This window comes from Rhopalosiphum maidis, chromosome 2 (assembly GCF_003676215.2).
Source record: "Rhopalosiphum maidis isolate BTI-1 chromosome 2, ASM367621v3, whole genome shotgun sequence".
Lineage (NCBI taxonomy): Eukaryota > Metazoa > Arthropoda > Insecta > Hemiptera > Aphididae > Rhopalosiphum > Rhopalosiphum maidis.
The window spans coordinates 42,893,009-42,965,097 of record NC_040878.1 but is presented as its reverse complement, the minus strand read 5'-3'; the positions used below and the strand labels follow the sequence as shown (position 1 = coordinate 42,965,097).

General features: G+C 27.4%; 5 protein-coding genes and 1 long non-coding RNA gene across 9 annotated transcripts; 3 read left to right on the top strand and 3 right to left on the bottom strand.

Moving 5' to 3' along the window:
- Positions 1-14,597: 14,597 nt before the first annotated feature.
- On the bottom strand, positions 14,598-19,331 carry LOC113553137. 2 transcript variants are annotated; one of them, XM_026956310.1, is made up of 8 exons: positions 19,023-19,329; positions 18,816-18,939; positions 18,439-18,671; positions 18,118-18,373; positions 17,930-18,052; positions 17,691-17,852; positions 15,786-16,024; positions 14,598-15,261 (listed from the first exon to the last, which is right to left on the bottom strand). In XM_026956310.1, exons 3-8 carry the CDS (start codon positions 18,642-18,644, stop codon positions 15,066-15,068), a joined length of 1,182 nt encoding a protein of 393 aa, XP_026812111.1. In that variant the 5' UTR covers positions 18,645-18,671; positions 18,816-18,939; positions 19,023-19,329; the 3' UTR covers positions 14,598-15,065. The 2 variants fall into 2 exon arrangements, with proteins under 2 accessions (XP_026812111.1, XP_026812110.1); XM_026956309.1 differs by having other exon boundaries at positions 15,066-15,261; positions 19,019-19,331.
- A 1,823-nt stretch (positions 19,332-21,154) lies between these two features.
- LOC113552703 (U6 snRNA-associated Sm-like protein LSm2) lies at positions 21,155-23,025 on the top strand. The gene is made up of 4 exons (XM_026955550.1): positions 21,155-21,360; positions 21,817-21,884; positions 22,326-22,416; positions 22,469-23,025. The coding sequence occupies exons 1-4, from the start codon at positions 21,358-21,360 to the stop codon at positions 22,589-22,591; spliced, it is 285 nt and encodes a 94-aa protein (XP_026811351.1). The 5' UTR covers positions 21,155-21,357; the 3' UTR covers positions 22,592-23,025.
- A 4,679-nt stretch (positions 23,026-27,704) lies between these two features.
- On the top strand, positions 27,705-30,735 carry LOC113555206 (cathepsin B-like). The gene is made up of 6 exons (XM_026959590.1): positions 27,705-27,905; positions 29,368-29,598; positions 29,703-29,903; positions 29,985-30,132; positions 30,226-30,336; positions 30,450-30,735. The coding sequence occupies exons 1-6, from the start codon at positions 27,786-27,788 to the stop codon at positions 30,659-30,661; spliced, it is 1,023 nt and encodes a 340-aa protein (XP_026815391.1). The 5' UTR covers positions 27,705-27,785; the 3' UTR covers positions 30,662-30,735.
- A 3,312-nt stretch (positions 30,736-34,047) lies between these two features.
- On the bottom strand, positions 34,048-48,299 carry LOC113551699 (LIM homeobox transcription factor 1-beta-like). Of its 3 annotated transcripts, none has more exons than XM_026954097.1 (7): positions 47,917-48,299; positions 39,683-39,875; positions 38,906-39,144; positions 37,780-37,919; positions 37,282-37,483; positions 36,317-36,418; positions 34,049-35,887 (listed from the first exon to the last, which is right to left on the bottom strand). In XM_026954097.1, the coding sequence occupies exons 1-7, from the start codon at positions 47,981-47,983 to the stop codon at positions 35,598-35,600; spliced, it is 1,233 nt and encodes a 410-aa protein (XP_026809898.1). In that variant the 5' UTR covers positions 47,984-48,299; the 3' UTR covers positions 34,049-35,597. The 3 variants fall into 3 exon arrangements, with proteins under 3 accessions (XP_026809900.1, XP_026809898.1, XP_026809899.1); XM_026954098.1 differs by having other exon boundaries at positions 34,051-35,887; positions 39,683-39,872; XM_026954099.1 differs by lacking the exon at positions 36,317-36,418 and having other exon boundaries at positions 34,048-35,887.
- An 8,559-nt stretch (positions 48,300-56,858) lies between these two features.
- On the bottom strand, positions 56,859-60,950 carry LOC113551700. Its single transcript, XM_026954100.1, has 2 exons — positions 60,618-60,950; positions 56,859-57,193 (listed from the first exon to the last, which is right to left on the bottom strand). The coding sequence occupies exons 1-2, from the start codon at positions 60,725-60,727 to the stop codon at positions 56,956-56,958; spliced, it is 348 nt and encodes a 115-aa protein (XP_026809901.1). The 5' UTR covers positions 60,728-60,950; the 3' UTR covers positions 56,859-56,955.
- Positions 60,951-67,955: 7,005 nt separating this feature from the next.
- Positions 67,956-69,442, top strand: LOC113551701. Its single transcript, XR_003405142.1, has 3 exons — positions 67,956-68,114; positions 68,738-68,916; positions 69,287-69,442. It is a non-coding gene; the product is annotated as an uncharacterized LOC113551701 (long non-coding RNA).
- The last annotated feature ends 2,647 nt before the right edge of the window (positions 69,443-72,089 follow it).

Genomic DNA, 72,089 nt, shown 5'->3' with positions numbered 1-72,089 from the left:
TATCGAAAATATTGACCTCACTAATAAGTACAAACTAAATCCAATTCACTATTTAAAATAACCTTCAAAATTGAAGCATTATTCAACTATTTATCGTGTATTCAAAATATAAAAATATACATCATTGTAAAATCAAAATCAAATAGTTCCGCACAAAATATTAAACAGGATGCAGTAGCGTTTTTATAGAGTTAGCAGACAGCTGGTCTGCACGGTCACGGCTCAATCGTCACTCTGCTGCAATGATGCAATGTCAAGTTAAATAAAATAATTTCCAACATTTAAATAAATTCTTTTAAAATGTATTTTTAATATATTTATCATTTTTTTAAGTTTACCTGTACGGTGTATTATTGTCTTATTGAAAACAAATATCCGCTAAGCGTCACAATACTGTAACAGTTAATTTTTTATCTGTTACAGCAATCTGTGACGAGAAAACACAACTACAACAATAAATATATATTATACACGTAAATAAAAGTTATATTAAAACACAATATTACATATTTTGTTTCTTTTATATCTCGTTAGTTGTTCATTTTTGAAAACTGTTTACGATATTCTTTTATGCCGATGATAGTTCGTTTTGATGTAAGTACACGGTAGGCACACATAGATTAAAATAATAATCTACAATTTCTGTAAAATTCTACGTGACATATTAATACATTACCTAGATAAGTATGTAACGAACAGTAATCGATTATTATCACTAGAGTGGTTGCTTCGTAGTTCATCGCAGTTAATAATCCATCGCAATGTAGGCATACGATTCCACATCCTCTCGACTAACACTCTGGAGACTACAGTTCATCAGAACCCATAGAATATAATACAACAACGCCAGTTCGCCTTTCAGAAAACGCGTTTGCATAAAAATCTTAATTGGACCACTGATAGGTATCTGCGGCATATATATATATTCATGGCCATGCCCAATACAAAACGCGATAAACTTTTAAATTGGTATCATGAAAGCCGACCACACAATAATGATTATGAGTGCGTCGTAGAAGCAAGAAGCGTACATATATAATACACATAATAAAGATGTTGAACGTTTTCCCTTTTTTTTTATCTCACGATGATTATTATCATAATATGATGATGATTGTCGGTATCCGAGTCATCCTCGGTCGAAAACAAATGTGTACAAGTTATCAGTAGTCAGTACAATGAGATTTACACCCGTTTCTGAGTTTCTCCACTTGTTCCTCGAGAATAATAATTGTCTTCGTTTGGATGGCCCAAATTTATTTTCATTTTTCACACGACTTTTATAACAGTGCAGTCTCTCACGGTCTAACGTGTCTTGATATAACGCAGATACACAATCGTATCGACATATTATGTATCGATGTCTGTTCATTATCACTGTATACCTACAAAACAGCTCTATAAATCGACATCAATAACAAAATATCAACATCTAAGAATGTTTGCAACACCAACAGATACGTCCGTTTAAACTTAGGGCAAAACACACGTAACGTATAGGAACAAATTCAATGTAATATTTTTGAAAAATCTAAAACCAAACAACTGAAGTACGCGTTGTATACAGTGAAATAAAATTATTAATTGACATTTTGAATATATAAGAATACCATGAGAACACTGTTAAAAATTGTTTTCTTTTATAATTTTGTATAATTTATATTATTTTGATTTTAATTCTTCGAACAACCAAAAATCCGCAAATGTATCGTAACGAATGTTTTTCATTTAGGTACCCAATTGGCGCTTATAATATATAATTTAAATTGTACTAATATAGTCATTTTATTTTTATCAATTAAATATTTAATAAGCGCTTTTATTTACTTAACTATTTTAATTTATATTTACAACAGAACTTTATATATTAACTAATTTTTTACTTTTTTCAACTGTATCTTAGTTAATAGTTATAAAGAATTGTCCTGTGTAATGTTAAATATATTATTAGTTCTGAAAATTAACTGTGAAAACATTTATGAATTACTCATGCATATCCATCGTTTATTTCCAATTTTTTTTCTGTATCCTGCAATATTTTTAAATATAAATATATATATATATTTATAAACTATCAAAAAAGTTTCCCAGAAAGTTGGTATAGTGTGACTAATTTAATTATATTATAATTTATAATGCACCTATTCGTTGTCTTCTTGTTTAAACTTGAAATTAAACTCGATTATAATAATAATATAGCTAATAGCTACCACATATGAGAACAAATTTTAAATAGCCATTGAAAAAATATTTTTCTTCCCTGTAGAATTAAAATATTTTTTTCTTTCCTCCGCCTCATTAACGAACATTTCTTTTTTTTTTTTTTTTTGATAATTTTCTCTACAAATAAAACTATCTAGAAACCGCAATTCTGTCACCCATGTTCAAAATTTTCTTTTTAGTCGTAAATATAGAAACAAGTAGGTCAATGCGATTTGAACCTTGTTCTGTGATTTCGAGTAAATAAATACCTACTATAGTTGTTATTATCATTTGTTATTAGAATATTAATCAATTTGAAAGTGATTGCGACCAAACATTACCTACCACAAAATGTCAGCGTAACATCGATTTTCTACTAAAAAAATCATTTTCGTTTTTCAGCCGTGGCAAGTGCACGGATTTCCCTAGAGTTACAATCATAATAAATTACGAATAATTTGTTTCTTATACATAAACTTTATTCTGATAAAAAAAAAATGTATATAAGCTCAATATAATTTTAACGATTTATTACGATTGGTCTCTGTTATAACGATTACAATTCAGTTTCTTCTGATAATTATTTTAATTAATCACAACGTTCTTTCAAATATTTTTTTGAAATAATCAACGAACCATATCACAAATCTTACATATTGTTACAAATACTTATAAACAATTTTAGTATTTTTTTTCCAGTTTAAACAATAAAATATAAACACTAAAATAATATGTTATAAGTAAATATCTACATATTAATATATATTCATTATAATTTAATAATAACATGTTTATTTGGTGTAAACAACCAATAAGATTATAATACATTTTGGAATTGTGAATATAATTTAAATAATTATCCACTTCCCAGCTTTTTAATATATTAAATCTTAATGAATAAAATAATCTGTTTTAATAACTAGCATTATTTTCTATACACAAAAAAAGTATAATATAGATTAATTTAAAATTATTTATACTATGAACATACAGGTACGTGCGTTATTGCCATATTTTAAGTAGTATACACAGTATACACATATATCTATAATATTACAATATTTTGATTTTTGGCAATATTTTCGGTAACATATCATGTTGTAAATAATAGAAAATTAAATCACGGTTAATAAAACTAATAAGATTATAATATAAAATATATCCTTAAAAATAGAGAACGATGCGTGGTCTTCGCTCAGAATTGTTTTTCATTTACAATAATTTATCGTTGGATTCAAATCAAACATATCTTCTATTAGAATTATTTACAGTGATGTCCATAATTATTATACTAAAGATAGATATTATAATCCAAAAATATTATACAATAAAGTGATTTTGCCGATTTTGAACGATAAATTTAATATTCTATAGTCGAGTTTTGTAGTATATAGTAATATAAATGTACAATAAATTAGTACTGTGCGTCTCTGCTTATTAACAAAGTTCAGTAGTTGGTACATTAACCTCGTAAAAATAATTACACACAAAACTGAATTAAATAATACAATAATAATGAATAAGTACGCATTATAATAATTGTTGAGTATATTAGTAACGACCGATTATATTATGAACATTTATAGTTTACGTGCCCGAAAAATGACGAAGGTGTATAATTTTGTTGCAATTCTATATAGTCTGATTATTTTAAGCATACTACTTATTGCCTAAGTAGGTACCTAATGTCTTGCGTAAACAGTAAACACGATAATTAAACACACGTCCACCTGTATTAATAATGAACGCCAGAACATCCAACAATAGGCATTTCATATCCATGTATGTTATTAGCTAACTATAGAGATGAATTATTGCATGAAGGGCCAGGGGTACTAAAGTTATGTAATTTTAATTGTTGGTGAGTATGAATAATAAAATTATACAAGTGCCTAATTTTCAAGTTGTAATATTCAATATTTTTGCATTTATACTTACTTTTTGTTTTAATCATTAATTTTGTAATTATTATAAAATTAATTATTTTTAAACAGTTTGCAATGTTTATATTCTGTAGGTATTTGTTAATTTATACTTTGATATAATTCTTTATCTTTTCTTTCTAAACCTTTTGCAAATTAAATCAGAGCATGATAATAAAAGTAATTCTTACAAACATATTTAATCATTAAATAAATAATTATGATTAAAAATTTATTTAATTTAATTTTAAATAAATTTAATAAAATTTTAACATTGTATTTTAAATAGATAGTTTTCAAAAAATATAATTTCAACATATAAATTAATCATCATTTCACGCAAAATCTAAAACAAAATAGTGACACTTCAAATTCAGTATACCTTAAGAGGACGCTACGCCCGCATGTGTTGTCTCTGTTTTATAAATGGTAAAACATAGCAAAAACTGTTTTGTGTGGTTGAGAACCAAGAAGGTCACAATCCTTATGAAATGAAATTTTCACAACATAAAAAGGATAACTTAAGCTGTGAAATATCATTTTAATTTTTCCAACATCGGAACTACAAAAAAAGTTATTCAAGTTTGAAAAACACAAAAACAATGGTTTTTGAACCAATAAGAACTTTTTTTGATATCACTTATACAGACTATATAAAAACGATATTTCACGAATAATATATTCTCAAATATATTGAATATATAGTCTTAACTATCACTACAGCTTTTCTGCCCTACACAAAACGGTTTTTGTTATGTTTTACATTTTGAAGATGTAGACAACACACGTGTAACGTCCTCCTCTTACCAATTAAATCACATATTAAAAAAAAAAAAATACCGAATGAAAATGGGTATAGATACTATAATATTAAAATATTTATACATATTTAATATTTACAATAAATAATAATAGTTAAAAATTATTCAAATATATCATTTGAATTTATTTGTAATTAATAATTAACACTTAAATTATTCCATTATTAATATAATTATGGATAATTATTTTTATTGAAAAATCAAAAAAAATTGCAATAAAATAAATTATAGACGTAACATCACGTTATGTTGTGTGTGTGTGTGTGTGAGAGAGAGAGAGAAAAACTAATTTTTTGATCTATATTTAATATATCAAGCGGTTATTCTCAGCATTCTCAGCAATTCAGCACCGCCCGGCGTCTGAAACGGCGATCGTGAATTATAATATAATTTTAAGTTAAAAGCTGCGCTGAAACATTATGAACTCCAATGGTTCAATAGCTCAATTAACATGACAAATCCTATGTGAACCGTTTTAAATTCAAAGAAACTATAACACTAAACGTCGAAAATGCTAGTCTATATGGTTATATATCAATTATTAGTTAGGTATAGACTTTCAAAGTTCATCATATATTATGCACTGCTCGTATTTACTTACCTGTATTACAAATAATCCTAAATGAAACAGTAAAAATAATAGAATATGGTAAAAAAAACGCTTGTGAAGTCAGAGATCAGCATGTAAACTTTCTGGATTTTCAATTTTTAGACATTTATTAATCGTATGCAATATGTATGTGTAATGTATTTTATTTTCATTTTCATTTAGTGAGATGGATCTCTGAAACCGGAGACCCGATTTTGTTGTTTGGGGTCTCGTTAGATTCACATTGGCTAGGAGAAGTGCAGTACAGATTTTTAGAACTTTATACTTTATAGTTAATTCACTACAGAGCTTCAAAAAAAAAATTAAAACACATTTTATTGAGCGTTTAATATGGCATCCTTATGGTTAACTAAAGAGAATATAGTTTCACCAACGTACTTACACATATACAATTAAATAATAAGTATTTAATATGATACAAGTTTATATCCGTTAGCGCTTCGAGTTTACAAATTGTTTTCTTTGTGACTTTTTAGTACACATTACACACGGACATTAGGTACACATACAAAATTATACAAGATGCCCGTGGAGTCCCGCGCGACTGTACTACGTTCACGAATTGATTTTAACGAAATCGACGCATAAATCCATACACAGATGACTCGCAAAACCACCTACCATGACGTATTATCTATACGTATATTACATTTAATAGGATTATATGTCCGTGGCAAACCATATATTGTTGTTGTTTTTTTTTTCATTATTCTTATTATTGTTTGCGCGAATAAACAACACATTGATTTCATACGTTGTTATTACTCCATTTCCTCTTTGCCTTCGAATTCTCCCGAATCATGCTAACGAAAATCATAGTGATAATACCGATTTGTATAAGTCTGAGTTAGAAAGGGAGAGTATTGTTATGATATTATATACACATTATACGAATGATTATTATTTTTTTTTTTTTTTGTATTTATGTAATGTGCCGTTGCCTCTCAACACAATACACTGTGATGTATATATTATAAAAATATTCGTATGACGACAACAAGTCCTCATCACTTTTTGTCCGGATTTTGTGTATAAAGAAAATTACTTACAATAGACACGTACACGTACATATTATATACTCTATGGACAATAATATTATGGCATCGTATTAAAGTCTACTTTACGTTTACATTAAAATACGTGTAAAAAGTAAAATTTCTGTGTAGCATTAGAGTTTGTTCGTTAAGAACCAAAAAAGCAAATTGCTACAGGATATTGTAAAAATAGCTCGTGTGCGAACACTCGCCTCGCTGCAGTGCTCATATTATTACTATTACTATTAATTTTAATTTTATCAATAAAAATGGATTTACTGTATAAACCATAAAAACTGTATGATAAGCTACATATATTGACGCAACTATAGTTGGGGGGGGGGGAGTAAAAGAAATTTTCCATTCCCCATCAAAAAAGACCAAAAATTTTTTCTAATAAAATTTGACTATTGTTTTGGAATAAATATTATCATCAATTAAAATATTTTACATGTATTTTATATAATGTTGGTACTTACATTGAAAAAATAAGTACACCTATTATATTCCTAGCTATCTGCGAGTAGGCACTTTACTTTTTGTGCACTCCCAAAAATATCGGTCTATAATTGTACTTACTACTCTTACATACATATACTACAGTAAAACTTCCGTATAACGTAGTCGAATAAGCAATAAAAAAAAATCGTAATATAGAGGTATTTATTTAATAGAACTGCGTATTCATTAACAATGAAGGTCATAATTCTTAAAAATATTTCGTTAAGAGGACGTTATACCCGCATGTGTTGTCTGTGTCTTATTAATGTTATGAATATTTTAAAGTTGTAATATTTTACATAGCTATTACTCACTTTAAAATTATAATATCAATAAAAGCATATGATAATTTCTAGATACTATTTTTACCTTTAAATTTGATAATTGATAAATTTACTCTAATATTAAAGCTAACATCACAAAATGTGTTCTGCTGAACGAAAATTTGCTATGATCTATATTAGTAAGACAGAGACAACACATGCGGGTATAACGTCCTCTTAAACGGAAAATTTCGTAAAATGGAAGTTCGTTTATGGAAGCTTCATTATGTATGTATTATATTTCAACAAGTTTTGTAAACTATCATATTATAATATAATTATTATCATTATTATTAATATATTAGTGTAAATCAATATTTGTAAAATATAATATTTTTAATTAAACCTAAGTAATTTGAACATTTTAATAAAATCTCAAGTTTTGTTTCCCATTATAACTATAAACTAAAGTGGAAAAAACCTCAAAACATGACGAATTTATAGTTATTTAATTTAAACGACTCAGTATTGAAAACTAAATATTCAATAGTTCACGATTTTTGGAAGAATCTAATGAGAAAATATTTAAAACCAATTTATTACAATACACAAATTCAGAAATAATAAATAAACTAATAAGTCTATGTATAATATAATTAGAAGTCATGGTTCATGATACTGCAGTAGGTACTTCTAATTCTAGAAGAAAAGTAACAATAAACATAGAACTATTATAATAATAACTATTTATAAATTATAAATTATTGTTAAAACTACTTAAAAAACATATAGAAATAAAAACAAAACACCTTTCTCCGCTCAGACTTAAAAACTAGATGATATAAATTATAAGAAAAATAATTTAATTAAATAAACCATCGTTTTTAAATCAATTATTGATAATTATTTTAAACTTATGTAATTAAAAAAATGTTAACCTTTAACTCTTTAAGGTTCTTTGTCCAAAACAAATTAATCAGTTCGTTTACATATTATAATTAACCTTTCAAAGAATGTCTTTTTTTAAAGCTATTTTTATATTTCGAAAATTATAAGCCTAGCTCTTTTTACTTTCTAACTATAGTTTGAACGTTTAATAATACCACGATGTGTATTGTTTTAAGCATCATTACATTTTAATCAATTAATTAAATATTATTTATAAAACTTTCACATTTGATCTTAATCGATATTTTTTTTTTTTTGTTTTAGTAAACATTGAACATTTTACTTAAAATTATTTATTGTTAAAAGTGCTAAGGAAAATTTTCAATTATTGACATAAACGTTACATTTATTGCAACTATATCGATTATATTAAGTAAAAATGATATAATAAAATATAGTCATCCAGTCATCCCTTTATTTAGTGTCCAATACATATATGATTAAGTATACCAAAAATTGGAGCAAAAATTGTTTTTGCTTTGTTTATGCATATATTACCTAGATAGTAATTATTGTAATTAAGAACTTGGATACCTACTTGTGTTACTTGTGTATAAATATTGCATTATGTGTGAAAATATTTTTAATACGAGTTTATTAAATCGTTATTTTAAGTGAAAAATCTTAGTTAAATTAAACAAATAGTTTTCGAACTAATTAAATCATGATTTTAATATTTTTTCGTAGAATATTTATTAACTTTTAAATATCTAAATATAATTTATGTACAATAGTTTAAAGTTAATAATATCGTTTGTTGGTAATAATCACTCTTTCAACCGAAATTATATTATAGATAATAAACGTACTCGTAAATAACTAGGTAGATACATTGTGAAATTTATTAGAAATTCAAAAATAACAGTTAACGCGGATCATTATCCACACTAAGAATGACGTTCAAAGATATAAATATACATTTTCGTGGGACTTGGGGAACTAAGAAGAGGCTTGCACTCAGATAATTTTGAGACATTTATGGTCTTTCAACCGAATCGTAATTTCCCCCTTCTCTTCCCCCAACCATTAAAATGTCACTTTCGCTCCCGTTTATCTGATTTACTAATGTCGGTACCAATCTTAGACTATCTTAGATTATGCTGGTTGTATATATAAAATATGTATATATTACTTATAAACTGCACACAATATTATTTATATTAAAGTGCTTGCTCGTTTCTATAGGTACACGTATTGACATATTATACATAATTTATATCTAATCTCAACAAATAATTAACACTTGTAGTATATGATACCTACCTGTATGATGGGCACATGTAAAATTCCGCCACAAGTATCTTTTTTTAGTATAAACTCTGTCAGAAAAAAAATAGGTAAAATTGAGTTTGTGTAAACTCAAGCGGAAAAGAAAATTAGGCAACATTATAAAATTAATACCTATAATATATATAATATATTATTAATTAAAAAAAAAAGGTATAATTTTTATAATAATAATATTTAGGCATTTGGCGGAGTTTACAATCACCCCTGGATTACATACCCGTAGTACCCATTTGTTGTTTAACGAAAATTAATCGAAAAAAAGCATAATATATCATGGTCATAGTATTAGAGCATTGATATACACCGCTGTCCAAAAATGTAATCAAAACGACAAAATACGTTCTAATATAATATAGCCACATAGGTACCAGGGGCAGCTCCAGAGACTTGGTTAGGGGAGGGCCTTAGTTTAAATTTTTCTTATGATTATAGGTTTTTCATAATATACATAATATAGATAGCACGCACATACTGTCATATCTACATATTTGTACATGTCTATGATAGTCGATGGTATAATATGTTTTTAGCTTATAATTTTTTTCAACAATATACATTTTTTTAGAAATATAGGCCTGAAGGGACCGCGGCCCCTAGGACCCCATCCCTGGAGCCGCCCCCGATAGGTACTTACCTAACTAAAGCAACTAGCACTCTAAAACACGGGGTGCTAAAACTGTTGACAGTTTACCAATTGATGGTATTTCACTTAAATAATAATTGTTAGGTATAAAAAAACAAGGGGTGCTAAAGACTTTTTTACAAAACCTAAGAAGTTCTCTAACCGCGGTTTACTGATACATCACCTAGCTGGTACTAATGGTACTTATTGCTTGTGGGTTGTGATATATAAATGAAATAGGTAACTTAGTCGATTACAAGGAAATAAAAACTTTTTTTTTACCAAACAAATAAAGTATAGTGTTGAGATGATCACCAAGAACGGCAAGAACGATTTGTGAAAATTATATACATATGGATGATTTACCAAGCATGCTTGGCCCTATTTTTTATTTCATGATGAATTTATTCAAACGCTTGGTGAATCGCCCTGCACATTATTAATTATTTTTTTGTTCAAATATATACAGTGATACAGACAGTAAGTCCAAAATTATAAATTGGGTATCATCTGAGTGTTAATAAGTTGTAACATATATATATATAATAACATTAATAACAGTTAACAAAATGTATTTAATAGAAACAGAAATTATAAAGATAGAGATATTTAAAGACTGCTATGACTAATCAAAAACAATTGTATTATCCATAATCATAAAAAAATTGACTGTAGAGTTAAGAACATAATTTTTATTGGAGAATACAATTTTTTGTAAAAAAGTTTTGGATCTCTAGTATTAAGAGGACGTCGACGTCGTCGCACCCACGTGTGTTGTTTTTGTCTTACTACACACGTACGACATAGTCAAAATGCATTTACGCAGTCTGAGTAGAACTCGCTTGATTTTGATTCTTGAGTAAATATACCTATAAAAAAATTAAAATATGACAATATTACGTAGAGCAAGACGCTGAATTTTTTTTAAAAAATTAAAATTTTGAAAAGTTAATGGTAACTTACAAATTTTAAAATTTTTGCTAATTCTAAACGATTATAAATTATAATGAACGTTATATTGGGAATAGTGGAAAAAACTTAGCATCCTGCCCTCCAAAATATTGTCATTATTTAATTTTGTAATAGGTATATTTACTATAGAACTAAAATTAAGCGAGTTCTACTCAGACTGCGTAAACACGCTTTGACTATGTCGTACGTGTGTAAGACGGAGACAACACATACAGGTGTGACGTCCTCTTAAGAAAATTTTAATAGGTACTACACATCTCATAGCAACTGCAACAATATGTTTATAAACGGAATAGATAATTTTAATTGCATGTATAGAACGATGCTAATGCACATGGCTAATAATAATTATACTCAACTCAACTACTATAATAAGTCAACGTTAAATAATTTTAATTCCAAAAAATGAGGATTTTTGGAAATATTATACTTTATGATGTGAGCATAGTGTGTACTGTATTTCGAAATTGTTTACTTTTTATACTATGTATAAAAAATACCAATAATAAATTATAACAATACAAATTGTGCCCCAACACAATAAAATTTTTTTTCTCGTTACTCGAAATTATATTCGAGGGGGGAGAGGGGATAGAACTACAACCCCCCCTGTATACGTGCCTGATTGTGTCTACCTCAGATTTACACACTAGACCAATAACAATTTAACAATATATATCTACCTAATAAATTAATAACAGATAAAAAAAATTATTTTAAATAATAGACATATATCTGTAAGTAAACATAATTAAATATTTAAACTGCAACACCTATATCACGTCATACTGTACAATGGTTAGGTACGATTCGTACAGAACCTCGTATAGTTATACTTAGGTACATCTGAAATAATTCAAATAACTAATGCTTATTATGATACTATCGATACATATACCTATAATTATTATTTGAGACTCGAATAACCAAACTTTTTGTTCAAAACTTAAAATATATATCTTGAAATTGTAATGTTGTTCTTATAGGTAATAGGTACTCAACACTTTGGATTACGCAAAAAAACTTTAAATAGGTACAATATGTCTATATATTGTATTCTAAATATTAAATGCAATTATAAAAAATACATAATCGTCATAATCAATCAAAAACATTATTTTCTGAGTCACTCAACAATTTAACAATAATAACCATAATATATTTATTATAATTTATAATAAATAAATTTATTTTAAAAAGTAATAAAAAATGATTATAAAGTATTTTTTAGTATTTTTTCATTATCCCAGTAACATTTTAATTTAAAAACATTTAAATTGTGTATCTGTATATAATCTATCATACCTAATACCAACAACAATCTACATCAGTAGCATATCACATTTATGGCACTTTGTCGTACACTTATGTCCACAAAATTATAAAAAAATCATTAAAAGGTAACCTTTTTTGTACATATTAAAATACATGAGCCAAGATGTTATGCATTTTGCCTAAGTTTTGCGTAAAAATAGACACAATAGATCATTATAAAATCAATTCCTTTTAGACTCACTCCAATCACAATTCAAAAATAAGTTGGTCTGATAAAACACAATATAAAACGATTCAGAAATTAATTTTGATTCAAATATCAAAGATACAAACTCTTGAAAATTTATTTGAACATACCTTTATATCATAAATATACCTTCATCTTATTTAATAATATAAGTATAAGCAATAATGTACAAAATTGTATAAATGTTCTATTGACAAGAAATTATAGTTGACAATATTTTTATATCAAGGATAAATGGTTAATAAAACAGTAATACATTCATTTTCAAAAAACCTTCAATTTAATTTTGAAATTACAATGCATAAACAATTTAATGCAATCTTAAAGAAAGCAAACAAAACTAATTTTAATAGTTACAAATTAGAGTCTAAAATTTCTATAGGTAGCTAATATTTATACATACAAATGAACAATTATTTTAAAAATCTGTTTACTCAAACAGTATTTTTTAAACGTTTTAACCTATATTTAACTTAATATTTCATGTTGCTAATATATATTACAAAAACTTTTCAAAACATACTATATTAGTATGTGCTATATAATTTAAAAAATAATATAATATACTTGCAATGTTATGTTAAATTTAGGACATAAACATTATTAATACATAAGAAAATAATACATAAACAAAATAATTTTATTTATATTTAAATAAACTGTTATTTTTATTATTTTCTCAATAATTATTTAAACATTAGGTGTTTTAATCACATTTATAAATTAATTTTAACAGGTTTTAAATAATAAATAATTTCTGTGAGGACTAATTATTTACCTCTATCATCTTAACTTAAATTATTCTAATTTATAACTTTAATGTTGTTAATACTATTAAAATTATCTGAATATAACAAATTTAAACTTGTATACAATTAACAAATTTAGTAGTATTATTTAAAAAAAACACATAAGAAGACATAATAGGAGTATTGAATAAATTACAAAATAGGAATATGTTATATTTATATTCAACGATATTAATCATGAATTGTAAAATACTAAATTTATATTGTACATACATAGTAAAAGTTTTGTGTTACATAAAAATTGTATTATTTATAACTTAAAAGGAATAGGTAGAGCACACTATATAAAAATTAAGGATATTTGATTATGATAAATAGATAAATATAGTATACAAAATGTATGATAATTATTATCTTTTTCAATAATCTATTAAATATCTACTGACACACAAAGAATATTAAGTTCGCTCCAACTTATTTTTTTATTCATTTACAACTGTATTATATTAATATTAATTAACCAATGAATTATAAATATTAAAAATATTAAAAATGTTAAGAAAACATAAATAAAAATAAAAATATTCAATATATATGAATATTAAATAGATTTTATTTAAAATAAAAGAAACTAATTTTCCTCAACTTATTGAAAAGAGAATAAGGTACCAAATCAAAATTATTATAAATGATTAATATCTTTAGACACAAAGTAGAATATTGACTGTTCCAAATTTGTTTGGTATATAAAAATGTTAATATCATATGAAAATTATAATATAACTATTATTCAAATACTGTTTCACAATATATAGGTAATATATAAATATCAAATATCAAACCATACATAATACAATTGAGTGATAGAAATTTTTTATTATACACAGATATAAATATCTCATTATAATATTAGTCTTTGACCGAGTAAATTTGTATCCACAAAAAGCACTTATTTAAATTTAAACTAAACTAAATAAGGTACAAATAGCTAGATTTTTTTTAAAAAGTATCATCCCATCTGTTTTCTTATTTTTATAGCAGTATATTATGTACAATTTGTAAATATAATAATTAATGTTATAATTATAATTTAAATATTAAAATTCATTTTTTTTTTTTTTTGCTGTAACTAAATTAAGATATTTAGTGCATTATAAAATTTAAATATTCGTAGTTAAATATAGAATAATAAATAACCATATAATATTAATGCAAAGTTACAAACCAACCATATACTAAAATACAAACAGATTAATTTATAAATACATCAAGTATATCTTAATGAATACAAATTATTTTTAAGTGTTCTATAATATTTTTTAGGCATTAAGATACATAAATCTAGATTTTAACTTAGATTTAAGTTTAAACTCTTTTTGTGTCTTATAAAGAATAAGATGACAGATAGAAATAATAAATTATTTACTATTTCAAATTAATTTAATTTTAAACTGGTTTATTAATATTAATATACTGTATAATTAATTATAAGAGTTTTATATAACACAAAATATATAAGAATTCAACATGTCTGACTTCCCTTTTCAGCTTACCTCACATAACAATATATTACCCTATATGTCAACATATTTATTATTTCTCAGTCTTTTTAGCATATTACCTTTGTACTAGGTCTGTTTGCTTTATAATATTCAATCTCTTCTGCAGTACAACATGAGCCAGTTATATCTAAAGATTTCAAGTATGGACAGGTTCTGACGGCAGTTTTCAAAAATGCGTCAGTTACTTTTGGATAATTGCGTACATATAAAGTTTCAATACTACATCTATCAACATTACCATTCCTATAAAAAAAAAAGGTATAAAATAAACTTTTTATTATCAACATTCAACAGTAACATATTGAATATAATATTTTATTATTACAAACTACTGAATTTATTTGTAAAAATGTAAACTAAAGAATGTATTTCAAGTTTATTTGAATCCAATAGATACATTAGATATATTTAATTTAATTACTTACTATTTAATGTAATATGACCCAATAAAAACATTTTTTTGATGTAAAACCACCAACATTATAAATTGTTTGTAAAAGTATAATACAACAATTACTTAATAATTAAAACAAAATATTTTTATAACTTGTTAGTTGTTATACATAATTTTGAAAGCTTTAGCTTCAAAATACCTAAATCATGAATCTTTGCCAATATACATGTTTTAAATTTTTAGTTTGATTTATATAATAAATAGAAATTAAAGTAAAAAATATGATATAGAAATATATTGACTATAAATAAAAATATAAATGAGCTTTTATATTCAAATACTTGTATTATAATGTATTATTGATTTAAGTTACCTTTCATGAACTCTTCTCAAGTTCACTCCACCACGTCTATCAATCAAAATTTGTATGTATGGATAATGGAATTCAAAGGTAGCAGTACAGAATCCTGCCAAACCCAAATCAGTAATTGTTGCATCTCTTTCATGGTTCATATAGGTAGGACTTTCCAAAAGAACATTTTTCAAAGTTGTTAATCTTTGAAAACATACAAGTTCATGATCACTTACTGGAGTAAAACGCAAATCGAGTGTCTAAAAATTAAAATAAATCAATAGGTAAAAAATATTTTATAGTAAATTAATTAACTGGTAAAATAATGTATAAAATTGTTTTACAGTATAACTAAACAATACACTAATACCCTTCGATTTTCTACTTGTTATATTACAGATATATTATTTTATATTAAATGTATTTTATAAAACCCTTATCCTATAAATTAATAAGTAATACACATGTGTTACTATGGCCTGGGCCAACTGGGCCTTGGCCCCAGCTAATTGGCTCTATATTAATGTATACATTTGCTAAGAACATATTAATTTAAATATAATAAAATAAATTACTTTTGTTATAAATCCGTACTGTAATAAAAAAATTGGTGTTCCCTATCGCCCTCCACCCTTTCCATTGGATATGATAGGGGTAAAATGGCTCTCGTGAGTGGCCCAGTCTAATGAAAATGTCTAGTTCCGCATATGGTAATACATATTAAACACTAATATTTGAAAATGTCATAAAAAATTAAAAACATTAATTTTTTTTTTCTAAATTGTTATTCCTAGTAAAAATATAAATTACATTTTCCATCACTATTGGTATAATCTGAATTATTTTTTATTAAAAAAACAACTATCTACTTTTAGAAAATTTTTTATACTTGATTTTATATGATAACTTATTGTGCTTTTGTCCCAGTTTTTATCATTAAACAGTCATTATTTTGTCAAGCATTGCAATTTTTTTCATTTTGTTTTTTTCAAAATATTTTGTTTCATGCTTTTTATTGAGTGTATGAAATTTTAATTTTTTTCACCCTTTTATTTATTAGTGAAACTATTATCAACTTTTTATTTTCAAATGGCAACCTATATTTAAAATGTACTATATTAATAGGGCAATTTTTTTTATGAATTTTAACATTCAAATTGATATTTTTTGTTAATTTTTTAGCGAGATATAACTTTTCAAAGTTGGGTGGTTTTTGATTTTATAATACTTCTTATTTCCTGTAATCATAAGTAATGAACTCGCTATTGACTATTGACATAGTGGAGAATTTTGTACCAGTAGTTACCAACGCCTTACAACCGTAATAATCTATAGGACAAATACCTTAAAGCCTCAAATCACTTTGAGTAGGTATAACTCACTTACGGTTAAATGAAAAATAATAATTTTAACATTAAAATTCATAAAAAATATAGTCCTACAACTTAATGACATTTTAAATATAGGTTAACATTTGAAAACCAAAAGTTAATAGAGATTTCACTATTAAAAATAAAGATAAAAAGTAAAAATGTTATATAGTTTTAGAAAAGCATGAAACTAAAATGTTGAAATAAAAAAAAAATTGAAAAAAGTAAACACTGAAAAATTAAGTGTTTAATAATAAAAGAATCACTCTGTATATCACATAATATTATGGATTCATATTTTAAAAATAATAAATACTTTGCAGCACTGCAACAAATAAACTTTAATTTAGCTGACTAAACCAATCTTTTGATATAAATTATATAATATGAAATATATTTGTTTTACTTGAATAAAAATTAAGTAAGACAACAGCATCGTTTGGGCCCAGATAAACTAACAATACTTTTTGATCCCTCTTAGTTACATCTTTGTCCAATGCATTAAGAATATCTTTATAGAACTCAAGTTAAAACCAATATGTCATTCATTACTAACCTGTAAAGATTTGAATCCAGTTATAGCAGTAATACTTGCATATGGAATACAGTCCTTAAACTGTTTGCAACCTGCGAGACTTAAGTAGTGTAAACGTTCCAGCTTGGCTAATGCATATAAACAATTTGGTAAAAACCAATCATTGTTTGTCATTATAATTCTCTATATAAGTACAAACAAGTATTTAAAAGTCTCTTAAATTGGAATGCATCTAGTATATGAAAATTATACAAATTTACCTCTAAATCTGGACAAGCATTGTTTATACCACATAAATATGAAGAGCTGTCTGGAATGTTTTCAATAGTTGTATTATCAATTGTCAGTGTTTTTAATTTTCGATGTAAAATCTTTACACTTATCTACACAAAAAATGTACTTATAAATAGTATTAATCAATTAAAATATATGCTAAATAAGGACTTACTTCACCAGCATCAAATACTTGATTTGTTAATGTTAAATGTTGCAACTCTGGGCATTTTGTTTCTAACTGTATTAAAAACTTGTGAGAAACTGAATAATCTGGACTTGGAACATCATTACACGATATAAACAATTCATTGGTATCTTCTTTTAAGTAACTCAAGTATATGTCTTCCATAGATTTTTCAAACTTTTCAAATCTTGGTTTCTTCCATAGAGTCCAATCATGACTAATTCTTAACAAGTTAGGACATATTCTATAAAACAAAGAACCGAATTAAATTAAGTAATTGCAATTTATGTTTAAAAATTTTACTCTTACAGTGCCATTTTAGCAAGATTATCATGTGATAAATATTTAAATAAATACATGATAACATCATCGGATAAATCTTGAAAACCAATAATTTCCTTAGAGGATTTAGAATGAGATGTAGTTGAAGTGACCTGAGACGCTTTAGGTTTCTTTGTTTCTGTTTGCAAATAATGACATCCATCTTCTAACGGTCTCTTGTTACTGTTCTCCATATTGCTAGGTATTCAAATCGTTATCGACTTTGAAAAGAGATGAATAACTTAAATGAGTTAGGATCAATCGTGCATGTTATAAGTAAATATTATAATAAAATAGATATATATAAATTATTATACATAGCTATAGCAATGAGCACCAAAAATCGTACACATAGCATTACTCACCTGTTACGATTAGCGAGTTGGTATGGTGTACCACTCAGGTTTTAATTAAAATGACAGGTACATGAGAACGAAATCGTACGTCTGAGGCGATGCTGGAGTTTTCGTACTTCAATAAATCGTCAGGCTAAGAGGAAACAATAAAATAATATAAATATCGCCCCGGACACGTATCAACGAACAGTGTATGTGATAATATAAATTACCTACATATTATTATGCAAATAATCGCGATCACGTAACTGGCACTACACAGACCACAGGTAGCTGGCTCATTCTTCGATCTCCTGTAATAATACTCGAGATAATATTATTATCATGATGACGACCGTACGACGTTTCAACTTTCGACCCAATGAACGCAATACAATTACAATTTACAAAAATAATATGATATCCGATGGTCTAATACTCCACGGTCCGCGGTGATAAGTCCGAGTCGATGTTATTGTACTCGTTCAATAACAGTAATTGTAAGACATTTAAAAAAAAAAAAAAAAAACAACAACAACATTCATTCGCGATAATAATAAAATAATAATGTTGTGTTTATTTTTTAATGACGCACATAGTTGACCAATCACCACAGTACATAATCACAATAATAAATGATATAAATAAATATATATAGTACGGTATACATATATATGTGTGTGTGTGTGTGTGTGATCTAACACACTAAGCTCGCTGGTCTGTGCATAGATAAAATATAATCGAATATCGTAACCAATCGTTACTAACGATTACCTATGTCGGCGGGGCGGTGAAATGTTTCTTTCGTGCTACTCCGCCCTATCGGTCCACAGACTAGCGCGCTATCTTGTAACAATAATAATACATTATAGAATATACAAATTATAGAAAAGCAAATTGTGTAAAAATTATTGATACAGACCTTGCACAGCCCGCACATGTTTAACTGTTCGCGTGTTTCTGCGCGAAAATTAAATATTCGATTTTAACAAGTTTTACTTTGTATTTGTTGTTCTATAATAACATCGAAACTAATAGAATTGTTATGGTCATTTATTCGTAGATGGCGTTGAATGTATATAGTGTACCCGTCCGAAAAAACATAACATTTTGGTTCTCGTTTAGGATCACAATATCCGCTATTATTTTCAATTCTGCCATCACGAATTGTAAATAAAAAAAATTACATTTAAAATCTGTACATTTAGCCTTGACAAATATGAACATGACAATTAATGACTTAAAGTATCGAAAACGGATTGCTCAATAAATTGTTATTGTTACTCGCAAGCATCTATTCGATTACGGTATATCGCAAACTGTAAACGTTAGGTACACGCTATTTAGCTTTATCGGTGTACTTAGTGTCACATTCAATAACAATAAACATTTTTTAAAGACGTTATTCGTTTGCCAAAATTCTAATTATTTAATCATTATCATTCTGTTGGTGCACTTTATGAATATATGATGACATTGTGGAGTTTTGGATAACTTGAATGATTTTTTTTGCAATTAACGAAGAAAATGTTAATTATTTTACTTACGACAGATGAATCTATTAACTACCAACACTATCAATAGAAAATTCGAATTGTATCTAGTAACTCAAGTGAAAATATAATTGAAAATTATTCACTATGTAGATATCTATTTTAGAATTATTGTCAAACATTTTATTGTTCAAACTCACGAATAATTAAGAAACAAAAGATTTATATAGTTTTAATAGTTTTATCATTCACATTTTTAATTCAAATTTCAAATATTCATAAACATTAAAATATTTGTAATTAAAAATAATGGTTTTAATATAAGTGTTTAATTAACCTAAATTTTAAAATTTGCACTGAAATGTTCAAATTATGACTTAGATAGAAGAAAGTTGTATGTATAACGTCGAAGTCAAAATGTAGACACCTAAATTATTTGTAACTATATTATATTACTTTTAATTGTAGATACCTATTTCTATGTCTTATATTCTAATGTATTTTTTGAAATTGCATAAAAATAAATTTAGATACTAATCTATTGGTTTAATTATATAATTCAATATTTATTTCAGTTTTAAACGTGAAAATAAGGATTTATGTTCTATATTACTATGTTAACCAATTAACCATTATTTATTAGTTATTAGGACATTAGGTAATTATGTAATAACTAATAACTAATAATAGGTAGGTCGCAACTCGCAAGTATATATTATATATTTTTATAATAATAAAGTTATAAGAAATATAGTAGTAATAACAATAACCGATTGTATACTATCGATAATTCAGTGGTATCGATTGTGCAGTACAGACCATATTAATCAGCGCTAGTGTAGTTTTTAGTATCAATACTTTTTTAGGCAGTTTCTTTCAGCTCCTTTATCTATTTTCATTTTTCCGTGCGTTGAACAAATTGTATTTATAACGTACTGTCTGTCTGTAGTCATTTTTTGTTATCTGTATTCCATAATCCATATGTCTACAACCGTCTAGTCCTATATTATCTATATATTGTGCGGTGTTTACTGTTTATTGTTGTTCGTGGATTCACGTTATTAGACTTCGTTTTAAAAATGGTATGTGATTTACTCGTTTATTGTAGACCGTGAAAGTAGTTATACTATTAACAAAGTCTTGTGGATCCGAAAAATGTCATTTTTATTATGTTATTTTAAATACACTAATGAGTCGGTCACTCAAGTCATATTATGTGTTTCTGCCAGATGAACTACGTGCGCTTAAATGTGACCGGTACATAGAGAACGTAGTAACGATGCAACGATCTCATAAAATAGAACAAATTATGTCGAAAATATACATAGTAGCAAAAACACATAGTATGACTTCCAACGTTAAAATTTTTTTAATGCTAAATGTCTATGCTTTTATTTTTTTCTAGTTTACATGAAATATTATAGTACAATTATATTTATTGATTGTTTTAAGACCCTTACATGTATAACACTTGTATAAAATATATAAATAAATCTTATTAGATCAATATTAAATTTTAATTTGTTTTTTTTTCACAGTTGTTCTACTCATTTTTTAAATCACTCGTTGGGAAGGATGTTGTCGTTGAATTAAAAAATGATCTGAGGTAAGTGATAAGTCTGTTTACCTATTTTAACGTCAAAGTCAGTGGCATGTTGAACAATGTTTTTCTTATTCAGTTACTTAACCCTAAAAATGTATCTTTAATTTAAGAATTATAATTTGGATAGATGAATATAATATAATTATAACATAAAATTTAAATTTGCATACAGTTTTAAATTATGTATTAAGTTGTAGCGAGCCGGGAGTGGGTCATTTAAATACAATGCTTAAAGTTTAAAATATACTTATCATGCCAATGGTCTGGGCTAAATTAGTATAGATGTAAAATTAAATTTTCAGCATCTTTTAAATATTTATATAGTATTAATTAAAATAATTAAATACATAATATTATTTTAATAACCCCTTATTAATAAGGAGTATTAAACATATATTGCTCCAAGATAGCTTTGATTCTTAATCTGGTAATTTTATTTTCTAGTATATGTGGAACGTTACATTCTGTGGATCAATATTTGAATATCAAACTCGTTGACATTAGTGTAACTGATCCTGAAAAATACCCACATATGGTAATTCATTTTACTTAAATATGAAATAAAACTCATGTTGTTAATTTTTTAGGCTTCTGTAAGGAACTGTTTCATCAGAGGTTCAGTAGTTCGCTATGTACAATTACCAGCAGATGAAGTTGATACACAGTTGTTACAAGATGCTGCACGTAAAGAAGCAACAGTCACCCGCTAATATATTTTACATTTAATTACAAATAAGGAAACTAATAACTATTGTTTAAGAAGTAATATAAAAATAATTATGTAATTTCTTTTAAAATAATTCATTCTCAAAACATTTATTTTCCGTGTTGAAAATCAGTGGCATGGTGATGAAGTTTTTAGGAAGGAACCATGGCCCATATTTTTAAGACAAACTTCCAGACATATGACTAATTCATTAATAGAACTAATTGAGTAATAGAATCAAAGCATCAATTTTTATTTGATTTTGGCCATGTTAGTAGAAGTAAAATTAGGGTGATTAGTCTCATACCAGCAATATATTGTTGGTCCATCAAAACAAAATAGTCTGCCACTTCATTGTAATGAAATGTAGTAAAAATTATGGCACTTGTGCTTGACTAAATAGTAATGAAAATAAATATATAAATATCATACTATTCATTTGTAAGTCAGGTAATTTATTTTTTGTTCTGATATATCAGAGGGGGTTTAAACACCCAACCTCCCCTGCATTCGCACCTGATTAGTGGCCTTATTCCAGTGTTGGGAAGAAACGCGTTCCTAAAACATGTTCCTTTAATAAGAGCAAAGCTTGGAACACATTCTTTTTCAAATATTGAAACGAGGAACGGAAAAGAGTTCCTATTTTTGGGGAAATTGAATCAAAATTTTCGTTCCTCAAATTATAAAAAAAAAACATTTTTCAATAATAATATTTTCTAAAATATAATATTATTTAGTGTTGGTGATTTGGTATCACTTCGTCACTCACTAATAAATTGCCACAAAATTCTTCATTTCCATTTTTAGGATAGGAAATAAATTAAATTTAAAAAAAATAGAATGTTAAATCATTGCTATGATCCTATTGCTATAGACCTTTGGACTATAACTTTAAACTTATATACAAATATATATTATATTTATATAGATTATTATGATAATTTGACGATAAGCTATAGGCCATAACTTATTTTACCTATTTAACTCTTGTCTCCGCCACTTTCTGTTAGTTTTTCTTTACATATTTATATTGACTATTTTAAGTCAAAAAATTTCAAAAGCTGATACCTTCAATATTGAATCTGGGTTCAATTAGTACTTATCAGGAAAGGTATTGAACATAAAAATTAAACCGATTATTTCTGGTTAAAAAGTTGTTTATGAAAAAAAATTACCCTTAACAATCGCTCAAATCGTATAAAAATAAATTTAAAAGAATGGAATACCTTCCTTTTTTACAACAAAAAATGAACTTTCCCAATACTGCTTTAACCTTCCTTTATAGTGCCCTGTAACTATAGCTTGTGTCAATTTTATGCTGATGCAACGGTACAGCAAAAATATAATAAATGTTTGTAATAATGTGAATTTTGAATTTCAAAACTTCACATACACAATAGGCTGTCTCATACATGTCCCAACGACCCGACAGTGACATCGAAGAAGATTTATATGACGGTTGTTGAATAATGAATTTCAACAACCCACCGGATCGTTTAAACAGTAGAATATTGAAATAAAAATAATTTCTTAGGCAGTGGCATCGAAACTTATATAATAGGTATACTATGTATAGGTATATTCAAAGCCGTAACTGGGGGAGGATCCAAGGGTCCAGATCTTAAATTTTTATAGCTTAGGTATATTAACAAATCTTATACAATGTTCCTCATAATAGTAGTTCATACTGGAATATTTAATAATAATATTTCAAGTTTAAACTTGGACAAAATTATATATTTTATAACGATGAATAACTATATATGTTAATTATTTGTTCATAATTCAAAAATATTATTCTTGACTCTTGAGTACTTTAAGTATAATTGATTTATTCTAAACCTTCACAACAGCATTTTAAAAATACGAGTACCTATGTAGATTTGTTTTAAGATGTTACCTATATTCTATTTTATACTATGAACCTATTCAAACTATTTTACGGTAAGATGGTGTACCTAATTTAAAAATTTTATAATATCAATAATATAATAAATGCAATGTTTTTAACAAAATTTAAATCAACTTACTGTAATACTAAATACTAATAGTAAAATAAATGGCTTTAATAGCTATACCTATATGAAATAACACCTAATATGTACAACAGAGCAGTACCCATCTGCAAACAACCCATTTAGTATTAGAACAATTTGATTTATCATCAAATATATATAATATAGACGTAGAGTATATTCCAAACGGCTTAACGAAAGGTATATATTTTTTTTAACACTTCACAACAAAAATGGTTAAATATTTGGTTTGATTTTTAATAAAATGGTAATTAACGATTAATATAGATGCACTCATTGCTAGTGCGGAATATCGAATAAGTTTAAAATTATAATTTTAAATATTTTGTAAAATATAAAATAGATATTAAGAACTCAATTCAAAAAAAAATAAATAAATAAAAGCTTCTGTGGAATCAGAATTTTAAAAATATTTTAGGCATAAGTAATAATAGATAAAAAATGTAAAATGGATTATTCTAAACGTAAAATTGTCGATGTTGCGCGTTAGGGGTTAGTTGTCAACGACAAAACAGTAAAGTGGGCAGGTATATGTTATAACTACTAACCACATAACGTCCTCATAAGTATTAATTAGAAAAAATAGGTATATTGACATAATGTCATACGTAAGTTGTATAAATGATAGGTATAACGATATAAATATTGGTATGAGCTATAGAGACCACGAGGAACATATTATTTAGCCTATAATTTATAGGACTATATGTATACTGATTAGGTAATGTATATACATAGCAAAATATTAAATGTTTTATATAATAGTATTGTAATTGTATCTATAGGTATTGTATATCATAATATGATTTTCTAGATATAGAAGTAGATGATAATAAGAATTGGGTATGCGTACCTTTGAAATTGAATTGTTTTTAAATAATAAATTAAAAAATAATACAACGATTGAATTAATCCATTAAATTTAATTATTATTTAAATATTATATAACATTATCACTATAAAACTATTTATCTATATCTACTTTTAAGTTTTTAACATCGATAGGTATTACAAATGAGCTACTATACTTTGTGATTCATTGTTTAAATAAAGATAATAATGAAAAACACTTATTTGTTTATTTATGTAATACATATACGGATTACGGAGTATAAAACTAAATTTACAACATATAATTATTTAAAATAGCATACAATTATATAATAAATTAGCACTTAAATTTATTGATATCAACAGGGTTAATGGAGGACATTAAGTATTTAAAGATTTTAAACTATTATTTGGTGAATATAAAATACAATTATTATGATAGTTTAAAACTATTATATAATATACTAATTTATGTAAGAGATATTTAGTAATTTTAATACTTTCTACGATCTTTTAATAGCGACATTTAAAAAAATACATAGGTGCCTAAAATTTTATTGTAAAAATGCTAATCTCTAACATGTTACATGTACTACATTTTTACGATAAAAAAAACGCAGAAAAATGTTTTGAATCATTTTAGAGAATTTGTTAGAGTAATACATTCTTTTCAATGCAAGTTGATTTTTAATATCAGAGCCACATTGTTTGACAAAGCCTAGTTCTCATAAAGTTTTATTATTTTCTTATTTTATAAATGTGTCCATTAAAAGTAAATTTTTAGTTAATAATGTGACTTAAATCATTGATTGTATATATGTAGTTTATTAAACAATTATTTTTTATTTTGAAGAAAACGTTATATAGATAAACAGTGGCGACTATATCCTATAGTAGAGGTGTAACCGGTGATATATTTTGGCGTCATAGGAGCCAAATTTCTGCCTAGGCAAACTAGGCAGCTAAGGGCCTAAGGGCCTGTGTCTTCCCGGGGCCCTCAGGTAAACACTATAAACACTAAGAGAAAAAAAGGTGTAACACATAAATTGATTAGCACGGAGAAATAGAAATAAAATATAAAAAACGAATGTTAGCATTTACAAGCTCATTTGTTGTCACAAAAGCTATAAGAGAAAAAAATGTCATCACTGGAGCTATATAAATGTATCCTAGAAACGGTTTATTAGACATTTATCCAAATACCTATAGGAATATCGCTTATAGGATGATGCTATTGAGTACTCTGATACTCTGTATCAAACTGATCAGCAGAACGGTCATTTTCGGTTCTTAAAAAAATTAAAAATGATTTAAGATCAAATACAGAGGAAAAAAACTTACTTCAGTCGCCATGTTATACATTGAGTCATAAGGTATAATGCAAGGAATGAACTACAGTGAAGTGATATGTTCTTTCGCAGAACAAAAAGCGCGCCGTGTAAAAATGTGTTAATTATTTTTTTATAAATCTGTTCTTTTATGTTTAATGTATATACATATATTTATTTTATAATTATGATAATGATATATGTATAATATTTGTTTTATCTAAGTATGTTGAATATATTAAAATTAAAAGGAATTTTTTACTAATACATATTTAAAAGTGCTCTTCTTTAGTAGCTGTCTTGAGGTCCTGAGACCCTTAAGTTCGTCGCTGGGCATCAAGTGTATGTTCCCTGAGATGATTATTATTTCCCCTTCCCAATGAGAAATTGACATACTTCAATAATCTAAAACGATGAATACAAAATCCATTATTAATTTTTTGCTCTATATTTAACTTTAATGAAATAATATTTGAACTATTTTACTATATTATATTAAAATATTAAAGAAATATATATTCTAACAACATAAAAAATAACACGTACATTAAGCAATGAGTAAACTTATTAACATCTTATAGAGTACCTTGTTATTTTTCCAAACATAAATATATTTCTAACACAAAAGTTAATATCAGATAATAAAATACCTATTTATGAAACTATTTACTTGACAATGTCTTTTTTATATTAGGTAATAAAATTTTGCAGAAGCCTGATAAATATATAAGCGTAAAAAACCAGTTATTAAAAAAAAAAAAAAAAACATTAGTTTTTATTTATAATTAAAACACTTGAAAATATTTGATAGATTCTTCTAAGAAAAACTTACGCATAAAATATGAAGTATTTCACTTGAGTATCCCGAGATGTGTATAATAGTATAAATACGGTAGATATTTGGGAAATTAATCTCATTACATAGTTGCATCAGCAGACTGCAACCGTGGATGTTGTAATTCATTTTGTTTTTTAATACATTTAAACAAAAAAGTATTCAATAATGGCTAGGGTATTCATTTTATTGTCTGTGATCTTGTTCAGTGTCTATATGACAGAACAAGCTTACTTTTTGGAAGAAGATTACATAAACAAAATCAACGAAAAAGCAACAACATGGAAGGTAAGTTGTACAACATATTATATTTTATACAAATGATTCACCCAATTCTTATTTTTGAAATTTTTAAATACACTAGAAGTCTAGACTATAATTTATTTTCAAATTTACGAAATTGTTTGTAATACTTAAGGAGTGTTCTGTGGTGATTCAAACTTCTTTCTTTTTTTTTTAAACTTTTGTTGTAAATTCAAACAAATAGTTTTGGAGCTATAATGTTTATATAGGAGGTACCTCCTCCTATATTAAAAATAATAGCCTTTAGAAATGTTTAATAGAAACATAAAATATAGAAGGATGTAAATAGAGATAAATTCAAAATGCGGGATACTCCATAAGGTTAAGTTAGATTAAATAAATTGAGAAGGGGAGGGTGAACAACTATGTCAAATACTACATTATTAAAACATCAACAGGTTGTACAATGGTTATTTTGATTACGTATGACAATATTTATTATGACTGTCGTTCTAATTAATATTTAAATTTGAAAATTTGAAATATAGTCACTAAAATATTGAACACTAATACACCATATTATAATATTAGTATATTATTATATTTACGATTACGAGAAATATCAATATTCAGTATAAATTATTATACAATAGCGTCGTAGCGAGGTAGATTACATAATAGTCAAAAAGTAAAAAATACAAATTGACGATAAAAAAATTCAATTTTATTATGAAAATAAATACTCATATGAATGGTGATTAAAGTCTATAAGATATTTTTTTTTAATAACATTACAGTATAAAATTAATCTTTATTTTTATTTTTAATCCATGGAATATTAAACAGAAAGATTTGAAAATTGATAGACACAAATATATATATATAAATAAGTTAAGACATCATAAACAATCTCTCTTTTACACCTAATGTGCTAAAATTTAAAAATTTTAGCACATTATTATACTAATAATACACAAATCCAATCAAACCATACAAATGTCAACTTATAATAATAATTTCAAATACAAAAAAAACTGGGGAAGATGTCTTACTTTATAATAGATTTCCAGTGTACTTCGTTATTGAGAAGACAATGACAATAAATTGTAATGTGTCAAATGAACTGATAAACAATAATAATAATACAAAAATAAAATAATGATAATAATAAATTATATTTATCATGTAGTCGGTGCATTTTAATTGAAATTCAATGATAATTATTGCAAATACAAAAAAAGATTTTTAACGACGATAGATTCTTGACAGTCGGCCTGATTTATTATTAGGTTATAATATACAAGAATATTTTATTTTATTATATCTATTTGTATTGACGTCATATAGTACGAATCGTTGTGTTAGCCTCTATTGGCTGTTATATGCTTGTATAGTTAAAATTAAAATTATTATTAAAATAATAATTCAATTTTTATATAAATATAAAATAAAACTATAAAAGGTATTAATATTTTATATTGACTTTTTATTTACCTACATACATTAGGCTGGTGTCAACTTCGATCCAAATACACCGAAAGAACACATCTTAAGACTCTTAGGATCGAAAGGAGTTCAAATTCCAAACAAAGTTAACTACAACATGTACAAATCAAAAGACAACGCCTACGATAACTTGTTTGGCAGAATCCCAAAGAAATTCGATGCGAGGAAAAAATGGAAAAATTGTAAAACTATTGGAGCAATCAGAGATCAAGGAAATTGCGGATCGTGTTGGGTATGCCTGTAGTATATATATATATATATATTTTACATCAAATATATTATAAGTTAGCTGGTGACAAAACTAAAATATTAATTTTCTTATTATTTCTTTGTTAGGCAGTAGCAACAAGTTCAGCATTTGCTGACCGTTTATGTGTAGCTACAAATGGAGATTTTAATCAACTGCTATCCGCAGAAGAATTAACTTTCTGTTGTCATAAATGTGGTTTTGGATGCAACGGAGGTTACCCAATTAAAGCTTGGGAACGTTTTAAGGAACATGGTTTGGTTACTGGAGGAGATTATAAATCAGGAGAGGTAGGAGATAATTATTTATAGAAAAGTGTTTAAATGCACATACCCATGTATAGTGTTTATTATTATTTTGTGTATTTTTAGGGTTGTGAACCATATAGAGTCCCTCCTTGCCCCTACGATGAGTTTGGAAACAATACTTGCGCTGGTAAACCGAGGGAAGGAAATCACAGATGCACAAGGATATGTTACGGAGATCAGGAACTTGATTTCGATAGCGATCACAGATACAGTATGGTTTCTTTATAATTTATTATACATGGATATTAATATTATTCAATATATTATTATAATGTGATTTTTACCAATACAATTATGATTACAGCAAGAGACTCGTATTACCTCACATACGGCAGCATCCAAAAGGACGTTTTAGCTTATGGTCCCATTGAAGCGTCTTTTGATGTTTATGACGATTTCCCCAGTTACAAATCCGGTAAGCTTAGATTATAGTTGTAATGAACTTTAATGCATTTAAATAAATTATTGTTTGATTAATTTATTATGATTTTTAAACTTGTTAAAATAAATTTATTTAAATTCTTATAGGAGTTTACATTAAATCGGAAAATGCTTCATACTTAGGAGGACACGCTGTGAAATTGATTGGATGGGGTGAAGAATTCGGAGTGCCATATTGGCTTATGGTTAACTCATGGAATGCAGATTGGGGTGACAGTGGCCTTTTCAAAATCCAACGAGGCACAAACGAATGTGGAGTCGATAATTCGACCACTGCTGGTGTACCAGTAACTAACTAAGTGTATAATCAATTAAAAAAAATGTTATTTCGTTTACGATTAAATACAACCAATTTTCATTATTATAAATATAATTTTTTATTGGCTTATTTTTACCTGAGTAAGCACATAGCAATAATTGTTATTACTAGACATTAATTAATGAAAAATACTAATATACATAAAATAGTATATCTTATATAATAGGTACCTACCTATATTTTAAAATTTGAATAATAACCTATACTAATATTACTAACCTAACTTTAATTTCAAATTCAATAATTATTACGTTTCGAATGTGGTTTTCTATGGATTATCAGTCAATTTCATTTGTGCATGGCTCATTAATTAGATTTGGTGCATACTTATTCACTTTGAGTATAGGTACCTACTGAAGTTTAATAGTCATTGCAGGCCAGTCTTCGGTACTCAAGTACTCTAAAAAAAAAAAAAATAGATGACAATCCGCTAAGACAACGTGAGTGTATGGTTTATAATTACATGTGAGGGTATTTCGCGGTACAGCCGTTAAGTTTAAATATTTAATAATTTCACTAATTTAACTATATAGACAAATTTACTATAGGTAACTAACTAAAAAGTCGTAGAGTGGATCTAAAATATTTTGCGATGTTCTTAAAATGAACTGAAATCTATATTTAAATTAAATTGAATTAAATTTAAACAAAAGTAACTAAATCAAATTAACATTTCGAAAATTACGTAAAAACTTAAGTACTTACTACTCCCAGTTCAAGCAACTTATTTTGAATTTTTAAACTTTTTATTAAAATCTAACACCTTGATTGTTTCCTCTAAAGTTAGATGTTCTCGTTTAGACACCATCGAAACTAAGCACTTTGAAACGCTTTCTATTGATAATTATACGAGTACATGTATTGACGATAAACTTCATAGACCCGCCGTATTTATCGTGTTGTCGTAAAGGTTCGATAAGATCAAGTTGATTACATAAATAATGTGTCATTTTTCTATCTAGGATACGTCTTTATGGTGTATTTTTCTAAATAATTGGGAAAAACCATACAAAAAATATTTATATTTTGATCGTCATTTAGAGTGCCCGCTAATTATATGACTGTATTATGTTTAATTTTTACCATACCATGTCTTGACAGGACTAAAGATTTACATTCTACATAGAGGCCATTTACGAAAGTTTATTTGTACACACTATGCTATGTACTATGTAGTCTATGTTTACTTAAACTTAAAGGCTGTGGCCACAGTGCCACACCATTGTTTATTGTAAAAAATACGTCGATACGCGTCGTATCTATTATGAAGCGCCACATGTGTCGTAGTACATTATGGGTTACGGGAACGGGCACACGAGTAACGCGCGTTTAGAGTACTCCATACACGCATGTGTTGTCCTCGTCTTACTAACGTAAGTACCTACATCATAGCAAATTTGCGTCCAACAGAACTCATTTTATGTCGTTAGCTTTAATATTGGAGTAAATTTACCTATTATCAAACTTAAAGGTAATATCAATTAATAATATTATCTAGGCTATTCCGTAGGCTTTTATCAATGTTTTCATTTAAAGTTATATAAAATATTAAAACTTTAAAATGCTTATAAATCATTTAAAAATAAGAATATAAATAAAAACCTATGTGATGCCCTAGATAATATTCTTACCTTTAAGTTTGATTATGAGTAAATGGACTCCAATATTAAAGCTAATAAAGTAACAGCATAGAATTGGTTAAGCTGAACACAAATTTGCTATTATATACGTTAGTAATACGGAGACAGCACATGCGTTTATGACGTCCTGTTAACCGGACGTCGAATACATCAGCGTCCAAATTAAATTTGTGTTGTTTCAAATGTGAACGTCAGCCACGTGGTCACAACGGGCGTACTTTTTTATCCGGACGACCACCTGTACACGTGTCTTATATTTTTTTAAAGTGTTATAATATAATAAAAATATTAAAAAGTTTTTTAATATGACAGCATATAATATTGACTTTAATAATAATAATATATTAATAAATGAGGTGCAAAAAAGACCATTGTAGTGGGATACTGAATACTGATGATGACGAATATTTTAAGAAAAATACAGCCTTACGCAAGATAGCCTCAAAAAAAAAAAAATGAATCTGAGTAAAAAGTAATTTGTAAGTAAATATTTTCTTTAAATATGTCATTAAAATAAATATAATATAAAATGTGTCAAATATTAGTGTCACGATATTAAGAAAAATAAAAATATTTTTTTGATTTATAGAATTTTTTTCAGTTACAATAATATTTATTTTCGTTTAGTTATGCGTTGAAAATATTCAAATGTTCAATGCAACAAATTTAATATTTATTTACATAGATGATTTATTTATTATTTTAATTTAAAATAATTTAATAAATAATAATAATTGTTAAGTAAAAATAATAGATATTTAATAGTATAATAATATATATAAGATAATTTGTTTGCATATTTTAGTTTTTTTTTTGTGTATTTATTGCCAAATTTACTTCCTATAACTTCTCATCCTTATATATCAGTTTATCACACATTTACGGGCCATATGGCTGTATGATCGCATAGCGGTATTTTAATATCATTATTGGTGTTCAATAAAAGTTCGTTACATGATCTAACTGACATGCGGAAGTAGGTAGTTAAAATATTTTGCCGGATCTTCTCGTAGTTTCTTGTACAACTTCGTATTATGATCGTTCATAATTTATTGGATAAACCTAATATTCCGTTTTTGTTTCATGCACTAATGTGTTAAAGAACCAAAGAAAAAAAAAATTGGTTTCATTTATAAAAAACCGCGTGGTAGTAACTTCTTATATTTCTTTATTACTAAGTATACAAAACTCAATGATAATGAATTTTTAACGGTTAGGTTATCGATGTTCGTGTGCCCGCTTTAAAAAGTAGGCACGTCCGTTGTAACGAGCGCATCAATTACTTTCATGTGGCCCCAGCCTAATCAGAGAACAAAAACCATGACAGTCTATTAACCTGTATTATACAAAGTTTATTTTATGATACATTGATATGCAGGCACGTATACAAAAAAAAAAAATTTGGGGGGAGGGAGGTTTACAAAATTGAGATATATTAAATTTATGATATTATTATGATAGTAATGCATTTTACTCTCACAGCAATGTGAAATGTTGATTTAATTTTTATCAAAAAAAATATATTAAATTTCAATTACCATATTAATTGACATTTAATCATTATAAATTATTATATTTATTATTGAAACATCTTTGTAAAATCATTACATTCATCGGCTCATTGCTCCTTTCAGAATCTAAAATCAACTAAAAATTAAAAAAAACTAACAAAAATCAGTGGTTTTAGATTCATATTATGTTATTGAAAGTGATTTTTAGTAATACCATTTATCTATATCCAATTTCCAAAACTTTTTCAACTATCGATTTGACATAATATAGTTTGACACTTTGTCAAAAATTAAGCAAGTATTGTTTTATTATTGTTTTCAATGTTCTACATTTATACAAGTCGTCTGCAATTTTCCAATATTTCATAATATCCTCACTAATTTTAGAAATTCGCAAGAGTATATAGAGCTTGTCTTTACTATCTATTTTGTTGTTTGTTGTTATTTAGGCCTGAAAGTTTAACAAACTTGTATATAATTGGAATATGTCACTTGATTAAATTTCCCCTCAAAACTCATTGATATCTTTTAATATTTTAATTAATAGCACAAACAATAACAATATATATTACATAGTATAATATTCTGATTAGCATTTTTTTTTTTTTTTTATTTACGATTTCATTAATCGTTTACACTGTATTTTCACATATTAAGTAACTAGGTAGCTAAACGTTTGTCTGACTTGTGGATTTAAGTGCACTAAATAAGTTTACAAAATTACATACGTATAAATATAAGTAAGTAAACATAAAATGAGTTGACAACAATTTCAAATGGAAATTATTCATTATAACCGCAATAAATACCACGCAATAATCGTTATTGATTAGTAAATATAGCTTGTGTGTGTACATATTTATATATATTTATAGTATATTAGGATATACTATAGGTAATAGGTCTGTATACCTAACATAAATATATTAATTTAAGTAAATTTTCATAGTTTTTACTATAGTGAAACTACATTACTATATATTAAGTATTCGTATAGATTTCAAATTAAATAATGCGCGATAAAATACAATTAACATCAATAAAACAGTACGACAGTATATACACACGTACATATACATATATTCAATAATAATCATATTATACAGAAGTTACAACACACTTATAATTTCTTAGACCTAAGCAAATAACCACTCGGAGACAGTAAACTTTGGTATAGAGGGCTCTTTTGAAATCGCGTATTACATTCAAGTCTTTAGTAATGGACTAAAATGAGATAATATACGATACAAAAACGGTATAATAATCGATCGAGTTAATAACGTATATTAGTATATTACATGTTTGACTTTGGCAATACGACGTTAATAATAATATGCACTATGCACGGTGAATGACATCGTATACGAGCTACGAGGCGCAATAGGAATAAAATTGACAAAATGCATTTCTGTTACACTCCGCAGCAGTGCAGTATACATGATGGTACAGACAGAATACGGTAAACATTGCACGTTTTTCAAGAATATTATTAAACGGGTAGTGTGTGAATGTGAAGAGATTAAACTATGCTGATGATGAAGTAAGGTAAGTATATATAAATAATAATATAGGACAGTGAGACGAAGACACGACCCTAACCCATCGGATCAAGTCCAACCAATTTCTGACGACACGGTAACCACCTGTATTTACGATGGACGATGTAACCATATGACACAATACTAATAATAATAATAATAATAATAATAATCGCGCGCTATAAGAGTGTGGGCGTGTACGATATACAATTGAAATAATATACTGTTTAATGGTCGCTACTGTTGAAGTACGAGTTTTGCATCAGATACAGTTTGTCGATCGGGTTGATCTGCTGGCCCGGCACCACGGACGCGGAACCGCCCACGTGATGGTGATGGTGGTGGTGGTGGTGATGGTGATTCGGGTGGTGTACGTTTTGGCTGAGGGTCCCGTGGTGGACGGACAGGTCTAGTGACATGGTGTCGGAGCCGATCTCGTCCGCCGCCGTGGTGCTGCCGTCCAGGGACACGTCCGAACTGCAGAAACTGTCCACTGAATGTTCGCCGGTGTACGTACCTGTGACAACCGACAAATATTTCAATATCGCTGTGTGTCGTAGACGCATAGAAGACATCGAGTGTTATAAAATAAGACCCGCGATCGGGTTAATTTAGGGGAGGGTTATGAGGGGGGTTGTAATGCGAGGGCGCAGACAAGTGTGACGGGCGAGCCTTTCGGAAAATCATAACAATATGCGGCAAACTTGTTTGTGCAGCAGCTGCAGCGTATGATTAAAACACGATCTCATAATATATTTGTACGCTGAGTCGCTGAACGATATGAATATACACATTTCAGATATCGACGTGCAATACGCGTTTGATACGTTTTGTAATCAGCTGCTCCGCGGCTGCAGTTTAATTTCCGATGCAGAATGCAATAGCCTTTCACGAATGAACGCGGCGGTTCTCGACATTATATTATTATCACGCGAATGTTATTTACCTTCGGGCGAGTACGGTATGTTGGGGTTCAGCGGCTGGCTGTTCTGATAGTTCGAGTCGCTGCTGTCGTGCATGCTCAGCGTACTCAAGCTCAAGTAATGATCTACAGACAAAAACAGACGCACGTTTACACTTGACTTTACCTAACAATGCATTTGTTTACGGTTTACCATAATATGTGATTTAGTGGGTATCTAACCTATACGTATTATACGTTACTGTGTCTTATATAATATTTTATAATTGTATTTAAAATATACCTATAGGGCTATAGCCTATAGTTGTGATATTGGTACCTGCAGCAGATTGCACTGTTGATGGTTAATGAGGTAAATATAACGTATTAACATTTTATGACATTCAGAATTATCAAATATTATATTACACTAAAGAGATTTACTTTATTTATTTCCTAAAATCATTACGTATAATTTTTAAACATCACGCAGATGTTTAACAACTATACATATACATAATCAATTAATTTATCACTAAAAAAAAAATATGAATGATACAATGAAACCTACGGCAGTGCAATGTTTAAAAGGTACTTGAAGATGATATGAGATGGGGTGTAAATTAAATGAAAATGTGCAATGAGTAAGCAATGTGTTTGCATCATATAATAATCGTTAGTTTTTACTATGGATGGGTATCGTAATGAACACCTATTTAGCTGTTTAAAATATATCTAAGAAAATTCCTAATTTTAAGTTGTAGTATATACTAGTATGTCGTAAGTAAAAGGCTATCAAATTCTTCTTTAACGTAAGTCATATTTTACGATTTATATAAGCTATAGGTATTATACTGTATTAGTAATATTATATTAGGTATGTGTGTATGATGTCATACCAAAATATCATATTAGTTTTTCATCATGTCAATAATTGATTAAAATATGATTAAATATCTATGTCTAATATTATTTGAAACAACTATATAATATTATATGACTTTTATTACCTCCAGAACACACGCTAGACGTGGTATTTGTAGCGTGTTCAGTTTCATTTTTGTCCGTATTGTTCGCGTTATTATTGTTGGTATTTTTATCATCCTGTTTACTCTTTCTTTGGATTTTTTTCATTTTGGCTCTCTGATTTTGAAACCATACTTGCACGACTCGCACACTTAAACCCGTGTCTTTAGCCAGCGCTTCTCGTACCTGCAGATCATAAAAATTACGTATAAAACATAATATCAAAGTTGCAGTGTTAAGCAAAATAAAGTAAACGTGATAATAAAAATATATAAAACCCGTTGGATTTAAACGTCTGAGTTTAAGGCTGTTCCCATCATTACCTTATATCATTTAAAAAATACAAAATAAGGGTTATTATGACTAACTAATAACTTATGGAGCATGCACATTTAATAAATGTTATTTTTATATGTGTCTTTGTTTTAAACTGTCATACACATAATATATGAATTACGATTATTATAACAACACAAACTTACTTTTCTACAAGGTTTTGGACTGACTTCGAACGAAGCTTTGAACTGCCGTCGTTGTACAGAAGTCAATATGGTTCTGGGTCTTTTCGGACCACGACGGCCGTCTCGAGGCCTACAATTCTCGTCCAAAGTTAAACTGTCATCTGAACAAAAACAACGACAAAATGTAATAATTTAATAATTCGTAATATTTCATATAAACATATAATTGAAGGTAATGCGTAGTTGTGACTGATGACTATAGTAAATGGCACATGTATACATTTGTGTGATGAATGTCGGAACAAAACAATTTGTTTATACCATACCAACCATTCCTCCTCACACAAACTATATTATGTCATAACTAAATACAAAAAACTCAAAATTGTTAGCTGCAATCTTATCTACTTAGAAAATATACCCACAAAACCAGCTACTGTACGCTAACAAATCGTTATTAAATTTTTATCACGAGGAACTTTTGTAATTTTACTACATTTTTAATTTACTTAAATCAACTTAAAAATAAAAATACAATTCTTGGCATTGTTCACTGACCGATGGAAATTTAGTGTGTGTATCTTTATATTGGAAAAATGTACCAACCAACGATTCCTAATGAATAATTGTTAGGTGCGATATTGCAGCGAAATTGTACAGTTGTATAATTTAACAATTTGAGACCATACAAGAGCAAAGTTTTAAATCATTGAGATATACCATTATATAGTCTGCGATTATACGCCCACAATAACATATATATTATTTATAAAAATAGCTCTGCAACCAAAATACTATAATACTCTAATAATTCATACATTATGTAGGTAATAAATTATATAGCATATTTTCTTACAGTGTTTGTTCCTGTCAATGAGTTTTTTTTATTGAAATATTCAAATATAGTATCTATTATCTAGTTAAGTCACATATAGTCTAGACAGAAAGTTTTGTATCGGAAGTCAAGTATACAAGACTATAATATGGTAATAATAGTACGCGCAGGGGAGAGTATAAACGTATATATATACCTATGTATATCGAGGACAAACACGTTAAAACTAAGGTAAATTTAGTTATGTCTAAAAATCTAAAATAGGTATGCCTATAGTTAGGTATATATACTTGTATTTTTATAGGTAGATACCTGGTTGTGGACTTCCAACGGTCTGTTGCATGAGAAATATTTCTTTTTCGAAGTCTGTGCGGCAGAACAGTTGCCCGCCGCCAGCTTTGACCACATACTGCTGACCTTTTTGTAGCGGTTGCATGCAAGCCACGCACGCGAAACATCCCACGTGATAGACGTGACTGGGCCCGGCGCGCATTACCAACTCTCTGGCTCCCAAAGGCTCGCCACACCGACCGCATTTGACGCCAAATAGTCTGAAATAAACATAAGACACGTTACTCGCGTACTCACCACAAAGTCTTTATAAAAACGGTTAGTATTGGTATTCGGTCGCAATTCACTTTCACGTTAGAGCTAACAAACACCACGATTAGCACACTGCTGAACGTAAATTTGCATTGCTAGTTTGGTATATTCGTTCGGCGTGGGCCGAGGAGTCTCGAGGAAACACCGATTCGTCGATCGTGTCGTACAAAGAGCTAACTCGTATCGTTTACCTACACGCTGGTATAGACGTGTAGTTACTGTGTGTGCATTACTGCAAATCGGGATCTTTACGTTGTGGGTCACTAGTTTACTATTCAATAAAATAATGGGTGTATATATGTATGCGTACAGAAACAAATCATATACTAAACATAGGTACTATATACCGACATGCAGTGTTACGTCGCGGCAGACGATGTATTTTATATGTGTATAATAATATATTATGTATGAATCGCATAGTATTACGAGTAGTGCATTTATAAAGTCATGGGGACCGATAGTAGTAGTATAGTTCCGAGTTACCTGTCATAATCGTTTTTGCAGTACAATCCATTGTGCCGGTAGTAGCACGACTTGGCCAGTGGGACTCCGCACGCGGTACACGTGACGCAATGCTCGTGCCAGCTGCTCGTACCCACACGCATCAGGAACCTGTCCACGATCTTCGAACCGCAGCCCTCGCAACTCGCCGGGCCGTCGCCACAGTCGCCGTCTGCTGGCAACAACAAATAATAAATACCACTCAATTATTGATTTATTTGCGAATTTTTCCGTGTACCACACGCGTACGACCGGAATAGCGAACGTAAGACGTATCATGATCATAAAAAATTCATTGTATTACGTACCAATAGCGATACTGTACGACTATAGGGATCACGGGGGTCAAAACTCCCGAAAACTGATGGGCCATAACGTTGAGTAGACGTACCGACATTTTAACGTTTTAGGCATTTCAATTAATATAATATATACATGACGAGCATTATTATGCCGTGTATAACATACAATCAAACTGTACTCTTAAGTACTATACGCAGAGAAGTCGAAGTTACCGATAGACGGAAAACGATAGAAGAAAAGTTAAAAAGGCCACGGAAAAAATGCATTGTAATTCTTTGTTATTTTGTGGTACACAAAGCTTTTACCACATTTGCTTGGTCAAAGATCGTTATATTTTGATGTGATGTCTTTTTAGTGAATACCTTACCCATATTTTATTTCAGAGATGATTTTTTTCATATATCCAATTAATTTTGAGATATCTATTAGGAAGATTAAATAATATAAAATAAAACGATTAATAATACATTAATTTTTGAAGACTAGATGTCGAAGAATCAAACAATATTGTACTGCCAGATGAATAATCAGTTTTTGGATAAAGTAACCGGGTGAAATATAAAATATTATATAGACGTATCTTAATGGGTAAACGTGACCCGCTGCCACCTGCGTAACCGGCAAGTATTTAATAATATGGTATAAAATAATTTGGGTGAACAATAAACACGTCAAAAAGGATATTCAGAGAAGTTATACAACTTATTCTTAGATAACTGTTATGTGTTGATGCACGAAACGTGAGAAATATATGTAATAAACATTCTACAAATAGACGATTATAGTCATAATTTTATAACCTAGGTGATTTTCAATATTTAAACTTTATCAATTATTATCATATTGTTATAATAGACATGATGAGTGGATTGAATAATGCAATTTGAATACAAATAATACAATCTTGAAAATAATATTAATATTTATAAACTATTAAAATTATATCATATTCATTAATCTGGTAACGAAGTAATGATTAACATTTTTGAATAAATTATAAACTATTATTAACTGAATTTTAAAAAAAGGTCTATACAGTATAGGCTTTTAATTATAAATCAAAACGACATTTAAAATATTATGTTTTGGAGCCGAATAATCAAACATATAGTAAAATGATTTTTTCTACTTACTAGGTCTGACTAAAGTTTGTGATTATGAGGTGCAAGGAGAGGTGGTATTCCTAACTTTAAAATCAATTAAATCCTAAAGATGCATTGGAGTAAGTACTTAGAAGTTAGAACATTAAAATCTGACAGAATAATCATTTTTGAAAATGTTAATTTATTATTTAACCAAGAAATGTACTTAATTTTATCGAAAATGGAAAATTTGATGCAGATTACAGATTATAGTGGTATTTTGGATTTTTTATCACCTAGGGCCTAGGCAGCTTTATTATGTTAAAAATCCTAAATCAACGTTAGCTGATACCTAGTAAACTAATCGTTACAGTCACAATATTTTTCGAGTTATTTTTTTTTATACATTATATGTGTACATACAAAACTATGAATATATGTGTAATATAAATATACAACTGTCAAAACTATAATAGAGATCACATCCTCCTCCAATATTATTTTTTTTCACTTAAAGCCTCGTGTAGTACTTTTATATGATTATATATATCTTATTAAAACCTCTTCCCTCAGTTTACTAGTTTATAGACTATACATAGGTACTCAAATGGATTGTCGATATAATATTATATTTTATATTATTATACTTTGTACCTAGCTATAAAAATAAAATCGAGAATAAGTGTAAACGCGTAATGTTTTTGATTTATAGTTTTGTATGTACCTGTTAGCTAGACATATTTTATCAGACCCTTATTTACCGAAATGTTTTATTTTTATAACACTTTTTCGTTTACCTAAAGATACTGCAATCGTATTTTGGCAGTTTATTATTAGGTATTTTATAAGTTTCGGCCGTTTCCGGTTATAAAACATAATTTATAGGTATATAAATATACAGGTACTTAATTGCTCAATTAGTTTGTGGTCATTGAACACCAGTTTTAGTTAGAATTCGTATTTTATTTTCTTAATGAAGATAGTAAATATCTCATTCAAGTATATTTTAATATAGATACAATAACTGACGTATATTGGGAATAATATCCAATCTTGTCAAAATTTAAGTTTCCAACTCTCATAAAAATATTTGTGAAATTAGGATAAACTTTTTTTTATAACTATTATATGCAAAACTTTTAAGACCCTTGTAAACATTATCAAACCTCAAATATGAATATTAAAAATGTTATGAATTTTTAACTATAATAATAATTTAAAAAATTTCACAATTTAGACGAATGTTTTCAAAACTCCAATTTTAAACTCTGATAAAAAAGTATTGTAGATATCCGCTCCACATTTTTATTGTATTCCAGTATTGGCAGTTTATGAGGAACCTTGGGTTTGTGCTTATCGACATTTAGTAATTATTGGTATTAAGGTAGGTTGATTATAATTTTTCCAAAATATTGCATTTATTATATTATTAATTAATATTTAATTATTATAATAATATGTATAATGTATTTATAATTTATACCAACTTATAAAACTCAAAATTTAATAACATCTTACTGGTTAATACCGTAAACATTTAAAATAAATCAAGATTGCGTCGTTGCGTATAATAATATAATAATATACGGTAAAGTTTCAAGTTCCCACAAATAAGTTGTTTTAAATAAAAAATTTCCGTTTTTATTTTTATTTTTTCCAATGATTAAGAATAATAGTGGGAACTTTATATTATTGACTTCTTCTATTTTTAATAATTATATTGATTTTGTTAGCAAAAAAAATATAGAAATTTGAGTTTAAAGCATTTTTAGTACTCCAAAAGAATAAGACAAATTTTAAGATCAATACATTCTTCGCTCCTCTCAGAATATAGAAGAATTAGATTTTATATTTACTATTTAAGAAAAATATACTTTTTTAAATAATTAAATTTCATTACATTACTAAAAATTTTAGCGATTGCTACATAAAAAAAAATATGTGTTACAAAACTCAACATACAATAGGTAAATTTAATCATTAGTATAATATATCTAATAATTAATAGCTTACTAATAAATGTACAGGTTATAACTATAATGAGTTAGAAGTAACATAGTTCATTTTTGATAAATCAACAATTTGCATTTACATTGATACAATACAATGAGAAAAACTGTGGTATACAGTAACAGTATAATATATATCATAACAGGGCGTGGGTGATATCACTCAAGCGTCATTATTTTATTTTATAAAAATAAAAAAGAGAAAAAAAGAGTAAATAATATAATAACACATAGTAAATCAGTATAATATATATAATATGATATTACATTAGTTTAATTAAGAAAATCTGTAGGCCATTCTCAGAGGGGTTTCTGGAAGTGATAGTGAAGAGGTTCAAGATGAGAGGATTATTATGTTCGCGGAGGCAGTTATGAAATTTATTGCAGTGTTGTTTGGCCATGCCACTTATTAAAATAAAATTTAAAACTTAACGAAATAGGTAATTCTTTCTATGTGCTACGTGCATACGCGATACATACGTTTTTTTTGTATTGACAATACAGCCAATATAAGTTTTTACAAGAAGGTCGTCATGGAGTGGGCGCATATACTCGCTTCAGGAGAACCAAACAAACCTTATTCTCACTAACCTCATATTATAAGCTTATTACAAAGCAACTTGATAGATTCCTTAATATAAATAAAAAACAAATCTATAGAGTATGGGTTATACGACTTAACATGGAATATTATCATTGATAATTGATACAAATATTTCATAATAAATGCGATGATAATACGTTACTTAATATAGTTTGTTTATTAAAGTAGCTGCAATAAATACAAATCTATACATGTTTATAGAATCAGAATAATGTTAAAACTATATGAACTAAATATGAAATTAATTATATATTAAGTTATTCAAATCGCGCCATAAACACGATGTATTGTATACGTAATGAACCCATATGTTTGTATTGTATAATTTCCGTACCCTGCAGGGACTAAAACACTCGGTTGATCCTTTTGTTTTATACATAGTCATACGTCTATACACGGTATTTGAGTATTAGTAAAGCACCTAAGTACTTGTTGCACATATATATAAACTTAAACGTTTGCATACATGGAGGATTAAATCACATATTATAATGTGTACTATGTAGCCGTATACGGTATTTCAATTAATTATCATTTTCTAAAATCTAAACGATTGTGAGAGAAGCACTAATAATTAAAAATTGTTGTTACTATGCGTTTGATTACATATTTGAAGTATCTACAACATATTACATAGGTAGTTGATGTTGTATTGCAGTGGCGTACTAACGGAGGGGGGATAACCCCCCAAAAAAATTCAGATCTAAGTACGCCACTGGTGTATTGTACTCATTAGTTATGATATAGTTCTCTCATTACGCTCAATTTAAATTATGATAGAATTTGTGTAACAAATTCACGTACAGATAACTTAGTGAGAAAGTCGAACCCAAGTACTTATATGTGCAGTTATTTCCGCCTTACTAATGTATAACATAAAGCAAGTTATTAGTATTATTATACATTATAAAAATTAAAAACTAAAAATATATCCTAAAAGAAGCTCAGAAAAATATTATTACCTTTAAATTAGATAGTAGATTAAAAATGTTAAAATAGAAAAAAATAAATTCTATTCTGAACGTAAAAATGATAATAATAAAGCTATAAGGACACTGGAGATTATAAGAAAAAATAATTTATTTATGTTAGTAGTATAGTAGGTAGGTATAACAATATTGCAAAAATGAACTGCGAAAAAATTCATTCACTGTTATGTACTTTATGTGGACATGATCGTTATCGTTGACGGCATTGATAGTGTGGTTCAACAAGCTAGCAAATTCTTTTTTATATTTTAGTCGATTTTACTTTCCTTTCCTCGATTAAATATTTAATTTGAATTTTAATGATCCGTGAAAACTTCATGAATCTAATGAAGCGGCGCTCCAGAAATGTAACAATTAGTTGTAAATAGTTTATAATTCCCAAATATTCCAGAGTTTGTAATCTATAAACGTTATTGATTACACAATAAAATTTGGCGGTAAAGGTACGGTTTCCCTGCAGCGTCAAAGAGTCGAACAGCACGGCGTCATGACGCCGCGTCTAGACGCTTACCTATGTCATGTACGCCACGTCTAGACGCTGCGGAGAAACTGTACCTTTATACACCTAAAGCTATTATTGGATACCCCCATATATATAAAAAATATTTGATATTTTTTTCGCAACACGGAAAAACTTTGAATCATCATGCTTTTGATGGTAATCGTTGTTCTAATGTATCAAGTATAACGCAAAATGAATTATAAAAATATAAACACTGTTTATCGCGTAACGCAAAATCGGTCAACAAAATACTATAAAAGAAAATATCTATAAATTTTTCCATATTTGGTTACTATTGCAACTACTGTAATAGTCAGAAAAAATTCGGTTAAAAAAAAAATATTTTTCACCTCAAAAACGTATCGCATTAAATGTTAAAAATATTATAATCGTTATTCCGCCTACATAATTATAAATGATATAACCGATACCTAATAACAAAGAATTATGTATGCCGTACTGCATTACATTCGAATACCTACATCGCGTTTTGGTTTACGTTATTCAAGTTCATAAGTACGCGTCGGACCGAGATGGATTTCATCTGTACGGCGCTTTTTCTCATCGGTACGGTGAAACTATGAACTTGGCAATGTATACCGAAAAACGCACGTACGAAATGCCTCCGTGAGAAACGGGCCCTAAAGATATGGTAGGTATCGCCGATTTCCCGGTATAATTCATGAACCATAATAGGTATGTTTGACCGCATATATACTAATATACTGCTACTTGATAGTACACTTGTACCTGTATATTTTTTGAATTAGTCGTATTACAAGTGATTGGATTTAGGTACGTAGGTATTTACTGAGTTTAGCTCGTTTAGGGCACATTTCTCACAACGGTACAGTACATTGCCAAACATTTTTGGGTTTCAATAAATATAGAGAGGTTTAATTGTTTTTGTTGAATATTGTTAGTAGGTAACGTAGGCATACACGATACACGTATAGATGAGGTTACACCGGAAACAAGATTATATAATTTATATCAGTAGCATCAATTGTGGGTGCGTGAACGTGTCAATCCTCTCACCCCCCAGTCTAATAGTTATAAAGGTCTATTTGTTATAATAGTTATAATTGTTCCTTGATATTGGCTGACGCAATTGCGTTTCCTACTTACCCATAAGAAAAACATATATTATATACAATTTAATATTTTTTTATTTATTACCCGACATCCGTACTAAAAAATACATATAATATATATATAATTCTGTAAATATTTAATATTATTGTAGCAGTTATGTAACTGAAAATATTTTGTTGATCGTTTTCGTAAATGTTTATTTTTATATTATTGTTAGTAGACAACTAATTTTATAAATATCTAATAATAGGGCGGATACGGACGAGAAATACCTACCAAATAATCAGTCAATATATCACACTAATTCTAGGAAACAAAATGTCCCGCGCGACAGCGCGTGTCAAGGTTTGCTTATATTATAATAGTGTAAAAAGCAAAAACCACGGGAATAACAAACATTTATATTATTTTTCAAAAGTCCCGTTAATATTTTTTTTCGCTATCTATTAAAATCTGGACTACGTTATTCTGTTATCTGTACTGTCTGCTTTAAGGGCGTAATCGTCTTCAATGATGAAATAAAATAGTATACAAAATAAACAATGATTAAGGAAGCTTTTAATGAAACTAGTGTTAAGCAGACGCTACCCCGTATGACGTCTATCTCTATCTTGCATCATGTGTAATATAAAAACTACGTATTAGATTATTCTTGCTACAGCTTATTTAAAGCTAATATTAGATCAAATTAATAGGCGTAACCAGTCCTTTAAGTGAGGAGGGGCTAGATTCCTAAAAATGTTTTATAGCGATTTTTTTTTGATTACATTAATAATTTACATTGTTTCTACTTTCAATTGGTGTGTACAACTGACTTGAATGATTATTCGTTTATAATATGAAACATAATATTTTTTTTATATTGCAGGCAAAAATAAAGTTAACACTAACATGTTTATAAGCACATACAAAAATTCTGGGAGGGGGTCTGGAGCCCACCCAAGCCATCCCACCCTATCCAAGACAGGGTTGATACACTGCATGCGATATGCGTTACAGTCAGATGAAAAGTAGTATCGCATTTGTAATGCGTGTAATATACTATATGCAAGTAGAGATAATTTTTAAGGGGTAATGCGCAACCTTCGACTGACAAAAACAATGAAATCACGCCTACACACCGATTACAATCACTCAACTTGAACGTATACATGCAAAGGCTATATAATAATTCATGATTTTAACTGCTGCGGGTTCATTGTGTATACAGGTGCACTCTCATTTGCACTTATTGCTAATTATTTATGTAATAGCGGGTACACAATATATCGAAACTTGGCATGACCAACGGAATAATAAGGTAATAAGTAATTGAACGATCTCGACCGTGAAGAAACACGCGCGCGACTCCCGCAAAACGACGTCCGCTTCACTTCTGCGCCTTCAAAGGCCATACCTGCTCGTTTGTAACGTCAAAGGCGGTCGTAATTAGCCGTAATACGTGTCCGGTCCCGTCCACTGTATTGTGCCATCGCACATATACTGATGTACACACACACGATACGTCTCGTAATGTGTATATTATCGTATAAATGGTATGCTAATGTGAATATTATAATAATATTATCGTTATATCGTTAGGCGGTGAAGTGCCTATAACAGTGATTATAACGTATATCAAAATATACTCACAGTTGGAGATTCTGGGAAATCCGTCCATGTCCCTGACGACGTGCCGGTGCAGTATGTCCAGCATCATTTGACCGGGCCGGGTTTGAGCCGCGGACGAAACGTACAGCCGGTGCAGTGTGTGTGTTTTTACGAGATTGAACGTATTTGGCGGCGGTACGTCGTCGACAGCGTTAATGCACTGCACCCGATGATATTGTGTCGCGTACGACGATCTGTGCGTATTATGCGGATGAATATGTTGCAGTGTACGCGAAACGACGACGACGACGATAATAATAATAATAATAATAATTATTATTATTATCGCACAGAACTATGATAATATATTACGGTGTGGTCGTCAATCGTCACCACCGCGCGTCTCGAGGCCGTCGCTGCACCGCTACAACACCACGACTGCACGAGTCGCGTGGGACGGCAACGGCGGCGGCGTCGATGGCGTTAGCGCCCCGAGCACCGGCACGCCCACCGGACGCGTCCGTTGGCGCCCGGGACGACGCGTCGTTCGGCCGGCCGGCCAATGGGAGGGGGCGCTGTACTGCTAGCCCTTCCCTCCACCCCGCCGCCCGCGCGCAACACCAGGCCGACGCCGTTTTGATTTCCCGCTGCGGCGGCGGCGGTGTCGTCGCGTCTCTCGGACGGGGACACACACACACACACACACACACACACACACATATAATATAGACGAGGTACACGCGGAAACGCCGCCGTCGTCGATGTCGCCACTCGCCCGCCGCGGCCACCCGTTTTATCGACGTTTGAGTCGCGGCGGATACAACGCATGTGATGTTATATTATGTGTGTACACGCATGTACGCGAAATACGCCGAATGCGCGTCGGCGGCCCGTCCACCCAGCGGCGCTGCACATGCAGACGTCATGGTGACAACACCGTAATATACACACGGGCCGCTGCGTGTCGTATTATCATAATACGTTTGTCGTATACGCTTGTCGCGCCGTACAGCCCGTGCGTGGCAGGGGCCGGCAACTGGCGGACCGCGGGAGGCAAAACTCTGGGCCCTGGTCGACACATCGTACTCACTTCGTCAGGTACAGGGATTTGAACAAAAACCGTTCTCACTGGACCACATTGATTCATTATTTTGATCTTTAGGACGCCAATAGAGATTACCCGCCGACCGCTGATTGATATAGGTACCTATTACACGCCTACATCGACCGACAACGGCGGTACGACTATTGTATACTGCACGCGGTGGCATACTTCCGATTTGTTTACGCGCCGTATTATTGAGCGTACCGCGGTATACTTGGTTTGTGGTATACATGTGGTTACGCACGCGTGGGCTGCTGCAATACAGTACATCAACACGTAAAAACGTCTATTGCATAATAAAATTGTAATATATCTATGTGAGATGTAACGTATGTCGTACGGCTACACACGAGAACCGTCAAATAGTGTATAAATATATCGTTATCGCGGTTTATCCATAATATCATATACACTATACATTATTATGTGCGAAACATGTTTTCGTGTTATATAGGTGAGGGGTCTCCGAACAGTCCTAACTACTGACATACGGACCAAAACGTTTATAAACACGTTTACCGATTTTAGTTTTAAGTTTTATAGTAGATATACATATTATTACAATATATATAATTTAATAGCTTGCTGCATAACGTGCATATTTATTACAGGCGTGCTTATAGAACTATTTCAAAAAAACTATAGTCAAGAGAAATTTTTTTGAAAGTTATAAAATTAGCCTCTCTTTCAAAAAAGAATTGATTATATTAGTTTTTAGTTAACTTAATCTAACCCATACCTACGTATAACACGCATATCTACGAGTCATATATAGTAATCTGTATTGGTCGTTAAAGCGTGATACGCCGTAGTTTATTGAATAAGTGTTCGAATTATTAAAATGTTAATTATAGCTTTATTTATGCCGTTTAAGGACAAGAGTTTAATAAACAATAAGAGACGTTTAAGTTTGATTTGTGTATTTTCTATCGCAGTGGCATATTTACGGGAGGACATCCACCACCCCTTTGGCTCCGTAAATACGTATCTAAACGTCTAATAGGAATATATATAGTGTGTTCACCAATTTAGGGAATACTGAATTTCTCGGCCGGATTATATTGAAATGAATCGAATTTGTTTTTACAAACTAGTGGTAGATAAATAAATACACATTTTCTGATAAATTTCAAATTTTTAACCCTCTCGGTACGCGGCAACCGGTGTTTTTGATACCAAAAATTCGGATAGACTGATTTCTTTTTAAGACATTTTGATTTATTAATTATAGCTCTAAAACCAAAATTGACTGACTAAGAGCCATTTACATTTTAATAAATAATACATATTTATAATTCATTAAAATGCATATAAAATCGTTTATATTTATTTATTTTTTGTTACTTTTTTAAAAATATTTTACGTATTTTTTTTATACATGTTATATATAAGATTAATATAATTTGAGTATAAAATAGTGATGAGTCGAACCCTGATTTTCTTAAATCGAACCGAACTTGAAATTATTTTTTCAAACTCAAACCGAACCGAACCTTCAAATATTTGCTACCGAACAGAACCGAACTAAACCTAGAATCATATTAAGTCACATTCGAACTCGAACTCAATACTTTTTATTATGTACTTTGCAGACCTACTTACAAATTGCTATTTCTAAATAATCATTAACAATTTTTATTTTTTAAAAATAACTTTTGAAGAATTGTACAAATATTTGGTATTTGAACTATCGTGGCCAGTAATAAGTCTGGTTCGACAAATATTTTTAAGTTCGATTTTCGAACAGTAAAAGATGCTTGATATAGTTCGGTTCGAATTTTTTTCATACCGAATTCGAACTTTGAACCGAACCGAACACTCGATTCGAACAGTTGACCCGTTAGTCATCACTAGTATAAAATAATATTTTATTAAAAATCGCCCTGATGTAGTATGCATAAAGGTGATTTTAACATCTCAGAGATTGTATTTTTAAGTCTCAAATTTAACATCATATAACTACTACTATGTGATTTCTAATAGATGCTATAAAAAAGTAATATAAAAATTTGTAATAACTAATAACAAATAGAAATTAGTACTCGACTGCTATGGCCAATGATGGGCCGTGTGTTATTATTGTATGTGGAGTCGTATCGATTTATCAAACTTGTAATAATGCATTTGTCGAATGCGATATCCTAGGAGATACCTTGATATTTGTCGTTGTGAGATACTCATTGTCATAATTTAAAAGCATTTAAAAATTGTAGTTCGTTTATACATTTTAAAATGTTCATAACACTTACGGTCAATAATCAATGAAATGGTATCAAGTCCTATAAAATTGGATTTTGTAATATAAATGTTGTTTTATATTATTAAAAATAAATAATTAACATCAAAATTGATTTATGTTAATTTATTGTAATAAATTAAATTTCTATCTAATCTAAAAAAAATTTAGAATTCTTCATTATGCTTAGTAATAATCCAATCAAAACTTATCCACAGGCCATAGTTTTGAGTCTCCTGTTAAAGATATATCATAAACTCATTGTACGTTTAGGTATATATGTGTGCATATACGCTCGTTTTATGTTCGTAGGTATAATAACTTACTATAATAATATTTATTGTAAATGTAAATACATAGGAATTAGGAATAAGCTTCTGGATGATATTATATATAATACTTTACAGATATGACTGTATGTATCTCACAGATATTCACTCGACTATATATAGGTACAGCGTGTCTCCACAGCATCAGTATATTATTCTTTATTAAAGATAATTTTTCATTGTGTCCCGACTATGTATTATATAATATAGAATATAATATATACAAGTATGATACCTTCCAACTATATATTTACCTATACAAAGTATATATAATATAATAATATGTGTTCAGTGTATTGTATATATGTACCTAAATATGTATAAGAGGTTTATAAAAATAACAATATTATATGCACGCAGTTCACGATGCTCTGCATATCATAACCACGAATAAAAATGCGGGTTGTTGCGTTCTTAGAGTTAAATTTAACATTAAACAGCTATATATGAAAAAAAAAACTAAAAAAAAAAATATAAAGTGCTATTAGAAGGCGAATAACCAAGATATTGTGAGTTGTGACTCTTGAGAACTATGATTTTCTATTTACACAGTATATTCATTCATATAACAAAATATAATAATATATTTAATTGCATCAGTTATTATAGATTTCTTAAAATAAACATTTTTTAAATTTAAAGTAATTAATCTAATAGAAAATATGTACCTAAATATCTTTTAATATAATAATATAATAGCTTATTAAGAATATTTGAAATATATATTGAGGCTTGGTACATTTGTTTGTTTTATAATCGATTATCTAATTTATTATATCTAAAAATGAAAAATTAATGTATAAATAAAAGAAATAACGGTTTTTATATATTTCACTTTGAAAAAGTAAAAAAAAATAATTATCTTAAACTTTTGTAGTAGGTTACCTGATATCTGAAATACGACACCATCCTTTGCATTAAATAAATAAAAAAGGGAAAGTGGGTAACTGCTCTGTTGTACAGTAGGTGTCGAGTGTACTTCATCGTTAGGTCTGACTTAGTCAATACAATGGATGTGTTAAATTTGAATTCAATGATATCATTATTGTATATGAAAAACGATTTTGAGCGAAGACATGTGTCTGACAACCAATATTACACTAAGCATATTTTATAATATATTCTTGTGTTGCTATTATAGTAATACCTACTATAGATACCTTGTTGAATACATTTTTGCCAAAAATATTACATTTATTATATCATATTGTTAATATTTAATTATTATTATAAATTACGGTTAGGATGTTTATGACTTTTGCATATTTTTTCTTTTAGCCGTACACATTGCAAACCCAGTAAGAAATTCGTTTTGTATGACATAGAATAAGATACATTCAAAATATTATTTAGGAATTTTTATGAATAAATGCATATTTTGAAAAAAATTGTAAATAAATGCATATATCGCCAAAATATAACTTAAATATAATATAAACCCATAGGTAGGCATTGTTGCTTGTTGGTTTCACAACTAACGAAAACAAGAAAAACGTGTAGCTTATATTATTAACTTATCTTTATTACTTATTTATCTTTACTATAACTCCAATACGTTTATTAATCAATATAATCATGTTTACGAACGATGATCGCAATAGTGTGGTGATACCGATAGGACATAATGACATAAAATCTTTAGTTTAGTTTACGGTGTGTGGTGTGCCACGGCCAGTGTTATTGAATTATTTTAGTATATGCGTTTTATTTTCACTAAAAATGCCAAAAGTTAAGTATTCAAATATTGTTCGACTACACAAATTTATTTGAGTAAAAACAAAATTATATTTAAGTACCTATATTTTTAATTCCAAAAATCTCATATTTGTGTATATTAAATTTGTATTTAAATTTAAAACTATTAAAATAGTTGCAGTAAATTGATTAAGAATATATTTTGAATTAGTAGTAAGCTAATTAAAAAAAAACATATTTAATTTTTTTTTTTAGGGCATATTTTTATATTTATTGTGCATATTTGCATGCATTTTTTTAATGTTTTTAAGGTCATAAACATCATTTATAATAATACCAGTATATTTTTATCACATAGGTGATAGATTGTTCGATAGATATATGCCCATATTAACTTTTAAGTTAATACTGATTTATCGTAGAACTGCATGCATAGATTCGAGGTATTGAATCATTTAAACATGGTGTAAATAGGCATACCATAAAATTAATCTGAATGCTTCGAAAATGTCCAAAGCTTATTCCATTGAAAAATCTGTACAAGCTTTCCAGACCATCGATTTCCGCGTGATGGATCCCCTGGTATACGTGATTAAATAAAAACTATGACCGACTTACCAAAATCCATTTAAAATTTCAATATCAATAAACGATTTAGCATTCTAAGTCAAAGGATCTTAAGCAGGCACGTTAATGATAATGTGTTTTTTTCTGGTATTATAATAAAGTATAAGTGAAATGTTCAATTATTTTTTTGGTTAGGAACAATACAACAGTTAAGGGGGCCACTCCATTCATACAGTAAAAATATAAAAAGAATCCTGATTCGATTTCTTATCTCAGAATTCCATTCCATAGGTAACTTATTTTATATTGGCCGCTACAATATTGCAGTTTTAGTTAATAATCATACAAATTCGATCGTTTGATGATTTTTTATATGCAAAATATATGTTTTATATACTATCCACCAAAATATATAAGTAAGTAGTAATTCACCAAGTATATTAATATCTATTTCCTATATTGGGTCGAATTTATAATTTTACAACCAAGATTAGATGTTATAGAAATTAGAAATATACCTACGATAAAATTAAAATAATTATTTTGTATTTGTAATTCGTGTATGCAGATAGTATATAGTTGACGACACCTTATTGAGTTATTTTATCATACTAAATAGTAGATATTATATTAAAATGCTATTTTAAATTATATACATTATAATAATTTATAGGTTATATATGTCTAGATATCAAGATATCTATACTAATTTCTCCTTCGCTCCATTATGGAACTATATAAATTGCATGTTTCAAATTACCTAGTCTGTTGATTACATCCACAGTATTACAAATAATATTTCATTTACATTTTCAATACACCAACAATATTGCTAAAATTGACTAACGAAATACAGAATCTTACACGAAAATAATATTATGTATGTAAAAAAAGTACCTATAGAATATAAAAAAAGCCCTCAAAATGAAAAATTTTGAACATGATAATGTTATTGGTCTGATATAATAACATTAACTGATATTAATTGTAAAATAAATATCAGTTTTTTATATTATATCATAATTTTTAAAAATAAAATGAGAAAAATATTTTGTATTTTTGTTGTATTGTCTTAATATATACACTTTAATTTTTTTTCCAATCTATTTAACAACAATACAAAATAAACTTTAATTATCAGATTTTCTATTATATAATATATATAAATAGGTACTAGGCACTCTATATTTTTATCAACAGATAAAGTTTATTATTTCTATATTAAGACATAAAAATAAATAAAGAAAAAGTGAATGGTCCAAATTGTCATTATTCTTATTTCTCATATGATGTCAGATGTTTAAGTGATGAGGTGCACAATATAGATGCAGACATATAATATAGGTATATTATATGATATAGGATTTACAAATTATTAAACTGTCTAATACATTTTAATTTATCTACCAAACATATATTTCATTTGTATTAAATGATTAGTTAAGATAGTTAAGTAAATACATTGTAGATACCTATATAGATATACTGATATTACTATGTTTAATAAAAACAATTTTATTTAATTTAGATACTCTAAATACCTATAAGATGAATATTAATACAATATTTATCTTGAAAACAGTCTAGAATAAATTAATCTTGAACCCTGTAGAAAAAAAATAGTAGTTTTATCAAATTACATAAGTTATAAAAATTAAATCTCATAATCGCATACATTATTTAAATGTGAAATCATTGCATAATTTGAATTTGCACAGCGATACCCTGTAAAATCTTGGTCTATTGTCTATTACCTACTACTCATGTTTGCTTACTTCAAATACTTATAAGTATGTATAACTAATTAACTCGTTCGACATTCGGATTGTATATCATAAAAACTTTTAACCATTAATATGTATGTTATCATTTACATAAATATTTAATCGGCTTTCTCTGCACCAAACTTCCTTCTAGAATTTATTACTTAATTACACCACATTGCCACACTGATATACGGTATAGCTAGTAGGTAGGTATTGTACAATTTACATCGGTATTGACTTATATTATAGGACATGAACCAATTGCAACTAACACAAAATTTTTGTTTAGGGTCAGTATACCAATTGCGCTCCTTATATTTTAGGATAAGTATACCAATTGCGCTTGTATAACACATATAGGTACTAAAATACTTGAAAATTAAAACTTATTTATTGATCAATTGATTACTGGTTCAATAGTTACTGGGTATAATACATTTTATAACAGTATGGGGAATTTTATGAAACGAATTATAATGTAATGTAACTGGTATTTAATCAATCAAAAGATAACTTGTAAAATGCGAAAAAGAAATTATTTTTTTATTTCCATTATATTATGTATTAATACTCACAAAAAATAGCAAATACATTTTACTTATAGGTACTGTTAAATGTTTTGAGTGCAATTGGTAAACTGCCATATTATGAATGACGTAGGTAAGGTAAAATAATATTATATAATAAATGCGATGTAATGTTTGCCAAAAATTAGTTCTGCATTGACTGTACAAATAGAACAAAAAAATAACTTAATGTTATATTGTATAACTAATTTTATAGTAATAAATAATTTTTCGTATGTAATAATGATTTATTATTAAATTCAAATTTAATACATCCTATGGCAAACTCAATGAAAAATTAAACATATTTCAATTTGTACAAATTTATTATACTTATAGCAAAGCTATACTTACATAGTTTTTAAATATCTAATCTGTATAATCGGCGAATCTGCAGGATTTAAAATAAATGATTATCTATTATGTAAAGATTATGAGGAAGTAATATTGGTATTTGGAATTATATATTTCATACATAGAATTATGTACATAGCAGATAAGTTAATAAAACACTTATTTATTTTATTTTTAATTACAAAATATAAAAGTATTTATGAGTGTTCTTAAAATTATATTTGAATAATAAATGTAAATATGAATACAATTGTATTACCAATAGAAATGCTTAAAAAAAAAAAAAAAAAAATAGCGCATAGTATTATCACTTATGCAATTTGATATTTAATTACACAAATTATTTAAGTATTATTTATGGAAAAACATTAAGTTACATGGTTGATCTACATAATATTATATAACTACCTATTTTAATTTTGCACTATATTATGTATATTTTAAGATTTTATAATTTAAAGAATTATTTTTTTTTATCAGTATCGATTTTTACTTCTCTCTCATGCTCGAAATCTCTTAAAGAGTTTTCTTTACGTTCTAAAGTAAGCTCGGCCTCATGGATTTTCCTCAAGTTATCTTCAATTTCCAGTTGGCTATATTTTCCATTATAGTACGGAAAAAACTGTAGCACAGTGCGCCATTCTGTTACATAACATAGCAGTACAAAACCTGTAACACCAAAAGACAATCCGGACAGACCCCTAAAAAAAAAAGTAATAATAATAATAAATTAGTAAATTTATATTATTATAAAATTAATTATATAAGAGCTTAAAACATTTTATTTGATGTGAAGAAGTATTATAATCGACAAAAATGATCGACAATTATATTTACAATTTGGCAGTTTGTGATTTCTAATTGATGTCGTAATCGCTGAGATTAATAAATCTATATATTGATTTTTATTTTATTTTATTGATAAAAATTTTAATTTTAAAACTACTACTATTATATAAAACAGACGACCAACATTTAAAAAAAAAATGGTATTTAACCTATATTCTATAATAAATATTAATTATTTTAGTGTTTGGTACGTAATTTATTTTAGTTGTGTAGTATATAATACACAAGGTTTATTAATATAATATTAACCACAAATAATAATCGCGGTTACTCTTGCTTTATATATATTACGGCTTACGAGTTTATATGACCATTCCTTGTTAGAGTCTGTGACACGCTTAAGTACAAATTGAATTATAATACGTATTACGACCTACAGTCGACTAGTCGAGTATAATATATATATTACGTACTTGTTTCATCGTTTAGATACCGGAGAGTGGGGAGTGGGGACTATAGAATAGATAAAATAATATGTCTTGGTTTTTTTTTTATTATCTTGTCCTACCTATAGTGTTGCATAGAGTATAGGTATCTTGTATCTATACGTATTCTTGTATAATATGATTGTCGTGGCGCATCACATTTGCCGTGTATCATTCATTAAATATCAATGGCGTGTATAGAAATTAATTTCAGAAGGGTTTCCATTCTTAATTTCCAATTAATCATACAATCAAAATCAATGCCCGCACCAACCATACATTTCAGGGGGGTGAACCCCTTACATCCTTATAAACACCATTTTTAAATATACAGTATAATTAAAGATTAATTGGTTTAAATGTTTTTGATTTTAATTACAGTCCACACCTTTTACATACGCTTTTTATAAAAATAATTTATAAATGTATAAGTGTGTAATTGACAATGATAATTACTTAGAACAAACATTTATATTATATTTGATTATATAAATAATAAATATATTTCTAATAAATCAGTATTTTGTATGTTAAAATTCGTTTTCATATCATAGAATGACCCTCAATAAATACCCCGAATTCACATTTATCGATCAGACCGTATAACATAGTGTTCCTTGCCGATGCGTCGGGACGGATGTATATTATATACTGTCCTTTTTTAATACCATTTGAATAGTCAATTTATTCGATCTACCTGATAAACATTTTAGATATAATATATTACAATATATTTTATAGATAAAATATAAAAACAATATGTGTCAGTCTACACCAGTAGTTTTCAACCTTTTTAACCATGCGGCACACTTCATCTCCTACAACATTTTCGCGGTACACCAATCCATATAATATGTGTATACTTATATTATATATACATATAAATACATACTAATAAAACTATTAATAGATTTTTCGCAGCACACTTCAAAAGCGCTCACGGTACAACAGTCGATTCTAGAAGATACTAAGAGAAAAACGTTTGATACAGAGAACTTCGCTTTGTCAAGAAATCGTACAGCTTATCAATTTTTATTGCTAGAAATCTAGAATATTTTTGAAAAGGGTTAATTGTTAATTTGACATTTATTTTGTGAAATTATAGATATTTTCTGTGCGAGAATGCTAATAATTTAACAAAATCTATTTATTACATTTATAGTGTTATTTGAAGAATAACTACTTTTAGGCTAAGTACATTTGAATATTATAAATGTATAAGTATAATTGTATTGAATCATTTAATACATTGCATTTTCAGTCGGCTCAAAACTATTTATTATTTATTAATTATTCATATGTATAGTTGTTGGTAGTTAAACAAATTCCAATAAACATATTGTATTCGGTTCAAATATAAATAATCCATTTTATTGGAAAATTTCCTAAAACTTGAAAAAAATGTTCACAATAATTGTCTCAGTTTATTAAACCCAATTTTAACATTAGACATTTACATGTTTTATGTAAAATACCAGGGATAGCCCAACAATATAAAATCGTGTTGCCGGATTATTGAATAATAATAATAATAAAATAATAATTATTAAATAATTAATTAAATACATTTTTTAATTATTAAAAATATTCAAGTTCATAGAACATATATGTTCTATGTATTCAAATTTCAATAATGCTGTTATAATATTTCTTTTTTTTTTCTCTATTCTTATTGTTAAATCTGTTTTTTCTTAGTATATATATAGATAAATAATATTACCTATCAGTAAAATATTAAAATTCACCAAAAATAACTCTCTACCTCCAACACAAGCTTTGATTATAGGAGGTGGATAAACCGTAGAAATTGTGTGATGTTTGATTATAAATTGTAATAAATGGTTATTATTATTTTTTTTTTTTTAATAAAATAATATACTCCGTAACAAATATTATTGTTTTTGTAAGATTATATTGGTATTTGTATTTGCACTTTGGATTTGCGATAGGAAAACTTGTTTTCAATAACAGGGAGATACCTCCACTGTAGTTACTCTGAGTATAGTGAGTATAGATTAAGTATAAACACTATAAACACCGTAGATATTAAACAGCTGCTGTTCTCGATCCCTATATAACAGTCGCTTGATCAGCACTCAGCACATCACAATAAACATAACATTGTTTGTTTCGGAAACAAAAAAACATACGTATTTTGAACATCTAAAAGTTCTCAATTTCTCAGTCCTCGTGAATTGTAAAAGCATATATTTTAAATTAAAATAAATTTTAAAAGTTCAATTCAAAATTGCTTTCTTTTTTGTGTTTTAATTAATCTATCTTATGGTTTTTTTAAATTTCAAAAACATATATTATCTGTTTTAAAAAATATTTAAAAAAATCTTATGGTATATCTAGAATTTCTCATGAGAATTATTTTAAGGATAAAATGTTATTACCGTGATCAACAAGGCTAAGTATTATAAAGTTGAAAATACAAACAGCCGATTAGTAACAAAAATATAAACATAATTAAATGTATCATCGTGTGTGATGTTGATTGAGAACTTATCTGACACCAAGTTAAATAATAAAATTACAGTTACCTATTGGTTTAGCCAATATGGTAATTGGTAGTATATTAATTACAGAATTAATTTAAAACAATATGGGTGTTGTTCAAACAACCATTCCGATAGTATAAGGCACATTCTGATTTCAAATAATTGAAATGCAATATTATTTAGGTAGGTACTATGTAGATTGTATAGTTGCATAAATACATTTTAATTGTTATCGTTTTATAGTAAGTACGCGTTTTATGTGATTGTGTTACATAGACAACAAAAATTGTTAATTTTTACTTTTCTCTGTTTTGTGATTGTATCGATATTCGAATAAAATACATTACCATGTTTTCAAGGCAACAGTAGTTTTGTACAGACTGGGCATCGTTTTCTTCGACATTGGTGTCAACGGGATGCCTTTATTGTTGATATATGACATGATTTTCGAAAACATTATTGTATTTCGTTCGGACAGACTCGCCGACTGAACGTCCGTGCAATTGAAATTTTGTAAATCGAAAAGATCGACAGCGAGAAACTTGGTAAATTTACGTTCGTGTCCACAGACTAATAACAGTTTAGTAGCATGCAATTGTATTGACAATAATAGCGTTCACATTAAATAGCGATTACAGCCCATGTACATCGACAATAATATTATCGTAAACAAACTACGACTTGAATCACGATCAGTGTTCACTGTTCATGAATATTATGAATCGTGCATCAGGGTCGTCCAAAATATTTTCCAGGCTTCCAGCAGCTCAGCTGCAGTTGCGTTGACGCATCGTGCACGATATTCGATGGGGATAAAATAGAAACGAGTAGGTACCGTACATGCTATATATGTTATTTTCCTCCAAGGCCTACACGCTTGGAACGGACGTGTAATACGCGTTAGTTTGTCCGACATTGGATTTTATATCAAACGTTAGATTAGATTACAATTTGTATAAATGCAACATTATCATTATGCATTATGCATTTATGCTGTACGATTGAAAAATAGTTACTATAGACAAATTAAGACGATGTCACCCGAAACGGGCAAGAATTATAAAAATACTGTAAAAAAATATACCTTTATGGCCGTACGGCTGATTAAACATTATAATAAGAACATAACGGTTACTTTCTTTAGGATTATACGAAACACAGGCATAAAAATAAACAAACACGATTTCTTATTTAACATCTTTTTAAGTACCTATTACCCAATACCTACTAAAAAATATATTTATTTAAAACAAATTTAAACAATACATTTTAATTTTAATAAATATACTCATATTAACTTGAAGAATAATATCAGTAAATACTAAGTAATATAACAATGCATTTACTACGCCAATACAAGACAATAATACCTATTACCAATGTAAATGGTGTAAGGACTAAGGGTGTAACTATGATATAATGAAAATGTTTATTTGTGTAAGGCGGTTAAATAATAAATTAAATGAGGTTATTGAGTAACATTTTTTATAGGTAAGGAATAAGGCTTCAATTAAAATATAGTATCATTTATTAGTTATTACTATAAAATCATTTATTCAAAATTAATATGGAAACAGGTACCTAATTATTTATTTACAATATTCATTCATGTGCTCAGTTTAAGAAAATAACGATTTAAAATTAAAGCAGTCATCACAAAATAAGTCTGACATCGACATGATATGATATAACAATGTGTATTTTACAAACAATATTTTTATACGATTAAAAGGGGAATCATAATGATTATATTAAATAGATTTATACTTATATTTTTTAGTAAACAGTTCACTACATTTAAAAAAACCGATAAACATTTTAATTACATTTTTTATATAAATAAAAAATAAATTCATTTTAATATTTTCTAAGTATTAAATAAATTTAGAGTATACATTTTTAACGTAACTAAAAAATAAAAAGTTTTACAACGTCTTTAATTTTAACATAATATACGTTATGCTTATCTGAATTAAACACTTATTAGTCCCAATTTATTTAAAGGTTATGGAGATCATAGAAAATATTTTAAATTTTGAGTGGGGCAATGAATGTAATGATTTTATAATGATGTTTGTGTGTTTATTTTGTATGCATAGTTTATATACTAACAAATACTTTGATTTTCAAAATTCATTTCGGATAGTAAATTGGATCTTGTTTGTTTGTTTGTATTTTAGAAGTCGGAAATTCCCAGTACATTTCAAAATTTTGTTTTTTGATTAACTCCAAAACGAATAACCGAGGTTATTTGAAATTTTCATTAAATCTTTATATGATTGTTTTATATAGATAAAATCATTTTAAAAATATTGAATCTTTTTTAGCTATTTATTGACATTTAAAATTTAAAATTTTTAGTTTTTTTTTTTTTTTTATGTAGACAAAATAGTATTATTTGCTGTGTAAAAATGTAAAAATGCTTGAAAATTGAATACAAGGTTCCTTGTAAGTTGTTAATTTATTAATTTATAAAATCTTAAAAAATTTTTAAATTATTTTGTAGTTAGAAAATAGAAATTCATAAAACATTTTCTTTTTATATCTAGAATTTGAAAATGTAATTCAAGGTTCTTTAAAAGTTTTTCATCTTCTATAAAATAAAAATTCTTCTGAAAATTGAATTAATTGTTTATGAGCTTTTGCAACAACATTGCATTGGGTGAACGCCCATCCAGACACTTAAGCAGGGGGGGTTGGGGTTACAATTTGTATCGCTAAATTTTGTAAGCCCCCTCACGAAATTTTTTTTTTTTGTATACGAGCTTGACCCATTCAATAGCTATTTCTCCTCAAATAAGATTGGAAATTTAATACGAAATCCTACATTAATTGTCCTTGTAGTATTATAAAAATATTTAAAATAAATTAACTCAATACATTTTTATAAAAATTTAAAGTTCAAATTTTGACAAAATTACAAAAATGTGTAAGTATTTTTTAGTTGAAAATATATTAAATGTGCAATTTTTATAGCTAAGGTTTAAAATTGAATAAAAAGTTCCTCATAAGTAGTTTATATTGAAACCAAAAAAATTAAGACGATAAGAATCATTTTTTGTATACATATGTCATTGAATTTAAATTTATTACATCCGTCCTAACCTACCGAAGACCCGCTTACTCACCTTTTCTTGAAAATAAGTCTATGTTGCAACTTGTTAATAATTTATTTCGCGCGGTATTACTGCACCGTGTCATTGTCACGTTTCATCATTATAGGCTATATTATAGGTTATAAGCTTCTATGATCAAATCGTTTGTATATTATGCTTAATAATATGCTGTGTTGTCTATTAAAATTAAATATTAATAATAAAAGTACTTGTACATTGTATGTTGCACATACTAAATACCTATTTATAGACATTCCATTATAATTACTGGCTAAATCCCAGTTTTTGGTAGTTGCTTTATGTAGGACCTTTTGATTTCAACGTTGTTAATAAGTTGTATACTGTATTTTGTGTAATAGAAATTTATCAGAGTTAAATTTTCTTCAGGTTCCGAGTATCCAAAAACAATTTAAAAATACTTATTGTTTTCTTTATCAGTCTAGACACTAGACTGTAAACACTCTAAAATGCCATTGAAGTAAAATAATATTTATTTTTATATTACCGACAATTGTTATGAAAAAGCCAACATACCTATTTATAGATACTGATTATATTTTTATATTATTTATTATAATATGATGGTATTAGATTATATATATACAAAACTACCCTATATGTTATGAAATAAAATAATTTTGTTAAAATACGAAAATTAGTTAATCGAAAATAAAATAGTTGAGGGTTAGGGTGCATTATAATTCATAAGTATATTTAATTAAATATATTGGTTATTTTTTTTAATAAAATAACTGTAAACATTTTAATGATCTGTATTCTGTATAACATTTTGTTGATCTTATGCTTAAATATACCTATTTAATATTACGTATATCCATGTATTTACACGGTACTGGAATATAGTAGATGTAGGTATGTAACCCGTATACATTATTATTAATAATTATTTTATTGTTATATCTGTATCACATCGAAATTTATTTTGTAGATTTTGTTCAAACGGTAACCTCTCCTCTCCCCGCGTGTCATATGTCATAGTTTATATATATATATATATATATATATCATAGGTATATAAATAATATGTTTAGCTGTGTACTGTGTGTAGTTTGCACTAGTAACATATGTTTTATTGACAAAATTATTTTCTCCTTCAACAAGAAACTGCATTTTTTATTTTTTATTTGTTGTTATTGCATTTTTAGTATGTCGTTTCTTCGATAATTTTTCAAGGTATAGTGTCTTGGGGTAGTTTTAATTAAATTGTATCATTAATCACGCAACGACTTAGTAGAAAGAGGGCAAGCCAGACTGATTCTGTATGTAAGTGAAAAATCCAGAAGAAAAATTACTGCTGTTTCTTATATACAAACAGAAACATATACTATACTTACACTCACGTACACATAAACACAGATTGCTTTAGGGACAGTACAATAAGTTACGTTTTAAAGAATAGAGGTAGGGTAGAGTCGTAGAGGCAACACTGGTAAACGCGACAGAAGAAAAATGCGTGCAACACATTGCCCCATCCTAAGATTTAATAAGATTTTCTTAAATTTACTGAAAAATTCAATCAATTTAGTAAATGAAATAATATATTACCATCTCATTAATATAGTATATAATATAAATATTTTTATAGGTTTAATATGCATTATATATTACTTATAATAGTACCTAGTGATTTATTACTCTACAAATGCTTATATATCATAATAAGATAATATAAATAATCCAAGTATAAAATAAAATCATTTTCTCAATAATCACATACATCTAGCGGAATTCATCTTGAGATTGGGAAACTCTGGTATAGGCTATTCGGATATTCCTGTATTTAGTATAGGTATTACTAGGTTACGGGGTATCTACATCATTAAATCAATATTGGTCACGCAAAACTCGTAATCACATCGTATAGCTGCTGACCTTGGCGTAGGCTAGTATTGGAAAACCTATTTCATCCAAATTATACTATATTGTTATGTAATATGCAAATATGAAAGAAATGTGTAATCATTTCACAAAAATAGTTAAAGATTTGACAATAACGTATGTTTTTATTAGGTATAAGGTCAAATTAAGTTTAAGTTATTCCTAAACCAAGCTTTCTTAATTTTAATCTGCGCACAATTATTTCCTATTAATTGATTAGTTCTATGAGACTAACGTTAACATAGAAAGGGATGACGAAAGTGTACTGTCATATTTTTTTGTTGGGTTTTTTTTTGTCTATTAATTTTTGATCGACAGAGGAAAACTTGAAAATTTATTTTTAAAATAAAATTTCATGTTTCCATTATTTCTTTAAAATGTGTTTTATTTTTTTTTGTTATAAAATATTGGTTACGAATAAAATATAAAAATCTAATATGCGATAAAGCAATGTATGTATATATTTATAATCAAATATGTATGAGCTCTTAAGCTGTAGAGGACATGCAGTGGTAATCATACTTATACAATATATTAGTATAGTACCTATACTATACTATAGTTTACTTATTAATGCTCGTACACAAAAAAAATCTGTGAAGGAGTGTTTATAAAAAAAATATAATAAAAAAAAAAAATTAAGAAATAAAGATCCATTTAAATTACAAGATAAACATTTAAAAATTGAATTCACTTATACCTAATTCAAATTATTATGTGTTAAAGAAGCTATATTATGTTTGATATTTACAGTAAAATTAAAATTTAACGGTTTTTTTACAAATGTACAATCTTACTATAATAATAATATATCTATATCCAAAATATCTATTTAAGTGTTAAAAGAAGAAAATACAATTATAATTATTAGAAATTGTATAATATGGATGTATTCGTTACGAAATGTGTGTTAATGGTGAGTAAAATGTATATAAATACTTAATAAATAATAATATATTGTATGTATAAAATGTATACTGTATAAGGAGAATACCATAATAACATTTTCTAAAGGAATCATCTATTGATCTAATAATAGAACATGGAAATGTTCACGCAATATTATGAAATAGATAGAAAGGAGATTATATTTTGAAATTGCATTTTATATAAGTATGGTACTGTATTATATATTTAATATTTATATAATAAAATAATAGTTTGTATAGATTTATACCTATTAATGTTATAATAGGCGTACAACTCAGCAGTTGGTAGGTCAATTTAGAATTTAATGCGAATATTTTAGCGTATATTTTTTTTTGTGATATAATATACGACTAAAAAGACATTTTTTTTTTATGTTGAAAATATTAATTATATTAAGTTAGTTAATGATGATATGGAAAAAAAACTATTTTAAAATCTGTGATATTTTTAATTAATGCAATGAGAGCAATTCATGATTTAAAAAATAAAGTAAATTATAATTTTATGGTTATTTTCATATTTTGTGATAGATAGAATAGTGTATACAGTATACATCTAACAATGAACGCACTATAAGTATTGAGAATGTATGTATTACTTTATATTAATTTTTATAATAAATTCAAAATTTTTCAAAATATTCATCATTAATTGCTATTATTTTCAAATTAATTTTAACCACATTTAAACTAATATATAATAATATCTATATTATATATAGTCATAACAATTATATAAACGTGTGATTTATTTTCTAAAGCAAACGTTTAAATATGTTGGGTATATTTAAATTATAATTAGTCTTACAGTATTTAAAAATACCTAAATAATATTTCTAATAAAAATATTGATAATATTCTGGTAAGTTTAATGATAATTGACAATTTTTAGGTCAATGCTATTTCATAATTTATTATATTTTGTATTAAAATAATTAAATAATAATAATAATAATAATAATAATTAAATTCATACAAAAAATAAAAATGTAAAATTATACAAATAATATCAACGAATATAGTGTCTGTTATTAGATTTGCACTAAGTATTAAAAATTATAAAAATACTAAAACTGTATAATTTGAAATTTTTTTTTAAATTTTGAATTGCTATTTATTTTTGTGTTATTTATTGGATCTGTAATGAGTAGCGATCGTATTTTTTTGATTCAATAATGTAATCAGTAACCAATTAAATACCAATGTAATATTAGGCTAAAACAAAAAATGAATCATTCTATTAACTACTATAAGTTCACTAATTTTTTGACAAATTTGTATATTAAATATTTATGATAGTCGTGTAGGCTGTATAGCTGACCTTGTTTAATCTAGATGTTATAATCTTATATGCCTAATATCAATTGAATATATTTAAAAAGGTATAGATATAAAATTTATAATCTTGACATTTTACAAATTTTAAATGTCAAGGGTTTATTGTTATTTTTCACAACAGATCTAATAGACCACTAACGTGTTTAAATTCATGACCTTTTAATTTATTACCTCGAATATAATATCATGTTAGAAATAATACACTTATATATTTTACAAATAGCTATTCCGGTTTTTCTCCGATATCACTTTTTATTGTTTGATACATCCAAAACACGATTTTTGGTTTTCCAAACCGGTTTATTTTAAAAATTTTAACAACAAAAATACAATATAAATAATTATTACATATTATTTACTTATATATTATTATAAAATCATATAAAATACACAAAAGTGGGATATCTTACAGATGTTTGAATACCGAATTAGTATAAATACTATTAAGATCTTTTAACAGGACATCAGTGATCTACAGTTATTACATCGATACATATCGAGTTTTTCACTTTAGTCGAGTCACCTCAATTCACATCCAAACATCATCATGTACAAGTTATTGGTGAGTTGTTTTTTTTTGTAAAAAAGAAATATAAAATAGTGCAATATTGCATAGGTATAATAAATAATAATATTTGTCAGTATAGGTACTTATAAATTTGTTTAAGTTTATTAATTGTATAGGATATAAATTATTTTTTTTTTTAACATTCATCAATTTAATATATTATTATAGTCTAAAAATATATGTATTGAGTTTTTAAATTGCGTTTCATATTTACTATAGTTAAATTAGCTCATTGTTGTATTGTACAATTAAAAATGTTTACTTATCAATTTTCTTCTAAAAATTATACAATTTGTTAACGATCATTATTTTTTTTATTTTTTTATTATTGTATATTTTTATATCAATATTTAAAATAAAAACCGTATTTATAGCTTTGAGAAGCAAATGTTATACTCAAACACTTAATATTGATAAATTAAACTTAGACGTATTACAATTTTTTCTGAGTAAGAACTGTATAATAATAATTGGCATAACATAATTTTTAGCTATGTAAAATTTCTTCAGTAGAAAATTTAATTTTTGTAACAATAAGAGTATAACAATGTAATGTTTGTAAAAAAAAATTACACAGAATTCTATGAATTATTATTAATTAAAAATCGTTTTAATAGTTATTGGTTGCTGTCGCTCTCGCTTTGGTCGCTGTTGTTTCTTCTCAAGCAATTTACACCTACCCTGTTCATACCTACGCACCGGTGTACACCTATCCATCGTACCACTACACTTACCCACTTTCTTACAATCCATACATCACTTTACTTCGTCGATGAATATATTTTCCACCAACTTTGTGAGTATACAACTTTGAAATAAGTATATAAGAATTTTAATTTAAATATTATTTTAATTATGTAAATCTTATCCTAAATGTTATAAACCATTATTTATAATAATTATAAAATATTTATCGCCATATTATTTATGATGGTGGATCATTTGTCATTATTACAATCGTGTAAGACAATGATGTTAGTATTTTGTTAATTAAAATATTATAAATTGTATATAATTTATTTTTTTCCGATATTTTGCTACACATTCGTTCTTCCCTATTATGATTATTATAATGAAAATTATATTTACTAATTTATTATTGATTTAACATGTATTATAACTTATTATATTATTTTGAATAATAAATTATTTATGTTTATTTTTAGAAAACTATCTGGACTTATTCTGCCAATTTTATGAAAACAACAACGTAAAATGTATTTATTTTGTACATTTATAATTTGCTATTTCTTTACTGTTAATTCTTTGATATTTATGTAACCCATTTAATGTAATATACATATATCATCACTTATTAAAAATATTGTTTATTTTTTTAAAAATACAAATTGCATATTTAGTCATTAGAATATTGACTAGATATTATTGTTTCTGCCTAGTAAATATAAAAACACTACAAAGTTGTACTGCTTTTTTTTAAAAATAAGTAGAGAAAAATGAAGGAAAGAGTTTAATTGATTTATGTCTTCTCCAACATACTTGTTATGTAAATAAAAATGTTAAATACATTTGTAGTACCTACTCGGAAATTATAATTAGTTATTTAAATTATTAAATAATTATTCGAAGTATTAATAGTTTGATGGTTAATTAATAATTATATAAAAATAATAATAATAATAATAATAAAAATTTATAAACCTAAATATTCATTGAAAATGTAAGATCAGATGTCTATAAGATAATATATTTTCTGTAACTATAATAAGAAATTAATTTGAATGACAAATATCACAGAAATTTTTTAAAGAAAATAAAAAAAAGAATAAAAATAGTAGGCATACAACATGTTATATGAAATTGATTATCATGTTATTATTAATATTATTATCAAGATAAGATTATATTCAGCTCAATAATGGCACTAATAATTAATTTATAATTTATAATTATAAATTATAAATATATGTACTCGTATTTATTGTGCTCTACTAATAGTAATAATTAACTTTCAATAAATTATTAACTATAATAAATAATAATATTCAAATTCTATAGGTAGAAGAATAAATTTAAATATCTTAACAAAGTTTATTACTACCAAACATGTATTTTTAAATCAATCAAACATAGATATATATTGTCAGATTTTTTTCAGAATACACTACGCATACTATTTTAAAGAGTCAAAATATTATTTTACCTGTTATATATTGTATTATGTATACATATAAGCAAATATCGTTTAGAAAAACCGCTCTTTATATACATCAAAAAATAAAATTGTTTATATATTTGAAATTTATAGCAGATAATTCGATATTATATATACTTATAATTTGTAAGTTATATTAGTTAAAAGTTATAACTTATATAATACTTATTTCTTGGATTATTTTTATCAGACAATTTATCAGGATAACTTTACCTCGGTTATTTGTACATGGATTTATGTTTTCTAGTGTGTCAGTATATTTTGTGAAAAACCAAGCATATCGAATTTACAGAGTATACCGTTTGCGTGAGGAGGGGAAGAAAAAAAAAGTTCGTGGACCGAGATGGAGCAAGTGGGCGACACTATAGTGAATTCCAGTCGGTCAGGAATGTTGAGGGTCATCCGTCACGAGCAAAACGAGCTGTATCTAATATTGTCAGGGGTTGCCAAAAATCTACGAAGAAGGGACAAGGGTAGACAGCTGTTTCCGAGCTGTTAGTCACGCCGTGGAATTTTTGTACCCAACGTTCGTCCCTTATCCATCCGCGCTAGCAAAGCACTCCGCGGATGTCGCCTCTCAGTCTATCTTTGTTTCTCTCCATCCCCACTCTCTTTCTCGACCATCCCATTCCTACTATGAGCCCCCCTCATCACCTCCACCGACACTCTCTCACTCACACTCGCCGTTTCCCCCGCGCTTTTGTATAACCATCCGTGAAACGGCAACGTAATGGGGGATGAAATTCTTGACATGAATGTAAATAGACGGCGGCGGTGGTGTGCTTATGCTTTCCGATTGCATAATATGAAAAGCCCGTCAGAGTATAGGTTTTTATACATGATACATCCTTGGATTGTTTAACGATACATCAGTGTATAATATGAGCTTTTAAACCAATAATAATATATTAATATGTTCATTGAATCGAATAACAATTTAAACTGTAGTTAACATTTTTGAAATAATATCGACTTCGGAATGTATTCAAAACATTTTAACATAAGTTTGTTCGAATTCCAAAGGTTTTGATTATTTTTAGTTTTTCAGGATATAATAAAAAATAAAAAATATGTATTTATTATAATAAAACATAAAATAATACATTTAAAAAATCGATTTAAATTACATATTATAAAAATTTGTCATTGTAGATTACACCCAATCACGAATAAAATTAGGACATCAATATTCGTATATTTGGTATACCTAATTCCATGTATGGAAGTATAGGTGATTAATTTAGAAATTGTTTGGTTAATAACTGGTACATTTGAGTAACCACTATAGTAACCAAGTATAGTGTTCACATACAGATATTTAAGAAATATTAAATATTTGCAATATTTGTTTACTATTCAATTCCATATTTAAACCAGTAAACATATAATATAGATAACGGCAAACAATTGCGTTTATCAAATACACAGATCTACTTTATTAATTATATACGTTTTCATTGATACTTTTATAATTTTATCGCCTTAATACAATTTTATAGAAATTCTATTTTTGATTTTTAAGTTTTGTTCTAATCTTATTCCTTAGAGTAATTTTATTAAATGTTTCATTTAATTAGTAAGCCCGAGTTAGAACATTTGAAGAACAAAGCAACACATAATATATATTTTTTTTTTATAGTTACTACTAATTAGTCTGTAAGAAAGTTAGTTTTTATGGTTTTATTGTTTTTAGATGACGATTTTTCATAGTAATACATACGATAACTAATAGACGTGCTTATTTATTTATCATAGCCGTTTTTTTGTACAATGTATAATTAATATCAAAAATA

What these genes read in the sequence shown, in the direction of transcription:
- LOC113555206 (XM_026959590.1), top strand. Translation starts at nt 27,786, where the DNA reads ATGGCTAGGGTATTCATTTTATTGTCTGTGATCTTGTTCAGTGTCTAT. An exon ending in GAGATTATAAATCAGGAGAG is followed by an intron (nt 29,904 to 29,984) that starts GTAGGAGATAAT and finishes GTGTATTTTTAG; the next exon opens with GGTTGTGAACCATATAGAGT. An exon ending in TTTCCCCAGTTACAAATCCG is followed by an intron (nt 30,337 to 30,449) that starts GTAAGCTTAGAT and finishes AAATTCTTATAG; the next exon opens with GAGTTTACATTAAATCGGAA.
- LOC113553137 (XM_026956309.1), bottom strand. Translation starts at nt 18,644, where the DNA reads ATGGAGAACAGTAACAAGAGACCGTTAGAAGATGGATGTCATTATTTG. An exon ending in AATCTTGCTAAAATGGCACT is followed by an intron (nt 18,374 to 18,438) that starts GTAAGAGTAAAA and finishes TTTGTTTTATAG; the next exon opens with AATATGTCCTAACTTGTTAA. An exon ending in CTGGATTCAAATCTTTACAG is followed by an intron (nt 16,025 to 17,690) that starts GTTAGTAATGAA and finishes TTTAATTTTTAG; the next exon opens with ACACTCGATTTGCGTTTTAC.
- LOC113551700 (XM_026954100.1), bottom strand. Translation starts at nt 60,727, where the DNA reads ATGTTTTCGAAAATCATGTCATATATCAACAATAAAGGCATCCCGTTG. An exon ending in ACTGTTGCCTTGAAAACATG is followed by an intron (nt 57,194 to 60,617) that starts GTAATGTATTTT and finishes TTTTTTTTTTAG; the next exon opens with GGGTCTGTCCGGATTGTCTT.
- LOC113552703 (XM_026955550.1), top strand. An exon ending in GAATTAAAAAATGATCTGAG is followed by an intron (nt 21,885 to 22,325) that starts GTAAGTGATAAG and finishes TTTATTTTCTAG; the next exon opens with TATATGTGGAACGTTACATT. An exon ending in CTGAAAAATACCCACATATG is followed by an intron (nt 22,417 to 22,468) that starts GTAATTCATTTT and finishes TTAATTTTTTAG; the next exon opens with GCTTCTGTAAGGAACTGTTT.
- LOC113551699 (XM_026954097.1), bottom strand. Translation starts at nt 47,983, where the DNA reads ATGATGCTGGACATACTGCACCGGCACGTCGTCAGGGACATGGACGGA. An exon ending in ATTTCCCAGAATCTCCAACT is followed by an intron (nt 39,876 to 47,916) that starts GTGAGTATATTT and finishes TGTTGTTGCCAG; the next exon opens with CAGACGGCGACTGTGGCGAC. An exon ending in GTCCAAAACCTTGTAGAAAA is followed by an intron (nt 37,484 to 37,779) that starts GTAAGTTTGTGT and finishes TATGATCTGCAG; the next exon opens with GTACGAGAAGCGCTGGCTAA.